The following is a 57,327-nucleotide window of genomic DNA, read 5'->3' on the forward strand; positions in this document are numbered from 1 at the left end:
CAAGGTGGGACAGTGGAGCCCTGCCCTGGATTTCACATGTGGGTGCAGAGGGAGCATGAAGATCTCTTCCTCTGAGATCCTAAGCAAGGATAACATAAGCCCAGAGCAGCCTTTGGTCCGGCCGACCCAGAGCTCATTCCTCCTATGACCCAACCCAGGGAGGAAGCTCAAATTTAGAAAGAGAGAAAAACGAGTGCAGAGAGAGATGAGAAAGGGAGAGAGACCTGACATTGCTGTCTGACTTTCTGGTTTTCCTCCTGCTCTTCCTCTTTCCCTGAGCCAGCACATGTTCCGGTGTGCAATAACACTTCTGTGCAACAGAAAGAGTCCTGAGTACCAGGTAAGCTTCTATAGACACTGTGTATGCATGCGCACCCACACATAGGTATGTAAAACCACAAACAAAATAGGAAGGACAACTTTAGAATTAAATTGAGTCCATTTAGCTTTATGAAAAACTGTTGTCCTTCTTTTTACTGGTGGATCTTCATCAAGAGGCAGGACCTGACTGTGTGTCTGTGTCTGGGAACCCTAGACATAGCCAACCCTTGCTAGAGAATAGGTTCTGAGGGGCAGAGGGCTCTGGAGAAAACGGGGATGGCTGGGATCCCAGAGGCAAACTCAGCTCTATGTTTCATTCTGGGAGGGCCATCCCTGCCCTAGTGATTACACTGCAGTGTGTGTGTGTGTGTGTGTGTGTGTGTGTGATCCAAGGTCCCCCCCGGCCCCAGGCCCGGCACCCCAGTGTGTGGCTCCTTCCAGTGGTCAGACCTCTGGATCCCTGGGGAGCCCTCTTTGTGGACAGTGGGAGTCTGGAACCAGCAGCAGGTTCCTTAGGCTTGGCCTGGTGTGAGCCATGGGGGCTTTATCTTGCCATTAATGGTTTTCTAAATTGGTGGCAGTGGAGCAAAAAACCCAATTTGCGCCTGGAGCACGCATGATTACTATTGTAATAACCTCAGCTAATAAGAATATGATGTGGGGCTAGGCCGGGAGAGAAAACACATTTCTCATTAGCTTTTGATTAATTACTCTACATAATTTCTTAGTTGTGGTGGCCAAGGGGGGGTGGGGTGTTTCCATTTCCTTACCTCACCTTCACCCCAGCAGGCTAGGGATCTTCTGGGGATCGTGGTATATCTCCAAGGGCCGTTGAGAGAGAAATGCCTGCCTCTCTCTCTCCTCCTCACATCCTTTCCCTGTTTTTTCTCCCTCTTCCCTCTCTGGCCCTCCTTCTCCTTGCCCTCTTAATCTTCTCTTTTCTCTTTTCCCTCTTCAGCCCTCCGGAGTCTTCATGGGTGTCTGACCCGCACTTGGTGACAGCCCAGGCGGCCCCTCACACTGCCAGGTAGGTAGGTCATGGCTGGTTTGCAGGTCCCGGCTGATCTGTCCTGACTCCTGAGCCCAGCTACCCTCTGGTCCCACCTCTGGACCTCTTTTGGCTCACCTGCTCCTGAGACAGGATCATGTTTGGCCTGGCTGAGGGCACTCCTCCCCTCCTGCCCCCTGGCCCCGGGCCTTCTCGGGACTCTCTGTGGTTTGGGATTGTTCCTGCCTTCTTACCACCTCACCACATACGCAGGGACCTCCTGGCTTCTCTCCTTGTCCCTGGCAGCTAGCTCCCAGCTGGACGGTCTCTCTGGTCCTCACATCTGTGATCTAGTGCTCAATAGGACAGTGCCTGGAAATATTTTCATTTTGTTTGTAATTCAACAGGTTTCTGTTGACCTCTGCTCTGTACCCAGAACTGTGCTAGGCACAGTGGGGGGTAGGAGAGACATGACAGATGTGGGTCTCACCATCAGTTGGGAAGGCTGTCGAGGAGGGACAGAATCTAACACAAGGCCGTGTGTACTGAGTGCCCGAGAGGGCAGGGGAGTGAGGCTTCTCAGGCTGGAGATTCAGGGAGGCTTCACGGAGGAGGGGAGCTCAGGTTTGGATCAGCAGAAGGAGGGGACAGGAAAGGAAATTCCATACGAGGGCACAGTGTGAGTAAAGACGCAGAGTTGGGAATACTCAGAGCAACTTTTGGAGGATGTGAAGGTGGACAGTGTATTTTAAGTGGGGGTTTCTGTGGGAGACGAGCGACAAGGGAAAGCTGGAGGCTGACGCTTGGACTCTTTTGGATATTGGGCTGAGGGTTTGGGACATCCATGCATGGCAGTGGGAGTCCTGCGAGGTGTGGGAGTGCGAGGATGATCTTACAGCAGTGGTTGCCTGAATGGACCATGGTGGGGTGTGTTAGTTTCCCATTGCTACTGTAACAGATGACCACAAAACCAGTGGCTTAAATAACACAAGTTTATGATCTCAGAGTTCTGTAGGCCGGAAGTGCGGCTTGGCCGGCTTGCTCATTTTCTCTGCTCTGGGTTTATACAACACTGAGTTCAAGATGTTGGCTGGCTGGGCTCCTGTGGGCAGGCTGTGGAAAGAATCCACTTCCAGTCTCATTCAGGTTGTTGGCAGAATCCTGTTCCTTGGGTTGTAGGACTGAGGCCCCCATTCCACTGCTGGCTGTAAAGTGGGGCTACCCTTATGTCCTCAAGGCTGCGCCCCAGTTCTTGCACGTGGGCCCCTATACCTCAGGGCCAGGAACAGTGTATGAAATCCTTTTTGTGCTTGGAAGCTCTCTGGCTTCCCCTTCTGCTATGCCTCTCCCAGTGTTTTCTCTACATCTCTCTGAGCTTAGCCAGAGAAAATTCTCCGCTTCTAAGGGCTCAGATGATTAGATTGGACTCACACAGATAATCCAAGATAGTCTCTCTATTTTAGGTCCATAATCTTAACTTTAAACATCTGTAGTCCCATATTCAACATATTCCCAGGCTCCAGGGATTAGGGCATGGATGTTTTGGGGGAGAGGCATTATTCTGCCTATGACACAGGACAAGACAGATGAGATGGTTCCTGCAACAGTCCGGGTGAGTAGAAATGAGGGCTGGGACCTGGGATATGGCGATGGAAGTGCTGGGCAGGTGCCAAGGCATTTCAAAGGCAACTAGAGGATGCTTGCTGATTGGTTACACATGAGTGGGGTTGGGGGGGGGAGCAGTGGTTAAGGGGAAAGGAGGAGTAACCTTGGATCCAGTGTAGGAAACGGGAGAAAGATGGTACCTCACTGGTCACTCTAGGAGGAGGTGCTGGTTGTGGAGGGCAGATGAGGCATTGGTTTCAGGCCAGACAATTTAGGGATGATGGCAGAATTCCTTAGGAACCTGAAACTGACTTATAAATAGTTGGGAACCCTCAACAGAACTGTCGGCCCTGGCCCTACTAACCTGTGCGCTAGTCATAGGGAAGCAGTGGCTGAAGGCTTGGGGCAGGGACCGGGAGGGGTGGGGGGTAGATCGTTTTGTCCAGGGGAGACAGGGTAGAAAGGAAATTGGGCTAGAACCTCAGGGGCTGACCAAAGAAGAGGTGGGAGGAGGAAGAAGAGCTAGAGAGAACAAAAGAGCGGGCACAGCCGGGCAAGGAAAGGAAGGAGGGGAGCTAGGAGAGGTCCCATTTGTGAGGCCAGGCAGCACTGGTGGGCGGGGCTAGGAAGGACAGAGGCTGCCAGTGGGTGATGGGATGGCTGTGGGTGCCGGGGACATGCATTTCCAAGTGCAGAGTCTCAGGAGAGGCTGGGTGGCATGGAGGGAGAGAGAGTGAGAACATGCACCAGGCTCCATAGGGCCCGTAGGCCCTGTGTGTCAGCATGTGGGGAGGGCTGCAGAGGGAGGGGGAGGGACAGGGGTGACTGCAAACAGAGCAGGGGAGGAGACTGGCATTGCTGGGAGGAGGGGGAGGAATATAGTTCAGGAGCGAGGCCCCTATAGTGGCAGGGACTGAGGAGCTTGAGAATGGAACTGGAAGCTTTCAGGAGGAGAGGCCAAAGGTGGACGCATAAACACGTGTGGGTAGGGCAGAGCTCACATAGGGCCCACTGGACCCGCTGTGTGGCGGGGGGTCTGCATACAGGGCAGAGGGGAGAGGCAGGGCCTGGTACTTGGGTAGGACTGGCTGGCCAGGGCCCCGTGGCCCTCTTAGAACAGAAGCCTTTGGGGCTGGAGGCTTGGCCTGTGGGAGGGGGCAGAGGACAGCACCAGGCAGGGAAGCAGATGTTGCCACCGTGGGGTTCCTGTCCTGCACCTCTTTGCTGTCCTCTGCTTATCTTGGGGGGCCTGGGGCTTGGCAGCACCAAAGGTCCTGCGCTGAAAGGAGCTTAATGTTTTCAAGGTTTGGGAAAAGGAGGCACAAAAGTGTCTCTGCTGCCAAAAGATCCTTTGGGAGCAGGAGGCCACTGTTTCCAGGGCCCTTGGCTCCATCCGTGCGTGGTCAGCTACGTGGCCTTCCCATGCCCAAGGCTCTTGTGAATCCCGGCCCGCCTGCTCCTTTGGACATTTCACAGGCCGTTGTGTGAGGCCTCATTGCCTGCCACAGAGTACACTGCCCCCAGGCCCCGCCAGCCATGTTGCCTGCTGATCTGCCTGGCACTGATGGGCAGGCCCAGAATAAAGCTGCCTCCACAGCCGAGCACAGCCGATCTCGGTGGGTGCTCGGTGGGGGCCCTCCATGTGTGTATGTCTCCCTGTGCGGTGGTGCAGACTTGTGCACCTGGGAGGGACTACAGAGTCGGGGGGTTCATGAAGCTAGTGGACAGAGGGGCACAGAGGGGCCAGTGTGCTGACAAGAGACTTGGGGAGGGCTAGGACAGGATGCCTGGGCGGGGAGGAAGGCCCGAGAAGCCCCGGGCTCAGCACTGGCACAGTTGTCCTCTGCCCAAGCTGCAGCCTCCCCGAGCCAGACCCGGGGCCTGCCCTGCCGGGCGTCCCCGTGCCCCCATGGCCACGGCCACTCCCTGCCCTCTGGCTCCCTCCACCAACTCCCACCCGAGAAGGAAGAGGAAATCTTGCCAGAGATCCATGTAAAAATAGATGTATTTCTGGATAAGCAGTGAGCCTGAAAAACAGCTGAGCCGGAGTCTGCTCTGCTGACAGAAGATCTATGTACCAAATTCCTCTTCAAAATCTATTTCTCCGGAGATTTAGTCTTCCAGGGCTCTGCCGAGCTGGGGGAGATTTGCGGCGCTGGGCGACTGGGGTCCACGGCTCCACCCTTTCCTGAGAGACTGTTTCCCAGCGTGAGCTGTGGTCAGATGAGGTGGCAGCCCTGCGGCCCGGGCCAGAGCAGAACTAGAGGGAGCGGAATGGCACAAAGGTCTTCTCGTGCGTTACCCTGGCTGGGTCGGAAGCCAGCGTGATGCAGCATGACACCCATCCTGGCGGCTGAGAGAATAAGTGATGGCTATATTTACGTTTCCATCTAAACGCATGGATCAAAGCAGACACTTTAATCTATTCAACAACAGCCTGAGGATTAAAAAGTTGCAGGCAAATCACACTCTTAAATTGGTAATATATTTTTGCTTGTCACTTGACAGATCATTTTAGAGAGTCACTCCCAGCCGGGTGGGGGACCTGGAGACTTGAACCTGGCTCGCTCCTGGAGAAGGCCCCAGTGCCATAGGATGTGGCATGAATCCCTTCACGGCTCTAGTTCCCCTGAGCCCAGCTGCAGTGGGTCTCCTGGAGCTAATGTGGAGTATCAGGCCTCAGGGCACATCTCTAAATCAGCCTTGCAGGTGGATCCTCCTATTACAGGCCAGGTGACCCAGAGAGACAGCTTGCCTGGGTGGCATAATAATAAGTGGGAGAGATGGGAGGCAAAGCCAGATGTTCGGGACCCCAAGTCCAGTACTCTTTTTTTTTTTTTTTAAAGATTTTATTTATTTATTTGAGAGAAAGAGAATGAGAGACAGAGAGCATGAGAGGGAGGAGGGTCAGAGGGAGAAGCAGACTCCCTGCCGAGCAGGGAGCCCGATGCGGGACTCGATCCCGGGACTCCAGGATCACGACCTGAGCCGAAGGCAGTCGCTTAACCAACTGAGCCACCCAGGCGCCCCAAGTCCAGTACTCTTGTCGCTCTGCTGGAGCTGCTGGAGATTACTGCTCTCGTTGGGGGGCCACGAGGCAGCAGGGAGGGTCAGAGACTGCCCTGCCTTTTGCTGTGTAGATCGTGCCATGTTCCTTCCCTTTTCGGTTTCCTCATCTGCAAAATGGGGATAATCATTGCATCTACCTCCTGGGTTTGTTGTCAGGAATAAAGGAGACGGCCCATGTGTCTGACCCTTGATGGCAGCACAGCTTTGTGCTGCGCTCCGCAGGACAGGACCCGGCCAGAGTGTGTCCGGAAGCTGAGAGAAGAACTCACAAGCGTGTCTTTCTGAGGGATGGTTGAAGACACTGGGGCCACTGAGTCAGGAAGAGAGAAGGAGGCCTCCTAATGTCAACTGGGTTGTGAAAAGAAGGGGAGATTTGATTTGCGCTTGTGACCCCAGCAGAGACCTTTAGATCCTTAAGGAGCCTGATGGATCTCAGCTAAAGGGAAGCAAGAACTTTCTAATCACCAGAGTTGGGCAGAGAGGGAATGATGAGCTCAGGGTCTGGCGAGGTGTGTGAGTTAAGGCTGGATGAGCACTTGGTGATGATGTTGTGCCCAGAGATATGCCTGTCCAGGGGTGGCATTTGGGCCAGATTTCTTTAAAGGTTCTTTTCAAGCAGCAGAATCTAAAATTCTGTAGTAGTAGGATCAGCTTGCAATTATTTCCAGTCACGGAGGACAAGAACAGTTGGGAACAAGTCATCTATTTTTCTTAAAAAGGCATTCTTTTGTGTGTATTTCATGACTTAATCTACTGATTTACACTTGGCTCGGATCCCCACTAACCTTAGGGTATGTGGGGTAGCATGGGGGATGGCAAAGTAGCTGGGCTGGAGGGGGCACAGCTGGCTTTGGGTGAAGGAAAAATTCCTGTACCCCGCCCAGTAGTGGCCAAAGTGGTCTGTGGAACCAGAGCACCACCAGGCCACGGAAGAATGGTGGACTTGGAGTTGAGACCTAGATTTCCTCTGGCTCCATCTCTCAATACCTGTGTGTCTGGTCAAAAGTCACCTAATCTTTCTGAGCCTCAGTTTCTCCACGTGGGAAGCAGGGAGCCGATACCTTCTCTCCTCACCTTTCAGAGAGGGTGTGAGAATCTTAGCAGTTGGCCTTGCTGCTGCCTTGGCCTTGGGAGAGTAAGGGATGGGGCGCCTCCGGGTACGTCAAGGTCTGGCTGCCATCGCACTGGGCCCACGTCCTCTTCGGTGGCTGCCCCCGCACCCTGGGGGAAACTCTCTCCACCGCATCTGTCCCTGTGGGCTGCGGTCGGCTGCGGGGCGCGAGCACGAGTGTCCCGGGGCGGGGCCTATGCCCTGGCGTGGGGCCAGATTGCACCATCTGCCTGTGCAGAAATGGAGCGCAGGTGTCGGGTTTGGGGTGCAGGTAATTGCTGACGGCTGAGCCGGCTTTCCCTGCATATGGTCCTGGCGCAAGGCAATCCCTGGGTGCAGGCAGTAAGGGCTCACGTGGTCCCCCAGTTGGGCCCGTGCTCTGTACCTTCGGTCTGTACCCTCTTGTGAGCCTCAGAACAGCTACACCAGGGAGGTCAGGGCCTTATCGGATTTGTTTTTACCAGCGTGGAAATCGAGAACTGGAGAGGTTAAATCTTCGGCCCAGGGTCCCGCAGCCAGTCAATAGCGGGCCTGAACTAGCTCTCTGGGTCACCCGACTCTTAATTCCATTTTCCTCTCGTGACCCTGCCGCGCCATGCAGTTCAGCAAACATTTATGGAGGGCCTCGTATGGGTCAGGCGCCAAGCTAGGTGCAGGGGTGCCAACTGGGGCTTCAGCTCTGTTCACTGGAGGGTGCAATTTAAACCGTGGTGTTTGGCCCGGAGGCTCCCACATCCCCATCCTGCACACCGCATCCCCATGTCCGGCACCCAGCTACCTGCAGTGTTTCTCCCCAGCACAGGGCTGACCCATTCCCATGGCTAATGATACTGTAGGGCCAAGCTCCTCGGCTTGGCCTGCAAGGCCTTTCTGAATGTGCCTTCAGTCTGCCTTTGCTGCTGCTGCTTCCCTGCTCCTGCCGGGACCCTCCCTCTAGCTCCAAGGGTTGACCATCCACACACGGTTCTGCAGTGGTGCCTGGGAATCCAGTGCCCCTTTCCAGAGCGTGGCTTGTCTGAACCTACTTGTGCATTCAGACCCAGCTTAAAGTGACTTACTCCCTGCAGCTTTCTCTGATTCTCCACCCCTTCCGATTCTTCCCCATCAGGAAATGGCTCCCTTCCCTGTGCGGAATGCCCTTTGCATTGACCTTTGTGAGAACCGGAGACTAGGTAGTGTACATTTCCAGGGCTGCTCCCCCACCCCTTCCTGGCTAGATCTTGGGCTCTTCAAGGCTTGGGTCTGGGTCTTATTAATCTGTGAGCGCCCCCACTGTCCCCAGCATGGTGCCCGGCACACAGGAGATGATCAGGAACGCAATGAGCTGGTGTATGCAGAACTGTTCTGTGAAGTACCGCACAGGGCTCATATCACCACTGCTAACACTGAGAAGGGCTTATTGAATTAAAATCCTATGGAGTGGGGCGCCTGGGTGGCTCAGTTGGTTGGGCGTCTGCCTTCAGCTCGGGTCGTGATCCCGGAGTCCTGGGATCGAACCCCGCATTGGGCTCCCTGCGCAGTGGGAAGCCTGCTTCTCCCTCTCCCTCTGCCTGCCACTCCCCCTGCTTGTGTTCTCTCTCTCTCTCTCTCTGTGTCAAAAAAATAAAATCTTAAAATCCTATGGAGTAAGGAAGTTCAACTCAACAACTCCCCATTTTTAAGGACTAGATTATTTTCATTATCAATCTAAAATCATCATAACAGTACCTTCACATTTATTGACCTTTTTGTGCCCAGTATTAACTGTTATTATTAGAATAAGAATATACACATGTACATACATCTTCCAATTTCTGCACATTGATTAAGTGATCAATAGGGCAATGTTGAAATCATGTCATGAATCTTCAAATGTGCTTCAAGAAATTCTCAACAAAATCCTCCCCCTGCCCCCGGCCGCCTGGCCCTCCAGGACTTTACTGACCTCTGACTCTCAAGGGTCTAGGTAGAAGGAGGCTGCGGTTGTCAGGTGTTCCCAGCAGGTCAGGAGCTAATGCCTCAAGTTCCTCCATGCTCTGTGAATTTGTCCCTCCATCAGGCCTCTTCTGCCTTTTGGGGGCAGCTGGGCAGCGAAGGTACCCAAGCATGCCCAGGGACGGGCAGCCTCCTTATGGAGTCGGACACGTACAAATGTCTTAAAGGAGTGTGCATCTCTGTGAGTCTATCATCAAAATTTTTATTTCAAGTCTGAACGACACAAGATTGTTAGATTTCTGTCCTTTGGGCATTTACGGAGGACACAAAGAAGAACTCCTCAGAGTAAATAAACAGAGAATATTAAAGGCCTTTCTCAGTGGTGGGCGCTGTTTATGAGGCAGCAAGCTGGGAGGGTTGTTTCTGGGATTTCATGGTGCTCACGTCCCATTTCTGAGTCGTCTCGGAAAGCTTGGACTCCACAGCGTCTGAGTTTTAGTTTTCGGATGTTCCGATCCGTGTCTGTGTGTAGGTGTGCTGGGTGTCCCTGTGAGTACACAGGTGAGTATGAGCATGCATGTCTCCCTGCAAATGTGGGTCTGCGTGGGTATCTAGGTGAGAGGGTGTGTGCAGTGCTTGCGCACACGGTGTGTGTGTCGAGGATGCGTGTTGGGGTGAATATGGATGCTTCTGGGCGTACATCTTGTATATTTGTGCATTTTTGAGTGTGAAGATGGTTCGAGATGTGAAACTGGAGTGCATTTGATGTGAACGCGTGTCTGAGTTTGTGAGCATGGGTCTCTGTGTTCACAGTGGAGCATAGATGTGCATTTCTCGGCACGCGCCTCTGCCTGGGTGGGTGGGGAGAGGAGGGGAGTGGGTGAGTGCGGGGGCATGTATGTGCACCCACAAATGTGCAAGCTGGGCGGACAGTTCCCCGTAGACTCTGTATGCCCAGCTCCCGTGGTTCGTCCTGGCTTGCTTGCTGCCTCTGGTCCCTGGTGGTTCTGCCTTGCTGGTCCGCAGAGAGATCAACACCCTTCAAACCAGCTGCCTCGTTGGCTGCTGCTCACTCGGTTGGCCTCCTGATGCCTGCAGTTGCCATGGAAACCAAAGTAGGTCTGTTTCTGTCTGCTACTGGGTCCCTGGGCTGGGGCAGCTGTGGGCCAAAGCCACCGTGGTGAGGGCTGGCCCTAGGGGAGAGAGGAGGGGGCTGGGGAACCCTCCAAATCTGCTTCTCCTCACGCCCTCCTGGGGCTTCTTCTCTGCCTGTAAACACGAGGGCAGGTCCCTGCTGTCCGACAACTGGGATCAAAACGGCCCCGTTAGACAAGGGCCTGAGCCGTTGGCTTTTTCACACACATATAAAATCCTTTCCTGGAAAAAAAAAAAATCAAGACATATGCTAATTCCACATTACTGTGCCTGTCATTTGTACACCATTAATTCAGTGCCTAAAATAAAGTGGCTTTTAGGAGAGAGCTGGTGTTATCTGATGGGAGAACTCTGTACATGCTTTTGTGGCCTGGTTTTATAATAGGCATCTGCTCAGAGTTCACTGCATTGGGAAAACTTGAACATAACAGTGTTAAGCATTGAAGAAATCCCAGATCCTATTTAGTTTTGAAAAACTGAGCACCAAGCACAAACCTAGCTGTGTAGGCAAAGGGCAGTACATCGTTACAGAGATGTATAAAAGTGGCACAACCATAAAGCAAAGCAAGAGGATGATTAATACAAGTGTTGGGAGAGTGGTTAACTCCCCTGGTTAATGGGGGAGGGTCGCGGTGGGGGGAGGGGGATTGGGGCACTAACACCGTATGTCTTAATCCAGGTGGTGGAGACTCAGAGAGGTGACTGGCCCTCTTTGCTCTGCATAGATCTCTTGTGCTCATCTGTCTGAGTGCTCTGGATGGTGATAACAGAATCACCCCTCCCGAGCTTGTGCCCCTGGCCTGATTCGGGTGGGAGGAGGCAGTATGGGTCAGGGAATGAGGACAGGGTGGGGCTCACCTTTTTTATGGGTTCTGGAGCTGCCTCCAGTACTCACCAGCTGTGTGACCTTGAGGAAGCCGCTCAACTTCTCCTGGGTGCAGTTGCTTCATCTGTAACGTGATGGGTACGTTGGACTTACTCCTTCAGTTAAGAATGAGTTTTGGGCTCTCTGTGCCAGGTGCTGTGCTAGGGAGAGAAGTCGTGGACAAATGTCACTGCAGCACATGATGAAACACTGTGAGCGCCCTGGAGGGGGCATGGACAGGGAGAGGCTCCGGGGTGGGCAGAGCCCGCGCAGAGACTCCCAGCGGAGGCAGTGGAGGGGGCGAGTTTTGAACTGGGTCTTAAAAGGTGGGACGGATTTCAGGTGGCTGAGACAGGGAAGGAGAAAGGGATGGCTCCGTGCTGGCGAGGGTGCGAGGTAGCTGGGGAAGAGCACGATCCCACGCAGCTGGAGTGCGCAAGACTTGAAGGAGGGTATGGCTTCATTATTGGAAGGTTTCTTTCAACACTGAAAGGAAAAACTCGCCCGGTGTGGGCTGGGGAGGAAGGCCACAGGCCCAGGTGGGGGCACGGGCAGGGGAGAGGGATGGGGAAGATATCCGGTACTGTTGCCAGTCCCCCCATCCTGGATGCTGGTGACTATTTGGTGACCCTGATGCTCAAGACCATGGGTCCCTTGGAGACAGTCTGGGTGCCTCCCCGCTTGCTTCTACATTGGCCAGGCTGGGAGGAAGGACTCTTCCTTCACATGAAGACCTTGAGGCCCCCGGACACATCCAGATAAGCCCCATGCCAGCCAGCTGCCAGAATGGCTGTGTGTGGAAGCACCCCCGGGGCCTAGGGGCCACGAGGCCTGGCCTCACCCCATCCTGTCTCCAGCATCTCCACTGACCTCTTCCCTGTAACTCTGGGCACATGATCAGAAGGGAAGGAGGCCTGGATTTGGGACCAGAGAAGCTGAGTCCACATCCTGGCTCCATCTCTTTGGAGGTGGGACAAGTCTCCATCCTTCTCTGACAGGGCTCGGGTGTCCTTGTTTCTAAAGTCAGGGGTGGATGGGTAATCACAGAGGGACTTTCATGTAGAATCATTTGCCCCTTCCTTCCAGGTGCAATGACTGGTGCGTCTCTGGCCTTCACCTGCTGGGCATTTTTCTTAGGAAACCATGCTGCTTTGTCTTGGTGGAGTTGGGGTCTCTCACCGATGAAGTATGTGAGGTGTCTTGGTGTGCAAACATGTAGCATCAACACACCTCCCTGGGGAACGCCCGGGTGATGACTCATCAGAGAGCCCCCCCTGGAAGCAGAGTTACCTGTGCTTGATTGTTCTTGGAGCACAGGACCTGTTGGGCAGATGAGTTCTGCGGGCAGGCCGGGAACTGCAGGCTGCCTTGGGGGGGCAGCAAGTTCAAATGCAAGCGGTTTCCCCCAACTGTCTGGTGCCCGGAATCCAGCCCTGGAAGGGCTCCATTCAGGGGCCACATACCCCAGGCAAGGCGGTGCCCATCCCATGACCACTCGAGGGGAAGGGGCGGATGCCCACCACTGAACGCATAGGAGGGTCATCAGCATTGAATGAATGCCTTTGGGGGGCAAATTCAATGTCACTGGTATCTTTGAATTTGGTAATTGGTGAAGATCTTCGGAGGTAGCCAGCCTGGTGGTGTCAGAGTTTCATCATCACTACTTTTAGAGGCAGAGGGCATGAGTTTTGGAAACATCTGCTTCAGGGTCTGAGTCCTGGCTCTTGTATTTACCACCTCTGTGACTTTGGGTCTCTCTGATCCTCAGTTTCTTCATTTCTAAAATGGATACAGTGTTAGTACCTGTGTATGGCAAGGGTGAGTCCTGTAAGCCCCGGGCCTCTGCTTCCTCCTAGCTGAGAGGAATCTTCCAGGCTGGTGTAAGGATCCCAGGCGATGTGGGTAATGCCTCCAGCACCTGGCAAAGTACTTAGCAGATGGCTGGATTCAGTGGATTTTTTTTCCTTTTTGGAAAAAGGCAGAGTATGCAGACCTTGTTTTAAATGTAGCTACTCAAAAGACCACCTCCTCCATGAAGTCTGCCAGGCCACTAGAGCCCTGCTCCTCCATCCTTTCCAGCTCCTTGCTGCTTCTTAGGCCCCAGGCCTTGGCGGTGTCTTCCTGGGGGGCCAACTCCTGTGTGTGTACCTGTGTGTAGGGGGGTGTGGCCTTTGGGGTGGGGAGTGTCTGTGCCTTTGCCTCCCGGTTGCACTTACAGAATGTGGAGAATGTTTGCTGATTGGTGCGCTGCCAGGAGGTGGGGGGAATGGGAGCATGAAGGCTGGTCTGGTGGTCTTGGCAGCCAGGGTAGTATCCAGGCCGGCTGTAAGGTAGGGAATGAGGAGGGGCCTGCAGCCATCTTTCTGACTTGGGCCCCCCATCACCATTTGGGGGCTCCCCCCCTCCTCTCTGACCTTCTTTCTCTTTGGCTCAGCCCTGTCCTGCTAACGAGCTGAGCCAGCCGCTTGGCACCCACCTCTCTGATGTGCTGACTCAGTCCTGTGGCTCCCACTCCCTCCGCCCTTATTTGAAAATGCCAAGTTAATTGCTCTCCAGCTTCAGGTTGCACTTGGCAGGGGGCACGGCCCCCCTTTTCTTCTCCCCTTGCATATGCCCCGGGAGGGGGACAGGACCGTGTTCTCAAGCCCCGGGCCTGCCCTCTGTGGACAGGGCAGTGTAGGGTAGGGGGGATTGGGGAGGAGGGCAGAGGATTGGAGAGGGGAATGGGCTATCACTGTCCATTAGGGAGAAATGGGGAGGAGGAGGGGGAGCCTGGTCTCCATATTTCTTGGCCCTCAGGATCCAGAAGATGCCAGCCACTGCCAAGATGGCCCTGGGTGGGAGCGAGGGGGGCTGTGAGCACTTGTGGGAGGCTTCTCAGACCTGTGCCCAGAGCTGAGGGCCAGGAGAGGGCAATGGTACTGGGAGGGAGCCCTTAGGCCTCAAACAAGTAGGTAGGCAGGGGGGAAGAGAGGGAGTGAGGGGAGGAATGAGAGAAGGAAGGAAGGAGGGAGGATGGGAGGGAGGAAGGGAGGAACCCAGTCTTGCTCAGAGAAGCTCTCACTGAATGTCCACAAGATGGGCCGCAGATGCACTATCGGAGGTGAGAGTCGTAATATTTAACAGCAACGTGGCACCAATTCTCACTAAGCAGGATGGACACCAGGCTGGGAGCTGGCCGGGGACCTGAGGGCCCCTGCGCTGTGCCAGAAGGTAACTCCCTGGTTGGTGGGTCTCGGGGAGGTAGGGGAGGGAAGCTTGGGGTGTTGGTAAATGTTCACCAATGGGAGTGGAGTATTTCAATATTTGAACCAAGTCAGCTCCGCAGGGCTCGTCATCTGTTTTGCTCACTGGTGTGTCCCAAGTGCCAAACAGCAGCCTGGCATACAGTTGAGGCTTTAGTCTTTGTTGAATGAATGCGCAGAGGTAGAGGGTGAACATCAGCCTGGAACCACCAGCTGAGGGAGTTGACATCCGCAAGAAGTGGTGGAAAGCAGACCCGGGTGACAGTGAGCCAGGGAAGATGCCCCATGAGGGACAGATGATGCGTGAGGGCGGCAGGGTCTGTGTGTGAGCCGTCCTGGGGGAGGGCAACACTAGGGACCCTTCCTTTAAGACTTTGGATTTTGGGGTTCCCCTTCTGGAGACTGGTCCTCGCCTGCACCCAGGCTGGCTCAGAATGCAGGTGCGGAGGGACATGCAGGCCTCCAGAGAGCCCCTGGGGAAGGCCTGGGATGATGCACGCTAATTCAATTTTTTAAATTACTCTGACAGAGAGGAGGAAGGAAGCTCTAATCCCCTGGTAATCATGCAGGCATAGACAGATGAAAGACTTCTTTCCCGGTGAGGAGGTGGGGCCCCCTGAGGTAGTGCCATGGGTTTCCAGGTGGGTTTTGTGGCCTCAGCGTCCCTGAAATGACCTGGTTAAGGGGAATGGGCCCTTTTGTTTTCTTTCCCTTTCCCTCCTTCGGCCGGCCGGGCCGTGTGGGAGAGTGTGGGACAGAGAGGGGGTGGGAGGAGAGAGGAACGCAGGGTAGAACCCAGGACCCAGGTAGGACCCACCCTCTTAGCTTCAGCTCTTCGCTTTGTTCTCCCAGGAGAGCAGATTCTGTTTATCTTCTCATCTCCAAAAGAGGAGAGATTTTCTGATCATCTTCCAACTTCTCAAATCAGAAGGTTTACACAGTCTTCTCAGCAGGAAGAAAGAAAGAAAGGGAAGAAAGAAGGAGCACACGAGAGAACAGTGGGCTTCCCAAGTAAGTGGGACATCGCCTGTGGATGACAGACCCAAAAATGCACCTGGAGATCTGTGTGAGGGGTCTGGGGGACCCCAGTGGACTGGACCAGTTTCAGGGCTTTCCAGGACCCTGGCATGGGCCCAGCCCGAGAGGCCTACGCTCTGCCCCCCACCTGAGCCGATGTGGGGCCTGCCCTGTCACGTGCCCTTTTTCTCTTCCCTTCTTGGGTCTCCAGCCAGCCTGCTGGCTTGATGAATTAGCCCCATAGATATTCCGTCGGGAAAGCAAACACATATCATATATATCTTTGACAAGTTATTATTCTCCCTTATCAGGATTCAGGTGCATCCCGCGCCCGCCATTACTCACACTGCACACCCAACCTGCCTGGGACTGGGCGCAGAGCCCGCTCCACGGCAGTATCTGGCCAGGCCTTGCCCTGCTGTGATGTGTGTCTGTGCGTGTGTGTGAGTGTATGTGTGGAGAGCTCCGACCCCATCCTGGGCAGGAGCCATCCTGGCCCCTTTCTGGCCCAATGGGCTGACTGGCCATCATTCCCCAGGCAGAGGCTGGGTGCAGCCTGAGATGAACCTGGTGGCATCCTGAGCCTTTGGTTTTCTGGCCAGTACCAGAGGCAGAAGTTTTGTCCCAAGGAGTGTTCTGGTTTGGGCCTCACCCATGTCCACTTTGTGGGGCTGGGGGTGGGGTGCTCCCTATTCCCCTTTGTTGCTGGGCCCTCTCCGGGCCTGCTGGCAGGACAGACTGTTCTGCCACCCCCAAACAATCCCAGAGCTTCTTGGAGCCCAGCGCCTCTAGAGCTGACCCCTCTGGCCCCTGGGATGGCTGAGACCCAGTGGCTGGCAAGGCCTGGAGAGACAGTGGCCCTGATGAATGAGATGTAAGTGAATATTAGTGCTCTCAGCCTGGCCATCGGGCGTGATTTGTCATCTTTCACCCAGCGCCTTCCCATTCCCCCGGAGGCAGGCTCCATATTAACAAGTCCTCTGCTTAGGAATATAAATGGGGCATTTGGAATTGCTCCTGACAGCCTGAAGGCTGCTAATGCACTCAGGCCTTGGGGTGGGTGGGAGCGGGATGTGTGTGTGTGTGTGTGTGTGTGTGTGTGTGTGACTCCGAGGTGCCCTTGGCTGGCCAGGGAGGCCCCCACCCTGGGCATCAGCCTGCTTCTGAGGCAGGCTCCTGCTGCCTTGACATGGGCTTGAGGGGGCCTGGCTGGGTCTCAGACTTCCCCCCCACCACTCAGAGCTGAAGGCGAAGGTGAAGGGACTGTCGCCCCCTCTTTAAGGCTCAGTCCTCCACCATTTCAGTGCAGAGAGAAGGTCAATGGGGACCATGGCTGCTCTCATTTGTGAGCAAGCCCTTCCCTCACAGACTGCAGTGTCTGCTCCTTCTCCAGCTTCCTGGGAGCTTTCCCTTCTCCCCCCTGGGGCCAAAGGCCTGGCCCTTCAGGGCACACTGGACTGTGAAGAAGGGTGGGAAGGGAGGGAGGGAGCCTTGCCAAGGGCGGTGTTGCTCTGACCGCCCCCTCCCCCGGATGCCCCTGGGCTGAGTGCTCAGGTGGACTTGGGGTAGCCAACTGAGCAGGCTCCCATGCCTAGGCTCTGGCCCTGGGGGGGACTCCCAGTCTACTGGGGGGATGCCTGGGGAAGGGGACAGACTGGTGGTCTTGAAAAGTATTCTGGGTCCATGGAGAGGTACCCCTGGTATTCACTGCTGCAGGTGAGGGTGGGGGAGAGCACAGCTGAGGGAGGTGCAGAGGAGGGGGGTTCAGAGAAGGCTTCCCAAAGGGAGTGCATGAGTGGGCAGGGTTGGAGGGAGGGCTGTGGACCTTCACTCAGGGCTCCATCACTGCCCCAGGGCAGCCTTCCTCCTGACTTCTAATGCCCCATCAGCCAGGGAGGGATGGGAGGCAGAAGAGGGTGAAAAGGGTGAGCGGGAGTCTGGCTTGGTTTGGCCTTTTGGGGTCACAGTGTCAGTACCTGAATAAAGTCATAGGGGCCTGGTGCAACCATAGTGCGAGTGCCCCTCTTGGGGAGGTTCCTCCTTCCCTGGTTGCTCAGGCCTGGGTGGGTGTGGATGTGTCGGTTGCAGTTAACTTTACGGCCACTAGAGGGCAGTCCCAGCCCACGTTTCCCTCGTTCCTGGAGCAGAGAGCCCAGGCAGGGATGGGAGATGGCGTGGGGGTGCCAATGTTGGTGTCAGGCTGGGGTTCCGTGTGCTGGGAATGCAGGTGCCTGTTCTGCTGCCTCTCTGGGTTAGCGCCTCCTAGTGCCTGAGCTCTTCTTCCCTACTTAGGGAAGAAGAATCTCTGGAAATTTCGAAGAAGTGGGAAAAAAAGCATTTTGTGTAAACATTTTAATATCTGTGATACTTATTTTAGTGCCTTTTACAAAAAAGTGTTATGAATGTTAAAAAGTCTTTGTAGAAGACCACACAGTTGCTGGTCAACGTCACGGGCTTTGGCGGCAGACTCCTTGGTTGGAATCCTGGCCCCACCACCTGATTGCTGGGTGACCTTGGACAGGTTGAGTAACACCCCATCTGTAAAATGGGGACTGTAATACCTCCATCACGGGGTTATTGTAAGAATAGACACTTTGAGGGTTGCCAAGCACTGCCCAGCATAGAGTAAGTGCTCCAGGGCTGCTGCTCTGTTTTCCTATGATAAACAGTTACATTTGATTTACGTGGGAGAGCATAGGCCCAAATTTAAAGCAAAGACACTATTTTTCCTTCCATTAATATTTTAAAGAACTCCTTCCCTCCCACCCCCAATGCAATAAAGTAAAAGAACTAGAAAAACATCCCCTTAACCCTGACGTTTCCTAGGCCTTCCTCCGAATGAGTGAGCGCCAATTTGCACCTTCATTTATACCTCATATTTCCAGAGGTGTGATTACCTGCTGGGCGCCCCCAGGGCCCCTCTGGGATGGTGGTGGGGGGCACTTAGGCTCCCATCCCCCTTGCCACATCACAGGTTGCTGGCACAGACCCGCCATGACCCTCTAGCTCAAGCTTCTGCACCCCAGCTGCACATCAGAAATCACAGCAGTTTGCTGAAGAGACTACTGGTATCCGAGCCCCATCCCCAGAGGTTCCCATTCACTTGGTCTGGGGCGTGGCCCAGGCATCAGGCTGATGAAAAGGTGCTCTGGAGATTCCACAGTTCATGCAGGGTGGAGGGCCACTGCCAGAAAGGTCTTCTCTGGTGAAGGGAGGTGTCCCTAGCCCCAACCCCATGGCCTCACGGAGTTCTGTACAGATTTAGGAAGAGAAGTTTGGCTTGATGGAGGAAAGTCCTCTGGTTGTTAGCAGGGAGGACTTGATTCTAGTCCTGGCTGATGATTAGCCCTGTGTGGGCTTTTTGGTAAGCCCCCTGCCTCTAGCCTCATTTTTGTCATCTGTCAGATGGGATGAATGACAAAAGGGTCATCTGACCAGAGGCCATAGTGAGAGTGAACGTGCTTGGAAAGAGTGAAACCCAGATACCCATAAGCAGGTTCCTTTCCCTCCCTCCCTCCCTCCCTTCCTTCCTTCCTTCCTTCCTTCCTTCTTTTTTAACTAAGCTCTATGCCCCGTGTGGGGCTCCACAAGCATTTTTTGTTTCTTCTCTTTCAGAGAGAGGGCCGCCATAGCGAAGTGCCATAGACTAGAGGGGCTTAAATGACAGAAATGTACTGCCTCATGATTCTGGAGGCTGGAAGTCCAAGACCCAGATGTTGGCGGGACTTCCTGCAGGGGAAGTCTCCGTCCCAGGCTTCTCTCCTTGGCCTATAGATGGCCGTCTTTCCCCTGTGCCTTCACATCATCTTCCCTCAATACATGTGTTCAAATTACCCCCTTTTACAAGGACACCAAACACATGGAATTAGGGCTCGCTCTAATGATCTCACTTTAACTCAGTTACCTTTGTAAAGACCTTATCTCCAAATAGACGTCATCTTCCAAGGTACTGGGGGCTGGGATTTTACGTAGCATTTTTAGGTGATGCCAAGTCAATCACAGGGAGTGAGAGAGTGTGATTGCTTGAGTCACAAAACAGCAGCAAGAGCAACAAACCAAAAACACTGGAAGAGGACAGAGTTGGGAGGCAGAGATCAGGCTTAGCTCCCATTCCTGAACAGCCCTCCACACATATCCCTGCCTTGTGCCCCCTTCCCCGGGGACTGGTCTGCCTTCCTGGTCCTGGGGTGTGTGGGTGTGGCTGGAGGGAAGGGGACAAAGTATGTGTGGCCCAGCTCCAGGGGGTACCAGGCACACTGCAATCTAAGTGGGTGACACTCCCTGAGCAGAGCTCTTGCACAGGGTGGGGGTCCTCACAGGAGGACAGAAGAGGGGAAAGGCATCTGTATAGTGGTGCCTTTCGGTTGCAAAGCAGGTGGGATGCTGGAGGCTTGGCAATCTCCCATCCTGCCTTCACGTGAGTTAGGCAGAGGGGGAAGAGAAGGAATACTGGGCCTCATGTAATATTCAGGCCAGGCAGGGTCCAGGGCCTTGTTCCTGTAAATGACAAGTACACCAGTTGCCTTCCTGCCTCCCTCCCCTGTCTGTGACCAGGGATTCACCAGGCAGTGGGTAGGGGTGTATGTGTGGGGTGCAGACCTGCTGCTGGCCAGGTGTGCATCCATATTTATGAGGGGTGAATCCTTGGGAAGCAGCCAGATGCTGAGCATGCCAGGCGATCTGTTTGGGTCAGCTGCTCCATTCCTGGCCAGCCACTGGAAGGAGGAGATTCTGGAATGTCTGCCCAAACAGTGGTACCCTGATTTGTAGTGTTTGCTGATTTCTGTGGTGTAAATACTCCCACCATGGCTGATTTTCAGCTACCAACATGAAGTCACTGGGTTCACAAAACTCCTGAAAATTTAACACTTTGGCCCAACCCCCTTGGTATAAAAACAAACAAACCCACAACTGAGGCCCACAGATGGAATAGCATAATATCACATAGCAAGTTGATTAGGGGCTCAGCTGGACTACGTTGCCAGATTGTGTTGGAATATGCCTGTCTTCCTGGTGTCACCATTGATAATGGGTCCTCTGCGACAGTGGGGGCAGGGAAGTAGAGGCCAGAGGTAGCTGTGGGAGCTTGGCTGCCCAACCTGTGCCAATAAGAACATCCAACATCAGAGAACACCTTATAGTTTGCTAAGTGCCTTTTTACCTATTATCTGCAAATTTAATTTCCACAGCAACCCAGTGGGGTATATATTGTTATTATGTTTTACATTAGAGGGAGCAGTTGTATGATTTCTAGGTCATGTGACCAGTAGGTGGCTGTGCATTCACCTAAACCTAGGTCTGCTGAGATAGTCTTAGTTTCTCCTACTCCCCAGGATACTGAGGCCCTGATGCCTTCCCATTAATGCAGCCTCTCCAGGGGCCCCAAATCCGCCCACCTATAGAAGGCCTAGAGCCAGGCACAAGTGGGAGCCCCTGTGCCTTCCACTCTTGTATCAGCCTAGCACAACAGGTCCTTCTATAAGTGCCAGCTATGGGGTGAGTGACCACTGGGCAATGGCCAGAGGGGCTGACTTTTGCCCTCTACTGCTCCCTGAGGGTGGTGCCCTTTGGTGCCTGGGTGCTGCCCATGCCCATCCCATCTGTTTTCTTCTCATCCAGGACTGGGACCTCCTGTGTACTTCACCCGAGGCCTTTCCAGGGTCCTTTCCACCTCCCAGCCTCAGCCTCTCTTCCCATCCCTCACAACACACACAATATCCCAGGCCTTTCTTCCAAGGCCTTGCCTGGGACATGTGAGGGAGATGTTCATATGTGTGGATCTTTGGGTTTATTGTGGTTCCTCTCCTGGAACAAGTTCTCTTCCTGGTCCAGAGCAAAATACAGATGGAAGTCTCAGCCCCAGCCCCATCTACACCTCTCAGGCCAGGTCCAGTTTGTTGAAGGGGACTGCAGCTTGTTTGGGAGTTAGACAGACCAACAGGGGAGGAAAAGAAAAGCAGTGAGGAAGAGAGACACGAAGATACCACGTATTGGAGAAATAGTAAAAGCAGATAACCAACTGATAGGTGCTAGGCACTGTGCTGAGTCCTTATAATGACCCTCTGAGGGATCCCCACCTGAGGGTTGAGGAACCTGAGGCTCAGTGAGGTTAAGTACTTTGCCCAAGATCACAGAGCCAGTGGGTTTGATTCAAACCCATTGTGTCTTTTCTTACCCATTACACTACCAGGCATCCTGGTTAAGGAGTAGGATACCAGAGTGAGTGAGACAAGGAGATTGAAAGGTGAGAGAGTGAGAGATGGAAGGTGGGTGTTTAACCCAGCACCCTTATATCACTGGGGAGGGCAGCTTGGGGTGCCACAGTGGAGAAGCAGTGCATGGTACCAGGAAAAAGAGCACCTGATGAAGAGTCAGGATAGCCTTTGGAGCAATGTCACTGTGGGAAAATCACCAAACCTCTCTGGGCCTTGGTTCATCATCTGCAAAAGAAAGTAGTAATTCTGCCCTGTTTGCCTCTCAGGGGGGGTCCTGATGGTAATAAAAAGTAATGGATGTAGAGAGGATTCTGTGAAGATGGCAGAGTAGGAAGCATCAGGAATCTGTCTCCCTACTTAGAAAATCATTGCACTGGCAGAATCTGTGTGATCTAACTACTTTGGAATTCTAGAGTCTATTGAAGGCTGGAAACTTCCAGGAGAAGACTTGGGAAGTAAATTGTGGTTAATTTTGGTCAATTTCAGCTCTTAACACAGTAGTGGCTCCCTGTTCTGTCCCCCACCCTTCAGCCCTTTGGGAGGCAGATGTGCATATGTTCCTGGAGCAGCTTGCACACAGCTTGCTGGAGCTGGGGTGGGCTAAAGGGACCCAGTTATCCAAATATTAGGGATCTCTGTTCTAATTGCTAATTGCTGCTTCTGATCACAGAGGTGCAGACAAAGAGGCAGCAATTATTGTTGTTACACCTTCAATTGTTACAAGCCACACTCGCTATGGCTAAAGTGACTTCTAGGGCATTTGAAGAGCCAGGACACTTCCCTTCCACCCTTCATTTTTTTCTTTTTTCCCTTTTGGGGAGACAGACATTGTAAACTATGACATTCAAGGACAACTTCATATACAGGGAAAATTAGAAAATGACCATACAACACCAGGCAAACTCACAAAAAAGACCCAAGAAGACATTAAGTTTACATCTGAGGCTGATCCTCAGCACAGAGACAGACTACAACAATTAAAACAAACAAACAAACAAACAATAACAAAAACCTAGCAAACTCGGGGAAGGACAAGAATCTGATTTCCAGATTTGCTACATTATTTGTTTCAAATGTCCAGTATTCAATAACAACAAGAAATCACAAGGCATACAAAGAAACAGGAAAGTATGGCCCACTTAAAGGGAAAAATAAATCAACAAAAACTGTCCCTAAAAAAGACTTAATGGCAGATATACTAAACAAATACTTTCAAGTAATTGTCTTCAAGATCTCAAAGAGCTAAAGGAAATTTGGAGCAAGTGAAGAAAATGATGTATGAACAAAATGGAAATATCAATAAAGAGCTAAAAAACCTAAAAGGAAACCAAAAGAAAATTATGGAGCTGAAAATTACAATAATTAAAATGAAAAAAATTCACCAGAGGGAATGAAAGGCAGATTTGAACAGGCAGAAGAGAGAATCAGTGAACTTGAAGATAGGACAATGGATATTATTGAGTCTGAGGAACAGAAAGAAAAAAGATTGAAGAAAAGTGAACACTTTAAGGGATCTTTGGGACATCATCAAGCAGATCACCATATGCATTGTGGGAATCCCAGGAGAGGAGAGAGAGAAAGGGGCACAGAAAATATTTCAAGAAATGATGGATGAGAACTTTCCAAATTTGATTAAAGGCATGAATATAAACATCCAAGAAGATCAATGAATTCCAAGTAAGATGAACTCAGAGAGACCCACACTGAGATACATTATAAGCAAACTTTGAAAAGACAGAGAGAATCTTAAAAGCAGCAAGAAAGAAGCAAATTGCTACATACAAGGGATCCTTCATCAGATTATAGGCAGATTTCTCATCAGAAATTTTGGAGGCCAGAAACAGTAGGCTGATATATTTAAAGTACTAAAGGAAAAACACCTGTTAACCAAGAACCCTGTATCTAATAAAACTGTCCTTCAAAATTGAGGGAGAAATTAAGAAATTACAGATGAACAAAAGTTGAGGGAGTGCATGACCACTAGACCTGCATTGCAAGAAATGCTCAAGGGAGTCTTGCAAGGTGAAATGAAAGGACACTAGACAGTGACTCAAAGCCATATAGAGAAATAAAAATCTCGATAGATGTGAATACATTGACGGTTATAAAAGCTAATATTATTTTAACAATGGCTTATAACTGCACTTTTTGTTTTCTACCTGATTTAAGAGACTAATGTATTTAAAATAATCATGAGTTTGTACTTTGGGGCATACAATATATAAAGATACAACTGAGAACACCTGCAACTGAAAGGGGTGGGGAAAGAGCTGCACAGGAGCAGAGTTTTTGTTGTTATTGAAGTTATGCTGGTATAAATTCAAATTAGAGTGTTATAACTTTAGGATGTTAAATATAATCCCTAGGATAGCCACAAAGAAAATAGCTATAGAATATACACAAAAGGAAATAAGAAAGGAACTTAAACATTTCATTACAAAAAATCAACTAAACACAAAAGAAGACAGTAGTACAGGAAGTGAAGGACCAAAAAAAAAAAAAAAAAGCTATAAAGCATATAGAAAACAAATAGCAAAATGACAGAGGAAAGTCCTTCCATATCAGTAGTTACTTTTAACTATGAGTTGATTAAACTCACCAACTTAAAGACAGAGAGTTTTGCAGAATGGATAAAAACACATGATCCAATTATATGCTGTCTGTCTATAAGAGACTCATTTTACATCCAAAGACACAAATAGCTTGAAAATGAAAGGATGGAAAATGATATTCTATGCAAATAGTAACCAAAAGAGAGCAGGAGTGGCTATACTATTTTCAGACAAAATGGACTTTAAATCAAAAGAGGATACAAGAGACAAGGACATTATATATTAATAAAAATTTTAATACAGTAAGAAAATATAACAATTATAAACATTTACTCACCTAATAACAGACCATCCAATGTATATGAAGAAAACTGACAGAATTGAAGTGATAAACAGTTACACAAGAATAATTGGAGACTTCAACACCCTACTCACAATAACAGACAGAAGATAAATAAGGAAACAGAGGGCTTAATGCAACGAACCCCTATCTTTAATAACAAATACCATGTACTTTACCCAATGACAACATACACATTCTTCTCAAGTGCACATGGGACATTTTCCAGGATAGGTGATTTGTTAGACCACAAATTAAGTCTCAAAAGATTTTAAAAGACAGATATACAAAGTATCTTCTCTGACCACAATGAGATGAAGTTAGAATCAATAACAGATGAAAAACTGGAACTTTTATGAAATTGTGGAAATTGAATAAAGTTTTAAACATCCAGTGAATCAAAGAAAAAATCAAAAGGGAAATTAGAAAATACCTAGTGATGAATGCATAAAAAGGCAATGCACCCAAACTTATGGAACACAGCAAAAAGAATTCTAAGGGGGAAATTTATAGCTATAAATGTTTACATTAAAAAAATAAGATCTCAAATCAACAACCTAACTTTACAACTTAAGAAGCTAGAAAAAGAAGAACAAACTAAATCCAAAGTGCAGAAGGAAAGAAATAATAAAAATTAGAGCAGAAGTAAACAAAATAGAGAAGAGAAAAACAATAGAAAAAATCAATGAACCCAAAAGTTGGTTCTTTGAAAAAATCAACAAAACTGACAAACTTTTAGCTAGGTGGACTAAGAAAAAAGAGAGAAGACTCAAATTCTTAAAATTATAAATGAAGGTGGGGATTACCAGAGTACTATCAAAGTTGCACACCAACATTGGATAACCTAGATGAAATGGAAAAAGTCCTAGAAGGACAAAGCCTATATCAAGACTAAATCACAAAGAAATAGAAAATATAAATACACCTATAACTAGTGAGGAGATTGAAGCAGTAATAAAAAATTTCCTGACAAAGAAAAGCCTTGTACTCAATGGCTTCCCTGTGCATTCTACCAAACATTTAAAGAAGAACTAATACCAGTCCTTCTCAAACTTTTCTAAAAAACTGAAGAGGAAGGAACACTTTCTAACTCATTCTATGAGCCCAGCATTATCCTGATACTAAAGCCAGAGAAAGCCAGAAACTACAGGATATCCTTTATGAATGTCAATGTAAAAATCCTCAATAAAATGCAAGCAAATCAAATTCAGCAGCATATTAAAATGATTATTCATCATGGCCAAGTGGGACTTATTCCTGGAATGCAAGGATGGCTCAACATACAAAAATCAATCCGTGTAATAAAGCACATTACCAGAATGAAGGAGAAAAACCCACATGATTATTTCAATTGATGCAGAAAAGGTATTTGACAAAATTTAACACCCTCTTATACTAAAACACACTAGGAATAGAAGGAAACTAGTTCAACATAATAAAAACCATACACGAAAAAACTACAGTAAGCATTATCCTCAATGGTGAAAGACTAAAAGCCTTTCCTCTATGATTGGAAACAATACAAGAATACCTGCTTTCTTTCTTTCTTTTTTTTTTTTTTTAAGATTTTTATTTATTTATTTGACAGAGAGAGAGATAGCGAGAGCAGGAACACAGCAGGGGGAGTGGGAGAGGGAGAAGCAGGCTTCCTGCCGAGCAGGGAGCCCGATCTGGGACTCGATCCCAGGACCTTGGGATCATGACCTGAGCCGAAGGCAGACGCTTAACGACTGAGCCACCCAGGCGCCCTCAAGAATACCTGCTTTCAATACTGCTGTTTGGCATAGTATTGGAAATTCTAACCAGAGCAATTAGGTAAGAAAAAGAATAAATGCCATCCAAAGTGGAAAATAAGTAAAATTACCTCTGCAGATTATATGATCTTATTTGCAGAAAACCCTAAGGATTCCACAAAAAAAACTGCTAGAAATAATAAATGAATTTAGCAAAGTAGCAGAATACAAACTCAACACGCAAAAATAAACTGGGGGTGCCTGGCTAGCTGATTCGGTGGAGCATGCAACTCTTCATCTCAGGGTCATGAGTTAAAGCCCCATGTTGGGTGTGGAGTCTACTTAGAAAAAAATTGTGTTTCTATCCACTAACAATGAACAATACTGAGAAGGAAACCACAAAAACAATTCCATTTACAATAACATCAAAAAGAATAAAATACTTAACCAAGGAAGTGAAAGACTTGTACAATGAAACTGTAAAACACTGCTGAAAAATTAAAGAAGGTATAGATAAATGGAAACACATCCCATGTTCATGGATTAATATTGTTAAAATGTCGATACTACCCAAAGTGACCTACAGATTCAATGCAACCTCTATCAAAGTCCCAATGATTTTTTTGCAGAAATAAAATTCATATGGAAACTCAAGTGACCCTTAATAGTTAAAAGAATATTCAAAAAGAAGAACAAAACTGGAGGACTCACATTTCCTGATTTCAGAAGTTACTACAAAGCTACAGTGTAAGCTACATTATCAAAACAGTGTGGCCTAAAGATAGACATATAAACCAGTGGACTAGAATAGAGCCCAGAAATAAACTCTTGAATATATGGTCAAATGATTTTTGTTAAGGGTGCCAAGACCATTCAATGGGGGAAAAGACAGTCTTTCAACAAATGGTGCCAGATATCCACAGGCAAAATAATGAAGTTGGACGTTTACATAGTGCCATATACAAAAATTAAGTCAAAATGCATCAGACCTAAGTATAAGACCTAAAACAATAGAACTGGTGGAAGGAAACATAGGACAAATGCTTCATGACTCTGGATTTGGCAGTGATGTCTTGAATATGACACCAAAGGGACAGGTGATGAAAAATAGACAATTGGAATTCATGAAAATTAAAAATTTGTGTACCAAAAGACACCATCAACAGAGTAAAAAGGCAGCCCACAGAATGGGAGAAAAATTTTGCAAATCATATATCTGATAAAGGATTACTATCTAGAATATCTAGAAAATTCCTAAAACTCAACAACAAAGAATGTGAGTCAAAATTAGGTGAAGGACTTGAATAGACATTTCTCCAGGGAAGATATATAAATGACCAATAAGCCCATGAAAAGATGCTCAGTTGCACTAATCATCAAGGGAAAATCAAATCAAAACTACAATGAGACACCACCTCACACCCATTAGGATGGCTACTATAAAAAAATAAAAAAGAGAAACAGAAAAAAAAAAAAAGAAAACAATACAACAGGATGCAGAGAAATTGGGACTCTTATGCACTGTTGGTGGGAATGTGAAACTGTATAGCCATTGCCTGTGGAAAAGAGTATAGCACTTTCTCAAAAAATAAAAAATAGGATTACCATATGATCCAGCAATTCCACCTCTGGGTATACACCCAAAAGAATTGAAAGCAGGGTCTGAAAGAGATTTTTTCCCTGCCTCCTCCTCATGGTTTTGGGTACTCTACACATTCAGAGAAACTTGTCTAGTAACAAACTGTAGAAATGACCCCTGAATTATAGTTTTTGGAAGAGATATTTTGTATACCTGTGTTCATAGCAGCATTGTTTACAGTAGCTAAAACATGGAAGCAACCCATGTGTCCATCAACAGATGAATGGATTACCAAAATGTGGTATATACACACACATGGAATATTATTCAGCTTTAAAAAGGAAGGAAATTCTGTGATGTGCTACAACATGGATGAACTTTGGAGACGCTATGCCAGACTGCCACAAGCCAGTCACCCAAAGTCAAATACCTTATAATTTCACTTATATGAAATACTTAGAGTTGTCAAAATCATAGAGACAGTAGAATGGTGGTTGCCAGGGAGCTTAACCAAGGAAGTGAAAGACTTGTACAATGAAAACTACAAAACACTGCTGAAAAATTAAAGAAGGTATAGATAAATGGAAACACATCCCATGTTCATGGATTAATATTGTTAAAATGTCGATACTACCCAAAGTGACCTACAGATCCAGTGCAACCTCTATCAAAGTCCCAATGATTTTTTTGCAGAAATAAAATTCGTAGGGAAACTGGAGAAATGGAGCGTGTGTGTTTAATGGGTATTAGAGTTTCAGTTTTACAAGATAAAAAGAGTTATGGAGATGGATGGTGATTATGGTTGAACAACATTATGAATGTATTTAGTACTACTGAACTGTATACTTAAAAATGGTTAAGATGGTTAAATTTTGTACTGTGGGTATTTTACTACAACAAAAAAAATTGAATCACTTCTTGGCCTTTGGCTAAGATCAAGTGCAACAAAAAAATTGAAAAAAAAAAAAAAGGATGTGTTCACACAATTGCTCATCCAGTAAAATATACTGGCCATCCACCATCTGCCAGGCACTGGGAATAAGAATGAGCAATTCACACATCATCCCAGTGTCTCATGGGGCTTCCAATCTAGAGGGCGTTATAGGCCGTTACAATAGAGAAGGCTAAGTGCTAAGTCCAGGTAGTGATACGAGTCAAAGGAGAAGCACTTGATCCAGTTTAGGGTGTCAGGAAAGTCTTCCTGGAGCAAGTGGCAGTGAGCTGAGACAGGACAACAATTAAGAGTTGGTTATACTAAGGATTTGGATCGGGGAAGAGGGAAGGTGTTCCAGGAGAGAGTATGGAGGGACTGAACATAGTTGGACTCAGCTGTATAAAGATCACTTCTTTTAATTTGCCTAAAACATGCCTTGGTCAAAATTTAAAGTTAGCCTTAAGCTCTACTATATAGATTTTGTGTCCTAAGAACTATTTGTCTAACCCAAGGTAGAAATGATTTTTCCTGTTTTCTTCTAGAATTTTACAAATTTAGCTCTATATTTAGGTCTATGATTCATTTCAAATTAACTTATTTTAAAAAAAGATTTTATTTATTTGAGAGAGAGAGAGAGAGCACAAGCAGGGGGAGGAGCAGAGGGAGAGGGACAAGCAGACTGCCCACTGAGCAGGGAGCCCTGATGCGGGGCTTGATCCCAGGACCCTGAGATCATGACCAGCCAAGGGCAGACGCTTAACTGACTGAGCCACCCAGGTGCTCCTCAAATTAGCTTTTTAATATGGTATAAGATAAATGTTGAGGTCCTTCCTTCCTTAGTTTGTTCCTTCTTTTTTTTCCTCCTTCCCCCCTCTTGCCCTTTCTCCCCATCCTCCCACCTCAATATCCAATTGTCCAGCATAATTCATTGAAAAAAACTTTTCCTTTTCCCACTGAATTGCCTTGGTACCTTTGTCAAAATCAGTTGACCATATGTAGGGTATATTTCTGGACTCTTCTGTTCCACTGATCTATATGTTAATCCTTACCTCAATACCACACTGACACGATTGATTACTGTAACTTTGTAGTAGGTCTTGAAATCAAGTAGTATAAGTACTCCAACTTTTCCCCCTCTCTATTCTAGATCTTTTTCATTTCTGTTAGAATTAGATAAGCAGTTTCTTTAAAAAGCCTACTGGTCTTTTGATTAGGTATGCATTGAGAATCTATAGATCATTTTGGGGACAATTAACATCTTAACAGTATTGAATATTCTGATCACTGGAGTCTTGCATCTTTCTGTTTATTTGGGCTCACATTATTTCTCTCAGCAAGGTCACAGTTTTCAGTGTATAAGTCTTACACATATTTTGTTAAATTTATCTCTGAGGATTGTTTTTTATACTATTTTTCAGTTTCACTTTCCAGTTGTTTGTTGCTAATATAGAAATACAATTGTTTTAAAAATATATTGGCCTTCTATTGTGTCTTTGTTAATCTCATTTATTAGTTCTAGTAGATTCTTTTGAATTTTTTTACAGAGACGATCTTGCTGTATGATAAAGACAGTTTTACCATTCATTTCAAATCTGAGTGCCTTTTATTCCTTTTTATTGTCTCATTGCACTGGCTAGAACTGCCTGTGTGATGTTGAATAGAAGTGTTGCAAGCTAACATCCTTGCTTTGTTCCTGATTTTAATGGGAAATCATTCAATCTTTCACTACTAAGTATGATGTTAGCTGCAGGGGTTTATGGTGCCCTTTATTGGATTAAGGAAACTTTCTTGTATTCCTAATTTATGGAGGGTTTAAAAAAATTACAAATAGGTGTTAAATTTTGGCAAATGACTTTTCTGCATCTATTGGGATGATCATATATTGCTTTTTTTTTTTTAGTTTGTTAATATGGTGAATTACATTGATCTATTAGTTTCTGTTTCATATATTTTGATGTTCTGTTATTAGCTGCACACATATTGAGGATTGTTATGTTCTCTGGGTAATTCACCTCTTTATCATTATGAAATGTCCCTCTTTATTCTGGTAATATCCCTTGTTCTGAAAACTACTTAGAAATTTTTTTTTTTTTAAGATTTTATTTATTCATTTGAGACAAAGAGACACAGAGAGAGAGAGACAGAGAGAGAACATGAGCAGGGAGAAAGGCAGAGAGAGAGGGAGAAGCAAGCTCCCCGCTGAGCCAGGAGCCCGATGTGGGGCTTGATCCCAGGACCCTGGGATCATGACCTGGGCCGAAGGCAGACGCTTAACCATCTGAGCCACCCAGGCGCCCCTGAAAACTACTTTGATATTAATAGAGTCATCTTCAGTTTTCTTTTGAATAGAGTTTACATGGTATACCTATTTCCATCATTTTTCTTTTAATCTAGCTGCATTTTTATGCTTTAAGTGTTGGGTCTTGATTTTTAATTTAGTTTGACAATCTCTGTCTTTTAATTTGGGTGTATAGACTATTAACATTTAATATAATTATCGACAGGATTGGTTTTAAATCTATCTCTTTCCTATTTGTTTTGTTTTTAATATCTGTTATTTGTTCCTACTTTTCTGTCTTTTTCTGGATTGAGTTTTTAAAATATAATTAATTTTATCTGTACTATTGAAAGCCAGTGCTTTTAATTCCTGTACTACTCTCCCTCTCACAAGGACCTTCCAACAGAGAGCCAGGGGATAGAGTGAGCTGCTGGGTATAAGATAAAGGAAATCATGCTTTAAAGATTTATTTATTTATTTAATAGAGAGAGACACAGCAAGTGAGGGAACACAAGCAGGGGGAGTGGGAGAGGGAGAAGCAGGCTTCCTGCTGAGCAAGGAGCCCGATGTGGGGCTCAATCCCAGGACCCTGGGATCATGACCTGAGCCGAAGGCAGATGCTTAATGACTGAGCCACCCAGCCACCCAGCCCCACCCTGGGAAATCATGCTTTAAAGATAGGTCTTGCATCTTGAGATAAATAGCTACTTTCTGGACCCAAAAGCTGGTATAATTTATAAGGCTTTTTTTGCCCAGCTTCCTGTCTTCTGAGGCATCTCACCACCTCAACTTCTGGGAGTCTTCGAGATGGCATAATCTGTGCCATCAATCAAAGCCAGAGGATGAGACCTAAATGTAAAATTCCTAGAGCTTCTAAACCCTGCCTTCCATTCTGAGCAGCAAATCTCTTCCAAGTGATTGCCAGGGCAGTGGGTTCCAGCACAGTGAAAAGCCTCCCTCTTCGATAGCCACTCAGTGCTGAAGGATTGAGAGACATTCATTGCCTCTCCAACTACTTACCTCCCTGGAAATGGATTGGGCAAGTACAGTCTCACGATATCTCTGTACTTTTACCATGCAATATCCATAACTGATATATCATAAGAATTTGGGCTATAAAGAAGATGATGGAGGGGCGCCTGGGTGGCTCAGTTGGTTAAGCGACTGCCTTCGGCTCAGGTCATGAGCCTGGAGTCCCTGGATCGCATCCTGCATCGGGCTCCCTGCTCAGCAAGGAGCCTGCTTCTCCCTCTAACCCTCCCCCCTCTCATGTACTCTCTCTCTCTCATTCTCGCTCTCTCAAATAAATAAATTAATCTTTAAAAAAAAAAGATGATGGACAGTTTCAGGTGGTGAGCTATCTATATCATGGAGATATTCAAGTCAGAGTTGGACAACTACTTAGCACAGATTGTTGCAGAGTTTTCAATAGTGGATGGGACAGTGTGCTGTCTTAGTGGTTCCTAAATTTGACTGAGCATCAGAATACCTGGGAAGTTTCTTTTCTTTTCTTTTTTTTTTTTTTTGCTTTAATTTTTATTTTCTTGAAGGTAATATATGCACATAGTCAAATAATACCAAAAAGCTTATAATAAAACACAGTGGTTTCCTTTCTCAGCTCTCTCCATTCTCCCCAGTCTCCTTCCCCAGAGGCATTATCTTTGTTTTAACTCTTTCTTCTAGTATATATACAAACCTCCATTACTCTAAATAACAAGTAAATTCTAAAACGAAAGATATCTTTTAATTCGTCACTTTTGAACATCCATTGATTTCTATTTATTGTAAGTAAGGATTTAGTTATCTTAACTGCCCAATATAGCTATATTATCATTTAAAAATATACCAATATTTAATAGTTATACTGTTATATGCATGCAAATATTCATAATTGAAAATTACAAATATTATGTGTTATAATTGAATATTATATTATATAGTATAGTTTATTTTCTTCCTTTTCGTTTCCCCTGAAGTTAATAATTGTCTTTATTTTTAATTTGCTTAGTTTTATGTGTATTCATTGGCAACTCTTCCTATACCTCCTAACAGCCACAGTCTCATCAGGCAATCTATTAATTTCATCTGTTTGTTTGTTTTTTTTTAATAGAGACATCCCTTCTGAAGACCTACATTTTTCTTCTTCCTGGGCTGATCACTTTCAAGGATTACTGCATCCCTTTTATCCTGGGTTTTTCCATTGCTACCATTCTTAGTTTCCCTTGCCTCTCTCCTGAGCTGGATTCCTTGTTTCTAAATCTTGTGTCTTTTTTTTTTTTTTTAAGATTTTATTTATTTATTTGAGAGAGAAAGAGAGAGAACAGTTGGTGAGAGGGGCAGAGGGAGAGGAAGAAGCAGACTCCCCACTGAGCAGGAAGCCCAACGCTGGGCTCGATCCCAGGACCCCGAGATCATGACCTGAGCTGAAGGCAGACGCTTAACTGACTGAGCTACCCAGGTACCTCTCTAGTGTCTTTTTCTATCTTGCTTTTTCTTCCTTGTTTTGATTAAGTACATCTTCAAGTAGTTTCATCAGATTCAAAGTGCAAATGCAAACCTATGGTAAGAACATTACTATCTGTTAATTCATAGTACTTCAGTCTATACTGATTATTTTCTATGTGTTGTGAACAATTGTCATTCTAGGATCTCTTCTCACATCCATCCAGGAAATGCCTTTGGCTTCTGTCTATGCGTTCCCCTTTCTTTGCTTATTCTCTTATTTTGGTGGAAGACATTCTCGGTAGCCTTATGAAAAAATATAGAACAGAGATAAACTTTTGAGACTTTGGAAAATTGAAAATTCTAATTATTCTACTTCATACCAGATAATAGTTTGTCTGGGTATAGAATTTATGGTGGTCTTTAATGTCATTCACCAATATTTCTAGTTCTCTCTTTTCTAGGCACAAGGTAGAATTGTATACTTTCATCTTCTTGATGTTAGCATTGTGATGTGATTTGCTTTAGACAACAAAATGTGATTAGATGTAGAAGATATTCCTTGGACAGAGCACTCTAAGAGAAAGTGTGTAATTCACCATGGTTTTTCTCTGCTACTCTGACTGACACATATAAGATACTGCAGGTTCTCTCAGCCTGGGTCCCTGAGTGAGAATGACTTAGGAGATATGTTTTCCCACCAGGCAGATGAGCAAGAAATAAAACTTTTATTGTTTTAAGCCATTGAAATTTAGGGGTTGTTTGTTGTCACATCATAATCTAGCTCATCCTGACTGAGATCAAGATAGATTCCCAGAAATGGAGTATAATAGGGGGCTATAATAGGGGGCCTGGCCTAGGGCTGTTTAGTGAGCTGTAAGAAAACTTTATTAGTGGTTGTGAAGATGGCAATTTACATTATGCAGTGGGAAATATTTAATAAAATAGTCTGGGAGTCAGATCATATTTTTAAAGAAATTTAAACTCAAGATGAAAATATGGGGAAACAGTATGTTAGCATATTTGGTTATTATTGATGATGTTTGGCAAAATTGTAAGAAAGAGTATGCTCACAAAAGAATTGGCCAATATGCAAGCACAAATAAAAGTGAATAGAGAGTTTCCCAAAATTCAGAGCCTTGAAATATTTGGAAGAGCCACTTAATTTTGGAGTCCAAATAGTAGGAGATAAAATTAAGAACAATTGAGTGACAAAGGCCACTTAAAAGTTATTCTTGTGGCATGGGTCAGAATAAGGGTATGACTTTCACTCCTACTGTTAAAAACCGACTAAGTTAAGATGCTTCAGATAAAGATCCTTTGTGGTTGTGGTGTACCTAGTTATTCTTTTCATAAGACAAATGTTTAAAGGAAGGAAAAGAAACCAAGACTGTTGCTCTCTCATATAATCCTGATAGGCCCAAGGTACACTGATCTTTAGAAGAAGAGAGAAGATATGGACATGAGAAATCAGAGACATAACTGTGGGAACTATGTCTCTAAAAGAAATGTGGGCTGGATTCTGTTACTGACAGAATCAAATAGGTAAGGAGATAAGATATTGAGAGTTGTATTGCCAAAAGAACCATCAGTCTGGATTGAGAAAGATTATTCAAGAATGTAAAATGACCCTATCTATCAGTAGCAAGTGATCTGATAAAGGGGCTCAGCCCTCAATGAGGAGAGCATATCCCACTACATTTACTTCAGATATGGCCAAGGAGAATAATGGAAAAGAAAGAATTTCCTAGGGAAAAGAGCCAAGATCATTGGAGTATATTGGCAAAGGAGCTACTCCCAGGGAGCATAATGAGAGCCTAATCTAACAACATCCCTTTTCGGGAATGAGACTCTCAAAATGTCTTCCCAGCAGGATTTCAGAATTGCTATGGACTATTGTCTTTTGTCTATTTTCATTCTTTTTCTTTCTGAATGGGACTGGCTCTTGTGGTTATCATATCTCTGTTCCACCACTGTAGATTGAGTGTGTGGAGCAGAAAACATATTTTTACTTTATATGTCTCCAGATTAAGAGGAGACATAATGGAGACATTATGACACATCGTCCAGGGATATTAAACTTGGAAATGGAACTTTTAGGTTGTTGCCTTTGGGGAGAGGATGTGTATATTGCGTGGTGAGGAGAGTGAGACACATATTTAGTGACTAAAGGATGGATTGGTGATTATATATATCTGGGTCTCTCTGGGTGCAAGGTAAGTTTGCACTTCTTTCACTCTTTGAATTTAGGCAAGTTCTTGTAACTAACTATGGCTAAGGCAATGTGAGCAGAAGTGATGTGTGTCACTTCCTGATAGAATTTTTTAAAGAACTGCTCACTAATTTGTCATGTTCCCTTTTCTACCATGGAAATGGGTGGAGAATCTAACAGCTGAGGTACCTGCTGAACTGAGATGCACAGGTAGCATCTAAGATTTTGGAGTTGTCTGTTACTGCAGCATAATCAAACCCATCCTGACTGATACAGAATTCTAATTTGTAAATTGTTTTTTTTCAGAATGATAAACACAATGCTCCCTTGCCTTCTTCAATTTAGTATTGCTGTTGGGAAGTCTAGGATCATTCCAATTTCTGATACATTGATTTTGACCTCTCCTTTTTTTTTTTTCTTTTTGAGTTTTCTCTCTTGTTTTAGTGTTCTGCAATTTCACAATGATGTGTCTTAGCATGCATTTACTTTCATCAATTGTGCTTTGGCACATGGTATACCCTTTCAATCTGGAAATTCATGCTCTTTGGTTTTGGGAAAGTTTCATGAACTATTTTATCAAAGATTTCTTTTTTTCTTGATCTCTTGTAATTTGATGTTGAATCTCCTAAACTGGTGTTCTAATTTTCTTTTTTCTTTCTCTCTCCTATTTTCTATTCATTTTGCTCTACTTTCTGGGATATTTCCTTAGATTTATCTTCCACCTTTTCTATTGGGTTTTTCATTTTTGTTATTAGAGATGTCAAAAATTTCATTTTTGTTCTTACAATGTTCTTTTCTTATATTATCCTATTCTTATTGTGTGGATGCAGTATCTTCTTTTATCCTGAGGATATTAATGATACTTTTTCTTTTAAAAGTTTTCTTCCTCTGGATAGTTTGTTTCCTCCTTGTTACCTTTTCTGTTTGATTTGGCTTCTCTCTTTTGTATTAGAGACTTTACCCCCTTCAAATATCTGAGAATCCTTGACTGTCAGCTAATGAGTTGAGTAGCAGATGAAAGAGGTGATTGGAAACTTTGAGCCTGAGGGTGACACATGTCAACTTCTGTGGGATGTTTATTGAACAATGCCAGTGTCTTAGGTCTCTCCTCTTGGGCTGGTCATATTCCTCATACAGTCCCTATCAAACTCCTGCCTGAAGGCTAAAGGTCTGATTGCCAGCCTTTTAGAACCAAGTGGATGATCTTAGGATCCCGTATTTAGTATTATACAATTGTGATTTCCATTGTTTATGGTCTGGTACGTACCCTCTCAATTGTGCTGGTTGACACCTAGTTCAGAGACCTCTGTTCTACTCTTTCTAGAGAGTAAACCTTCAGTCTTTTGCCCCTGCCAGGTGGAGGAAGGGCAGTTTCCCAGCAGCATGGATTAAGGAGGGAAAAATCAGAAAAGGAGACTGAGAAGGAGTGACCTAGGAAGGTGAAGGACAACCAGGAGAGAGTGGCATCCCTGAAGCAAGCAAAGAAGAGGTTTCAGAGAAGAGTGAGTGGTCACTTCTAACAAAGAGTCTGAAGAATAAGATGAGGACAGAGAACTAGCCATTGGACCCAGCAATGAAAAAGCACTGGTGACCTGGATGAGAGATGTCTCTTGGTGCTGTGGGGACAAAAGCTTGGTTGGAGGGCGCCTGTGTGGCTCAGTCGGTTAAGCGACTGCCTTCGGCTCAGGTCGTGATCCCAGGGTCCTGGGTTCGAGCCCCACATCAGGCTCCCTGCTCCGCGGGGAGCCTGCTTCTCCCTCTCCCACTCCCCCTGCTTGTGTTCCCTCTCTCGCTGTGTCTCTCTCTGTCAAATAATAAATACAATCTTTAAAAAAAAAAAAAAGCTTGGTTGGAGTGAGTTCTAGAGAGAATGGTAGAAGAATAAGTGGTGTCAATGAGTGTGGACAATTCTTTCCATTTGATTTAATTCCTTTTCAAAACAACAGTGTGAGACAGACAACCATCCCCATTTTATAGATTTGTGGATGAGGAAACTTATCTCAGTGAGGTTTAAGGGAATGTGCTCATGGCCTCATGGCTAGGCACTTCTCAAAACAGCTTTTGTCTAATTTTTCTTATTTTAGATCCTTCCCACCCTGCTCTAGTTCCAGAGGTATCGGTGCTGTTAGTACCTGAGGCTTTTGTGGATTTTTGCAGTGTAAATTGGGTTGATTCTCAGCTTTTCCTATTGCTAGCTAGGGATTCGACATTCCTGGGTCCACTAACTCAGTCATCACTTGTCTTGTCTCTCTCAGCTGTTCAGCTTCTAAAATGTTGTGATCATTGTCCAAGCTGCCAAGAGGGGTTTAAGGCTCTAGTGAACCACTTCTGGAACTCTGGATGCTATAACAAATTACTACTAATTTAGCAGCTCACATAACACAAATTTATTTTCTTACAGTTGTGTAGGTCAGAATTCTGACACAAGTCTCACTGTGCTAAATAAAATCAATATTTTATTTATTGATAAATAAATATCAATATTTATTTATAAATAAATAAAGTGAGGGTTGTGTTCCTTTCTGTAAGATCTGGATAGGGCCTATTGCCTTGCACTGTCAAGCTTCTAGAGGCCACCCATGTTCCTTGGCTTGTGGCCCCTTCTTCCACTTTCAAAGGCAGCAAAGGAAAGTTGAATCCTTCTCATATTGCATCATTCCGACCTCTTCTGCTTGCCTATTCTACTTTTAAAGATTCTTGTGGTTGCATTGGGTCCACCCAAATAATCCAGAATGACCTCCCCATCTCAAGGTCCTTAACTTAAACAAATGTGTAAAGTAGCTTTTGCCATGTAAGGTAACATATGGTCAGATTCTGAGATTAACATGATGATGTATCGGGTATGGGGGATATTATATTGCCTACTACAATGTCCTAGGCTCTTTTTAATCATTCTGATCCTCAGTTTCTTTACCTAAAAAATGGAGAGAATCATATATCCCTTGAATTCAATGCATAATAAATACTTAACAAATGAAAATTCTCAAACTGTTTCTTAGTCCCCCCCCGCCCAACTCTGATTCTTGAGCTGGGGCTGGGGTGTCCCTCTTGAGGACTCAAAGTATCTTAAGAGAGCAGGAACCCAACTTAGGCACCTTACCACACCTAAGGGATCCCTAGTGTAGCAAGCTTTCACACCCCCCACCTCTGCCAGACCCTCTGTGTAGATTCCTCTAGTATCCTTGGGAGTCATTGTGGTTGTTTCATCTGGTCTGAGGTGCACAGATGAGAAAGCGGGCCATAATGGTGGATGGGAGAGAGTGTGAACAGAGCCCTGGGGTCTTCACACCTAACACCTCTGGACTGAAGTTTCTCTGTATTTATTTTGGTTCTTACTCATGCCAGACACTGGCGAAGTGTTTACAAAATATAATTGCATTTAATTTTCAAAACAACCCTGTAAAGAGGATTCTATTTTACCTCCCTGTTATGGAAGAGAAAACTGTGACTCAAGGGATTAAGTCCCTTGCCTGGGGTAACACAGGCAATGAGTGGCAGAGCCAGGCAATGGGTCCAAGTCTGTGGGCCCTCAAAGTTTCTCCTCACTGTGCTGCTGTACTGTGTGAGGCTGGCAAGGTCCTTCCCCTGTGCTGCTGGCCTTGGACATGTTTGCAAGGGTCAGGCTACAAAATAGGCCATCTGGCCTCCCTCCCATTTTCTGAGACCTCCCCACTGCTTCGGCCGCCCAGTCTCTCCCCCTTCCCTGTCCTCAGGGCCAGGAAGGATGAGAATCTGCACTGAAGGACTGTTGTCCACTTATCCCCAGGGGTCTGCTCTGCTCCCCTCCCTGGGAAGGCCTTTGCACTCAAGTCTTGAGCCTGTGTGTGCATGTTCTTGAGTGCTTAATGCACCTGCCTTGCAGGTTTCCGGGGGCTGCACTTGACCCTCACATCTGGGGGCTGGGACCACACAGAATGTCCCTGGGTGCCCCCATCCTTCTCCTTCGAGCTCCTTGGATTCTTACCCTCCTATCTATCTGATGGCAGGCACAGATCCTCTCCCCAGAAAAGTGTTTATAGGTATATGAACTTGTTTCATATTGAATTTCCGGGAGTTCAAGGACTTCTGAAAACCCTTTCATGGACCATCCTAGTGATCCACAGGTCTCTGATTAAGAACCCCTGAGCCAAGTGTCCAGGCATGTAGGTCCTCGGTCAGGAAATGTGCATCCTGTGTCTGCCACGTGGCGGGTGTTACTCTTGCACTGTGGATGGAGCCGCGGAGCAGCGGGGTCCTGGCCTGCAGTGAGCTTGCTTTCACGTGGGGACACACAAGTGAATATGAATCTCTATTATAGTGTCAGGAGGGCTAAGAGGTGGGCAGTGGCCAGGTCGCGTAGGAACTTGTAGATCATGCTAAGGGCTTCCGACTTTGTCCAGACCATGCTAGGAAGCTATTGTACAGAGAGCAGTAAGATCAGATTCCAGAAGACCATTCTGCCCGCCATGTGCAGAAATGACAGTGGGGAGGCCACAGCGGAAGTAGTAAATATACAGAGCTTAGGCCACTTGCTTGGGCTCAAAGGCTGGGCACCCCAGGCCAGAGGGCATCTCACCCAGCCCTGCCTTTGAGAAGCAGGATGCTCTGGGTGAGGGAGTGTCCCCACTCTGTTGTAGTTCCCACAGCAGCCACCCCCCACCTCCTCTCCCCTTAATAACCTCCTCACTCTTCTCAGAAAATGGCACCAGGGTACCCAAACTGGCTTTCTGCCCCTCTCCCCCAGTTTCTTCCCCTGTGGTCCTTGCTGCCCTGCCCTGGGGCTGCACTCTGTTTCCCGGGGACCTAGCTCTGTGCGAGGAGGGTGGCGAGCGCCCAGGCTGTGCTTCTTGATTGGATGGTGAGGGTGAGGAGGAAAGTGAGCTGAAGATGATGGTGTTTGCTCCATGACGGGTGCATATCTGCCTCTGTACTTGTTGCCTATACATGTGAGAGGTGTGTGCCCATACCTGGGACCCAGGTGGAGGGTGATGCTCTGTACCTGTGCGGCTCTTGTGGGTTCACCCTGGTGGACCCCTTAGCCCCAGGTTAGGAAAGGGGCATGCCCTGTAGCCCCCTGGCCGGGTGCAGGCCCTGGACACCCTGGGCTGGGAAGGCAACCTGGCGACACGGCGGTGGGCAGTGAGTCTGGCTTCCAAGTTCAGGCTGCCGCCACACACGGGAGTGATATTCCTGCAAGCTGGTGGTGCGGCGATCATTGCAAGATGCTGATAAGCGGTTCTGAGAGAGGGCACGGATCAGGAGATGAAGGGGAAGGATTTCTTTTGTTTGTTGCCATCCCCTTCTTGCTGTCTCCTCCCAGGAGGAGGAAGGGAGTGTAGGCCTCCTGCCCCTGCTGCCCCTCAGCTGCCTCATCAGCATGCAGGGCCTGCTGCTGCAGAGAGGGTCCTTGCTGGCTTTGTGCCTTCAAGGCTATGGCCAAGGCGGCTTCGGCAGAGGAGTGGAGAAAGGTGTTGGCCAGGTTCCTCCAGCCCCCACTGCAGAAGTGGGCCTGGGAGGACACCTAGCCTTCCAGTGCCTTCCAGTACATGTGTGTCTCCTGGCTGCACCCCGGCCTGAGGAGGAGAGGGAGAGGGACTTAATTCCTTCCAGAAACCTCACGTGCCCTTCCAAGTGCCAGCCCCTGTGCTTGGCCCTCAGGAGCTCCCCGCCCAGTGGGGGAGCTAGACCAGAAACAAAGGAGTATTCAACAGTGTAGTGAGAGTGTCTGCAAGGTAGAAAAATGACTGGGGGACCCCTGGGTGGGAGCACTTGCCCTTGTTTTATTAGGGTGTGTGTGGGGGGAATCCTGCTCAGGGAAGACGTGTGGAATTTTCCAGGTGGAAAGGAGACACACACAGACATCAAGGGTGTGTGAATGCAGGCATGGGGCTTGGGCCTGAGAAGGTGTTGGGTGTGGCAGGCAGAGAGGCTGTGGTAGAGGCTGCCCGAGGAGGATGGAGAGGAGTAGATGGAGGTGAGTGGGAGTAGAGAGGGCAGAGGGTGTCCAGATGGTGGCGGGCATTTCCCGCAGGACTAAGGAATTTGGTCTTACCCCCAGGGCCCCACACCTTGCATGTTCGGAAGGCGGGGCATGATAAAACTTGTTTTTAGAGAGACCCCTTTGGCTTCTTTGAGGAGGATGGATTGGAGGGGGAAGACTGGCAGGAGGGAGACCAGGCAGGAGTCTCTTGGGTGATCTAGAGGTGGAGTTCGAGGTCCTGAAGAAAACAGTGCCCAGAAGCACCAGGAGCTAGACATGGTAGGGCTGTTGCCACCTGGCTGTGGGGCCAGACAGCTGGACACTGGAGGGACTTGCAGGATTTTCCCTGGGTGCCAGGGTGGACGGTGGGCTTATCAACCAGGAGAGGGAGGATGGAACACTTCAGGAAGATTGACAGTGAGCCCAGCTTTGGACATGACAAGTCAGAACATGTAGGCACATGTGGCCAGCAGGCAGTGAGAAAAGCAAGTCCAGATTTTAGGAGAGAGGTCTGGCCAGAAACATGGGTTTGTGAAAGGAGTGCCTGAGGGGGTGTTGGGAAGGAGCTGGGAAGGAGCCTGGAAGGAGCCGGGGAAGAGGAGAAGGAAGGAAGAGGGCGCGGAAGTTGCCGCCTGGGAACACTATCCTTTGAGAAGTAAGGAAATGAGTCCTGGCAGCAGGCAGAGGTGAAGTCAGAGAGGCAGAGAGACAACCTGGGGAGCACAGGTGATGCAGCCAAGAGAGAATTTTAGAAGGTGCCAGTGGAGCCCAATACTACAGAAAGGCTAAGTGAGAAAGATGGCAACAAAGTCATTGTTTCTGGCACATTTGTGGTCTTTGAGACCTCTAGGATTTGTAAGTATTTGGATTGTGACAGACTAAGGGGTACATTCTGTTTGGTCCTCAACAAGGTTTTGAGAGCCCCCTGTGTTCTTGGCTACTCACTGCCACCAGGATGTGTATCTGGGTCCCGGAGGGAAATAGAGGATGGTGAGAAAGAGCCGCTTCTCGAGAAACTCCGTACAGCACTGGGGTGTGAGGCTGTGCTGCTGAGATGCCCCCAGGAGGGTTACTCAGGAAGTGGGGACAGGGGCGGGGCAGAGTCTGCTGTCGCTCACCAGTCCTCAGCGGCTCCTCCCGGGGCCACACATGCTGGCCCACCCGGCCTCCCCTGCGGTTAGATGTGGCTCCTTTCATTCCGGGGCAAATGACTTGTGAGCACAAGTGACGAGCACTTCCAGCCATGGCCCTTTAGAACCTCCCTTGTGCAGTCCTTGTCCTCTTCCTCCCTTTACCATAGAAAGGAGAGGACTCTGGGGTCCTAGAGGAGGGTGGAGCCACAAGGTGAAAGGAGACTCTGTTTATGAATGACTGCCTGGAGCTGACTCCCCACTGGGCTGTACTGTGAGCAAGAGATAAACTTTTATTGTGTTCAGTCAATGAGATTTAGGGGCTTATCTGTACGCAGCTAGAGTCACCTTAACAAAGGCGGAGATTTTGTCTTCCCCCTTTGTGGCCTGCTGTCATGCAGGTGTGGCATGTCACAGCTTGAGCGAGGTGCTGGCCCTAGAGGAGGTGGAGGGGAGTGGTGCAGGCCCCGGGTGATGGCCCGGGGGAATGGCCAGCCTGGCAGAGGGGGTGGTGCCGGGCGGGACCTGGCGGTCGCTGACCAACCCAGGACTTTGTACTTGAGCTCACGTTACATCCTTCCTGGGGAGGGCCAGAAATACCACTGTTTTCTCTGGACGGCCCTGCAGGTCCAGTGGGGCAGAAATGCAGGCTATTACTCTAGCGCTATGCCTTTGGGGTCAGTGGATGATAGACTGGTGCCCAGCATCTAGAGACTGTCTCTTCAGCGTGGGGAGTTCTGGCTCTGTGGCTGGTGTGACCAGGAAGAGCAGGTAACATGTCCTACAGTTCTGCTGAGTCTGCGTCTTCCCTTCCCAAGTGCAGGGCAGGGCTCCCTGTAGACCTGTAGGGCGGAATCGGGGTGCCCGGTTTCTCTTCCATGTTGTATGCAGATCAGGAAATCTACACAGCGTGATGTTAATGACTCCAGAGCCGGCTTGAAGTTAGGCCAGGAGACGGCTAATAGTAAGTTCATGTTAGTGTCACCACACTGGTCACAGCCCGATTTTCAGAGAGTCCAGCCAGGGTTCTCAAAATTAGAAAATTAACAAAATACTGATTATAAAAAATGAAACAAAAGAGAGCTAGCACTTACATTACTGATACTTAGACAACTATTGTTTTTAGTTTATAGCCTTCCAGCCTTTTTTCTTCTGTGCGCACACCCACATACATTACACACCTTGAATAATGTATATACAATATATTTATACTACTTATGGGGTATATTATACACATATATAAAAAACTAAAAGGAGGGGCGCCTGGGTGGCTCAGTCGTTAAGCGTCTGCCTTCGGCTCAGGTCATGATCTCAGGATCCTGGGATGGAGTCCCGCCTCGGGCTCCCTGCTTGCTGGGGGCCTCCTTCTCCCCTCCCTCTGTTGCTCCCCCTGCTTGTGCTCTCTCACTCTCTCTCTCTGTCAAATAAATAAATAAAATCTTTAAAAAAAAAACAAAACCCAAAGCTAAAAGGAATGAATTCATGCTGGGGATATAGCCTTATAACTTGCTTTTTCCACTTAAATCACAAGATTATTTTCTATATATTAAATATTACTTTGCAATATTTTGTATGGCTTATTTAACCCATCCCTTACCGTTGAGCAATGAATCATTCTCAGTGTTTGCTGTTATAAATGGGCTCTGAGATAAATGTTTACTACAATACAGTAATGACTATTTTTTTCGGATAGAGTCCTACATGTAGAATTTTTGGATCCAAAAGCAGGAGAAATTCTAAAGCTTGGTTAGGTGTAGACAAACTGGTCTCCAGACAGACTGTGCTAAGGAGCACTCCCGTCAGTGGTGGAGGAGATTCCTGTTTATTCACACCCTTGCTGGGACTGGGTGGTATCATTTTCCCAGGGCTCCTTTCATTCCTGGGCTGTACTGTGGAGAGGAAAGCAAGGCTTGTCTTTTGCCCCCAGGTCTGTCCTTCCCTGGGAATGGGTGAGCTTTGGTGAGATGGACCAAGCTCAGGTGGGAGCACTGGCAGAGGGAGAGAGCGGATGGCTGGTTGGCGGTGGTGCTCTGAAGAGAAAGGGCTGGGGGCTCTCCCCGGAGCATTTGACCACCCTGTTGGAATGGAGCTCAGGTGGTGTGGGCACATGAGCCTTGTTCTGGGCATATGGTTTGGGCCAAAAGAGCACCCGAGATGGGCCTGGGAGACAAAGCAAATGAGGGTAGAACAAAGGTGGACACTACCAGTCATTGGCTCCAGGAGCTGTAACAAAAGCAAATATTTGGAGGCTGGGATTGCTTAGCTTTCTCCTTGGAATCCGCAGACTCTCCGAGGCTGGGATTAATTTGAAGAAATTTACGAGCAGAGTTTGTGGCAGATAAAACAGTTTGCTTATTTCACACTTGTATGGCCACCTGCTAGGAACTGTTTGTTCAGTTTCGGATTCTTTAATTAAAATCAACATAAAACAGATTGAAAACATCCCAAGAAGGGGATGCTTGATTTGCTGGAGGATATTGCAGAAAGATGGAGCAAAGTGGTTCAAAAAGTGTTTCGTCACCAAGCAAGCAGGCGGGTGGGACCGTGCAGCCCGGGTATGTGTGGGGTTTGAGTAGTCACACGTGTGTGCAAGCGGCCATAAGGTGGTATAGAGAACTCACGTAAGTCTTCCTCCCACTCTGGGCATTTTCCACGGTGGCTGTGGGCTCGGGTGGCAAAGTGAGAGGTCTTCCTTGCTTCCACCCCTCGGAAAAGGTCAGCTTTACATTTTTTCTTCTAATAAATAGTCATTGAATCCCTCTTTGTCACAAGTTGTGAATAACACACAATCTCTGACCAGAAGAAACTCAGAGTCCTGTGAGGGAGACAGGAGAATGAAACAGAAGTTAGAACCCAGGGTGTTCACGTGCTGCCAGAATGCAGGGTGCTTGGGGAGCCTAGCGAGGGAGCACCTCACCCAGAACTGTGGACGTGGTGACGGGACCCAGGTCAGACTCCTGAGAAGAAATGACCTGACCTCAGCTGAGGCCTGATAAATGGCTAGAAATGATTCAGGCTAAAATGATATATCCATTAGCTATTACCATAATATACTGTACTATCTCAGCGGCATATAACAATTACTACTTAACTTAGTCCATGTTTCTGTGAGTTGGCTGAGGGCTGGATGATCTCAGCGGGGCTTGCCTGGGTGGCTCTCCTGATCTGGGCTTTTTCCTCTTGTTGCCTGGGGGTCTACTGATGGAGGCTGGGCCTGATTAGGCAGCTCTGCCCCATGAATCTTCTCTCTTGCTCCCAGGGCCAACAGGTATGGTCTCTCACAGTGACAGGAAAAGCATGAGACGGTAAGCTTGAGCACAGAAGCACTTTTCCAATCTTTAGTTATGACCTTCCCACTGAAGTTCCATGGGCCAAAGCAACTCGTATGTCCTAATCCAAGGTCAAGAGGCAGGTAAAGGTATTCTACCTCTTTAGTGGAATAATGTCCTCCACCTCGTCAGAGTGGTGGCCATGAGTGCAACCTACCACACATGGGATGGATGCGTGGTGGAGGCGGGATGATAGGATACGGGACGGCAGGCACAGGATGGGGCTCGGCACACGCAAACTGTCTGGGAGGAGCGTAGAACATGCAAGACTGGAGGTTCCTGGAAAGGCCTGCAGGAGGAAATGAGGAAGGGTCTTATCTGTCAGCAAAGCCTGCAGATTTTATCCCCAGGACAGTAAGGAAGCATTGATGGATTTCGAGCAGGGGAGGGACATGGTTAGATTGTACCTTAGGATCACTCTGGCTTCAGAGCATAGAACAGAATGGAGGGAATAGAGTGGGAAAGACAGGGACCAGTTAGGAGACATTGAGTCACCCAGCCTTCCCTGAGAGTTGATCTCATAATCAGAAGACTCAGGTTAGGAGTCTTCTCCTGTTTTTATAAGGGTTTTTCTAAATGCTCACCATTATTTCACTCTCGGCATGTAAGAAGCCCCACTGCTGTCAAGGCAGATGGAGCTGGCTGAGCTGGTTAAGCAAGTGAGGAGGCTTGTGGGTCCCGATGCATCCCACCCACCTCGGCCTTGACTTCATGCAGGTGGTCCCTTGAATCTCACCATCATCTTTCAGCAGACCCCACCAGCTCCCAGGAAGGCAGAAGCTAGAGGTTACTACCCTTATAGGAATCACTCAGCTCACCTTGACATGGTCTGCCTGCACCTTCTTCCTTTCCTTTTGGGGCCAGTGTCCCTGACACCCTGTAGAAGCAGCGGGGCACAGGTACTGCCTGCTGGAAATTTGGGGCCCCAGGGCACTGTGGGAAGGCCAGCCATGTAGGATCAGCCTGGTGCCCATTTCCAGGCACCTGGTGTTAACTCCGGATTTTATTTAGCTAGCCACTTTGTGTTTTGCATCCCCGACCTAAGTGCCTTGGTGTAGTGGGAAAAGCACTGTACTCAGGATACAGAGACCTGGGTTTGGGTCTCATTTCAGCCCCCAGCAAGTCCTGTGATCTTGAGCAAGTCACTGGAGCTCTCTGGACTCTGGTTTCCTCCTTGTTGATTTATCCCAGCAGGTAAAGTTATGAACTGAGGTCAAGTGCAGGTGCAGTAGCTCCCAGGAAACCACTCATCTCTCAATTCCCTGCCCAGCACACTACTGACCCTAAACATCCCTGAAGTGGCATCTGAAAAGCTACCTCCTCTTCTCGAGGGCTCAGGCAGACCTCTGTTGAAGCTCTCACTGCCTTACTTAAATACGGCTCCCCTGGTGTGGATTCCTCTTGTCAGTGCGCCTTCATCTCTGAGCCCCGGCGCCTAGCAAGACCTGGCGGCAAATAGTGTTGAAGAAATGAACGTGAATTCTTGCTAGCTTGATCTGGCCTGGCAAATTCAACCGCTCTCCTTGTTCTTTCTTTTCTGAAGATACTCCCAGCATGTAGCCCCCCAGACCACCTCTCCCACCCTCTCTCTTCCCTGTGACCACGGTCTCTGTAGGTCTATAGCTGTCCAATGGCTGTAGGTCTCCAGTCTCCGCTCCAAGGCCCCTGAGGGTGAAGACTGTCATCACTCTGTCCCATCCCTACCCCTCACTGGTGCCGAGGACCCGGTGTCCTGTCCAGAGTGCATGAGTTGTCTGTTGATGGCCCCACATCTCAGTCTGCTCGGGTGGGCATAACAAAATACCAGATTCGGGGGATGGTTTAAACAGCAGATATTTCTTCCTCACAGTTCTGGAGGCTGGAAGCCCGAGATCAGTGTGCCCATGGATTCAGTGTCTCTTCTTATATGGCACTAATCCCATCACGAAGGTCCCATCCTTATGACCTCATCTGAACCTAGTCACCTCCTGAAGGTCCCACCTCTCCACTGGGGAGGGGTTGGTGGTGGGTAGTGCTTCCCACATATGAACTTGGGGAGGAGGGGACACAGTTCAGTCTGTAGCATCCAGGCAGCACCATGTTTGGGTTTCTCCTCTCTCCCTCCCATGTCAGCCCTGATCAGCTGTGGCCTTTACAAAGCCCTGGGCGCCCCGAGCACAGTGGACTGGTCATGGGTTTGGGGCTGAAGCCCATAATAAAGACATCCCGACACCACCCATCACTGGATGTATGGCCTGGGGACTCACTGACACTGAGTTCAGTTACTACACCTGGAAAGTGGGGATGGTTTCACTACGGCTGCTAACCATGCCTTTTCAAGCAGCTCTTGTGTGGAAGGCACCGTGCGTGCGAGGTATAAAATCATCATCATCAAATCATTATGGCGCTGGAGCTGCCAGTCCTTGAGAGCCTGTCATGGTCCAGGCAGAGCTGACTCTTTATGGGTATTACCTCATTAACGTGCACACATTCCTGCAAGGCCCGTCTTCTTGTTCCGAGGTACCTCCTGCCTGCTTTGGAGGCTGCCGTGAGGAGCAAGGGAAATGATGCACGCGTGTATCTGGATGTTAATCATTACTAGGGTTAGGGGAGGGCAGGCAGGAAGATAGGGAGGATGGGCCCTCCCACCTCATTTCAGGAGAAGCAGCTCACTTAAGAGAAAGCTGTTTGGATTCTGGATTTGAAGGCAGGAAGTTTGAATCCCAACGATGCCACTTTCTACTGTGAGGTTTTGGGCAAGATACTTAGCTGCTCTGAGCCCCCGTTTCCTTGCCTGAGAAATGGGGTAAGATTCCCCGCCTTGAAGATTAAAGGAGATAAGGAATAAATACAAAGCAGTCAGCAGTAAGCGTGGAGTTCACTATATTCCATATAGATGGTAAAGTGGCAGGTACCCTGGCTTACAGGATGTCCTCAGAACACGAAACTTGCTTTCTTGGATTTTGTTTTTATTTAGTCATCATCAAATGGGTTTTTGGGGTAGGTCAAGACGGTTCTCGTCGTCCAGAGGAGAAACTGAGGCTCAGAAATGTCAAGTGACTTGCCCAAGGTCATGCACTGAGCAAATCACAAGGCGGCTCCTGACCCAGGCTTGTCTGACACTGGGCTCTGCTCACCTCCAGTATCAGTGACCTACCTGGCCTAACTGCCTGCCTCCCTGACGTCTTTGTGTCCGGATCCAGGCCTGGGGCAGTGGCTGGGCCCCTATGGCGTCTGGTGGCTGGCCTGAGCCCTCTGTCCTCTCCCCTGCCTCCCATCACTGGCTCCCCAGAGTCCGGTCCTTGGCTGAGGGGCCCACTGCAGTGTATCAGCCTCCTTTGTGGTGTTGATTAGAGGCCTCCTCCTACAAACATCAAAGCTTCAATTAACATGGGCTGCTTGCAACCCTCTTGCAAAACTCTGATAAGAATAGAATTTTCTCTTGGAAAATGGATTTTTATTTAGTTGTGTATACTGTTGGTTAAATGACCTACTCTATACACTGGCGCTGAGATTCCGGGGACAATTAGGGGGCTCGTCAGGAACTGGTTATCTGAAGGAAACAGGCACAGGGCTGTTTAGCTGTCTAATATCCTGACGGGGTGGGGGGCAGAGGAAAATTAAAAAAGCCTTCTTTCCTTCTCCAGACAGGGGGTGCAAGGGTGGTTTGCTGAATTGGGGCTTGGTTGGGGAAGGCAGAGAAGCCCTAGCTTATGCTCTCCTGGGGGTGTGGTTGGGTTGCGGGCCCCCAGCCTTGTACCTAGCCTGCCATGTGTCTGTGTGCATACGTGTGCACAGGAATTTCTGGGATGCTGCTGAGAGTAGAGCCTGGCCTCTTTCAGGGAGGCCTGGGGAGGATGGGTGGCTGGTAGGGAGGGGTCAGGGCCTCAGGAACACAGCAGGGCTGAGGGCACCCAATCTGGGGAGAATAGGAGGAAGGCCAATGGGCCCCTCACTTTTTCAATGACCACTCATCCTATTAAACTTGGCCTTCTCCAAGAGAAGAGGGATAACTTTTGAGAGATGCTGTCTCTTTAACCTCATTCCTTCTAGAAGAGGACAAGAAACACTCTTCCCCCAGCCCAGGAGATATATATGCCTTTCCTCTGAGTGGCAAAGACAAGGCTCACTGAAAGGTTATTGGGTCCATACCTCTGACTTAAGCCTTCGTGCTTGGATCTTTTTGGTTCTGAAAATCCTTTAGAAGCAGATGTCCTCTGTTCTCTTCAAACCTTCTTGAGCTGCCATCTACCACCAGAAAAGTTCTTCCTGTTGTCTAACCACATCCCTCCAGCTGTGCTCCAAGCCTCTCTTGAATCAGGTAGATAAATTTGATGGAGTGGGGGACTTAGAGTTAGGGGAGTGGCCTAGTTAGGAGAGGGAATGTTTGGATGAGGGTGAGGGGATGGCTGGGGATAGCAGAGGACGGGAATATGAAGAACAGCAGCTCACCAACCAGCATCTCTTCTTTGAGTCAGGGAGGCCTGGCGTAGCATGACTGTATTGATTCAATTATTCCCTACAATGTAATACTCTGCATTTGTGTGATAGCAGCAAACAGAGTTGAAAGACATACAAAAATAAATGATCTGAAAGTTAATATGGCTGAATGGGCATCTCTGAATTCGGGGAGAGAGGTTTTGTTTTACATTGTAAAATCAATAGTGTGCAGAACAATGTCCTAACTTCCCTGGGGGACCCTAGCAAACCCGCCTGTATCGATCGCCATGCAAATTAATTGAATTCATGAAATCCACATTGCTGGGTAATTGATGCTTCTTATAATTACCTCCGAGTTATGAGCTTTTAGGGGATTGCATTGATTCCTGGGCAGTGGGGAGGGTAGGACAGGGCAGCGGAGAAGCTGGGTTCCCGGAACTGCCAGCAGAGGCTGCCCAGGTGGGTATGGGCAGGTGGGGGATGGACAAGGCTAAGTGAGGGGCATTTGCCTGGTGGTGGTGGGATCCTTATCCCCCAGGGTTTACTGATCCAGCCCATGAGAGGCTGGGAGTTGGGGGATACCTCTGCAGCTCTACTTGGACATTTTGAAGGACCCCCAGTAGGGTGGCTGCCCTAGCATCTGGAGCTCCTGGGAAGCTGAGACTACCTTCAGGAAGTAATAATAGCAAACTCTCATTTAGCATTTATTATGTGCCAGGCATTATTTCACGTATTTTCACACGTAGAGAACTCATTAAATCCTCAAAACAATCTATGAGGTATGTACTATTATTGTCCTCTTTGATTATTGAAGAAGGCACAGAGAGGTTCAGTAAGTTGCCCAAGGTCACACAGTACCAGAGTTGGAATCCTTGACCACCAGCTAATCCATGCATGGAGTTTAGGAGTGAACTGCCTTAGGTCACATGAGAAGCCTGCATGTCTGTGCTTAGGAGTATTTTTCAGAAGGAGGGTCTATAACTTGTATCAGATTCCCACTGAGATATTCTAGAAGTATCTGTTATGGAAACAGTATTTCTACTACTTGTACAATGAGTGTTTGGATCCACAGCCTAACGCTACATACTCTGCGATCTTGGAGAAGTCCCCTAACTTATCTGAGCCTCTTCCACAACTGCAAAACCAGAATGTCTCTGAGTGACACAGAGCATTTACTCTTGTGGATTTCCCAGGAAGCCCTGAGCTGAGGGGGATGCCAGGCAGAAATTACGCCCATTTTATAAACAAGGAAACAGATCCAGACGGACTAGGTCTCTTGTGGAAGATCATGTGGCAGGTTAGTGGCAGGGACATGATGAAGAGAGGGGAACCAGTCTCCAAACCAGGCATGCCTCAGGCCACCCTCTGTTGTCTGCCTAGAGACCCTTCTGTGTGGATCAGCAAAATCCATAGTGAGTTGAATTCTGGGTCCTGCAGCCTGCATCCTGGTCCCTCTCCCTTAGAGCCACATGCCAGCTTGGCCTTCTCCTTCTCCCCTTCTCCCCACTGCTGATGCTTGGCCCAAAGTCATCGCTCCTTCCTGGGCTTAGCCCTTTCTCGGGACTTCGGGAATCTGGGCTGGAGCTGGCCAAGGGGTGGTCTTGGCCACAGGGCGGGAAGGCTGTTTTGGAGCCCAGAGGAGTGTCCTGACAAATCCTGTCTCCATGCTTCCCAGAAGGTGTGTGGGTGATAGCAGCCCCTCTCTTCCTTTTCTGGGCTTGGTGGAAGGTGAGGGTTCCCCATTCAGGTCACCCCTGCTGCCTGTCTGCCTTTGTTTTGGAGCAGTCGAGGCTGAGGTTCAGAGAGACTCCTCTCCTGATTGGTGGGCTCTGGCCTGGTGGAACTGAGTCACCAGGAGGCACTGTCCATGCTGGAGACCTGGCCTGGCTCCACATCCTTTCCAGGGCTGTCTGGGCTGGCCAGGTGGCACTTACAGAAGGGTGAACAGGGCTCAGAGTTCAAGGTGGTGACTGGGGCCACTTGGCAGCGTGACCTTCCCTGTGGCTGGAGCTTCTGCCTGGCTCTTGAGGACTAGGTCGGGGAGGATGTGACCACGAGCTCCTTGCTGGACCCCAGGCTGCAGTTCAGCTCTCCATCTCCCAGAGGTTTAGGGCTAGGAGGGTACCGGCTTCCCACAGGGCAGCTGCCTCTGCTGAGAAGGCAGTGTGGGTAGCATGTTTAGGGGCTCCTGAACATTTAAAGAGGGACCGCCAGGCCTGCTCCCCTGGGATCTCATGTAATTCTCATTACAACGCTGTGGATCTGATGCTGTTTTGTCCCCATTTCCCAGATGAGGAGACTGGGGCTTGTAGAGGTTAGCAGAGCAGAGGAACCTCAGCGAATAACCCAGGGCTGTGACGAGAATGACATGAGGTCCAGGGCACGATGTGCTCTGTAAACAAGTCCTCAACGAATTAAGGAGAGTTACGGGACAGGAATGACCAATGTCCTTCTTTTTCCCCCCCCTAGCCTTTCCTTTTAAGCTGTCCTGGCACATTAATTCAGACCCTAAAGAAAATGGGCAATGTGTCAGGAAGTGATGGAAGATGGGAAATCCCCTGCCAGACCTGCTCTCCTGGCTGCAGAGGCTGGTGTTCCAATGTTTATGGAGCTTCAGCTTTGTGCTTGATGTTGTATATTTATTTTTTATCTGACTCCCATGTACCATGGCTGTATGCCACACCATGAGGATAATACCCCACAAAACAGACTTACTATCCCCATTTTGCAGATAGGGAACTGAGGCAGCGAGTCAAGGTCATACCCACATAGTGAGGCTAGGTGAAGTCAACACTACCTTGTTCTCACTTCTACCCTGACCTGCCTGTCAGCTGCGTCAATGTGGGCAGAGCCAGGGACGATGTGGACCTACTCCATCCTGCTGCCCTTCCAGGGAATACAGGGCAATCCAGGCCTGCCCACACCCTCCACAGCTAGCCCGGCCTGGGTGTCATTCAGAACTCCATCTTCAGTCGGACCTGCCGATGTCTTGCCTTGGTGTCTCTGCATCACCCCCTCAGCCTCCCTGTGGTGGGCACTGACTGAGCTCAGTTGTTTATAACCAAGGCCCATAGGGCTCTAGACCCAACCACAAGCCCCTGTATCAGCTATCCACTGCTGCATAACAAATTACCACATAATTTAGTAGCTTACAACAATACTTTATTTATTTATTTTTTAAAGGTTTTATTTATTTATTTGAGAGAGAGAGAGAATGAGAGAGAGAGAGGGAGAGCACAGAGGAAGAGGGAGAGGGAGAAGCAGACTCCCCGCTGAGCAGAGAGCCTGATGCGGGGCTCGATCCCAGGACCCTGAAAGCATGACCAGAGCCGAAGGCAGATATTTAACTGATCACCCAGATGCTCCTTATTTATTATTTATTATCTGACACAATCTCTGTGGGTCAGGAACTCAAGAGTGGCTTAGCTGGATGGGTTTGGCTTGAGGCCTGTTCTGAGGTTGCAGTCAAGATGTCCGCTGGGGCTGCATCATCTGGAGGCTTGACTGTGGCTGGAGGAGCCACTTCCAAAATGGCGCATTCACGTGGCTCACAAGCTAGTACTTCATAGACTGCTTGAGTGTCTTCACAACATGACTACTCTCAGAGTGCGTGATTCAAGAGAGAGCAAAGGGGAAGCCGCAACGTATCTTATGGCCTTGTATTGGAAGTCATGCAGTCGCTCCCACAACATTTTATTTTGTTGATAGAAGCAAGTCACTACGTTTGGCCAACTCAAGTTTGGAGGGGAGTTAGCTTCATTTTTTGAAGGTAGGAGTGTCAGAAGGAATGGTGGACATATTTTAAAGTCACCACACTCTCAACTGCTCTTTTTTACTAGTAAAGATAAGCTACCCAGCTCTTTACCAGATCACAACCAGGACTTCACCCACTGCTCTTTGCGGGAACACTCCCCCACCTGTTCCTCGCAGTTTCTTCTGAGGGCTGGGTGGGGTCTGCAGTCCCATCCTCTCTATCGACCTGGTCTCCTCATTCCTGACATTCATGACCCCATCCTGCCTTTCCAGCCCATCTCTACCCACTTCCTTGGATTCTAGCTTCATGTTTTCGCTTCCTTCCTTACAACAATAATAGACGCTATACAGATGTTGTCTATAATTCTTAAACAGTTCTGCCAGATGGGGAAAGAGAGGCTCAGGAAGGTTAGGTAACTTGCCCAAGAACATACAGCTGGTCAGTAGCAGACCCAGCATTCAAACCAGGCTGGCCTTTCCTGCCTCCTGCTGGGGGGTCCTGCCACTGTCTACCTGACAAGCCTTTCCTCCCCCTTCTTTTCAGCCCTTCCCAGCCTTCTGGGCCTGGCTCCAGCATAACCTCAAGGTAAGGCTTTCTCGGATGCCTCCGCCTGGCCGTGAATAATGCAGGAGTCCCTCCGTGTTATTGTCATCTTGTTACTTGTGCACATACCTATTTTCTCTATTAGCCTATGCATGTTTGAAGACATAGCTTATCTAATGGTTCCTTTGTCCCCCAAGGTACCTGGGACATAGTGGGAGCTCGGCAAGAATTTGCAACACAAGTGGATGCAATGGTCCCACCAGCCCACCAGCTGGGATTCAGAAGTCTGGGTCCCTAACTGGGGCTGGATGCTGCAGGGCTACCCCACCCGGGAAAGGGTCAGAAACCAGAGCCCCTGTGCCCCTCTGCCCAGTGCCGACATCCCACCCCTCCTCACTTCAGTGGGCCATCTGGGCTGGCTCCTTCCTCCTAGCCTCAGCTCCAACGGGACCTGCTATCACAGCTCCAAACTCCCTGCTCTTTCTTCCCTAAACTGATTCTCAGTCAGACCTCTCTCTTTATTCGACTTCTCAGTCCTCTTCAGGTTTGTTCCTGGAATCTTTTGTGCCCCTCCCCTAGCTCTTCTGAGTCACATGCCTGGGGCCCTGTCCCCCAACCTACCCCTCTCCCTGGGGACACTGGACCTGTTGCTGGTCTCCAGCCCACCTGCCCTCCCTCCTCCCCTCCCTCTTTCCCTCCTGTGGGGCCCCTCCCTGCGCCCATCTCCCTGCTCTTGTCTCCAAGGTTACCTGGTGACTTTGCCCATCTGGGCTTCCTCTTCCCGCCTCCCATCTCCCATTTCTTAGCTGTTCCTGCAGGGAGGGTGGAAGCACCTTGAGAAATGGAGCCTTCTCGCTCCTCCCTGGTCCTTCCACTGGGGATCTGTCCCTTTGTCTCCTTCTTTCCTTCCTTTCCTCTGCCTTGTAAGCTTTCCTTTCCCTCCTGCTTTGTCAAATTCTCTCCTGTTCCTCGTCTCTTTGTCTCTCCTTTTTTCTACCTCTTTGTTTCTCCATCTTTCTTTTTTCTCCCTGTCTCTCACTTTCTATTGAATTCAGAAAGACTAAAGAATTAAACCTGGCCCCAGTTCCCCAAAAGGGGCCCTCACTGGCACCCCATCTCTAGGTTTTGGTGCTAAAGGGCTTTGTGAGAGGAAATTTAAGTCAGCCCAAGGCAGGGCAGAGCTCTGTACAGGGCAGGTCAAGAGGTGCTTAGGGGAGGGGAGTGGGCAAGACCCCATGGTAGCAGGTGCACCCTGCTTTCCAAATATATGCTAGGTGTAAGGACAGATCAGTGCCCCCCTCTCCCCCCGTGGCTGGGACATGGCTGGCAGAAGCAGAGGCTAAGGCTGAGGGAGGGACCCTTGTTCCCACGTGTTTGGGCAAATGCTCTCAGGTGGTGGAGGTTTGCTGCAGGCTGCCAGTGATCTATAGGTTGCTCCACTTTCATCACTCTAGGCCGTGCACACGATGAACCTAGCACAGAGCCTGGCACACAGCAGGTGCTCAATTAGTGTGTGTTTCCTTTCTGAGGAGGGGCTTGCACACAGCCTCTGACCTTCTGGTCCCAATGGCATGATGTAACATTCTAGGAGTAATAAAACTTTTCCCAAGAACCTTTCAGGGGACTTTTCCAGAATAATTAAAAGAACAATTTTTTTCCATTGTCCATTTCCCTCTGTTGAAAATTTCCCATTTTTCTCTCAGACTTTGATATCTGCACCGAAACACAGTAAATGACTTCTATATTTCAACATGATGATTACATCTTAATGCATTTTATGTTCCTAAACTAATAGTGATATTGTAAGGGGCCCTAAAAACAAGACCTTGCCTAAATTTGGACCCCCTCATGTTTTCCCCCTTGGCCTCAGCATTCCTGGATTCCTCCCCCCCCGCCCCGCGCCCCACTCCCCACAGGTGTCTCCAGACTAGAGCCCTGGGAGATCGGGCTGAGATGACAGGTGCTAGGCACTGCTAAATACAGAAGCAAGGGGAAGGCTGCTAGCTCAGCCAGGCTCAGCCAGGGCCACCCATGCAGACCTGGCCAGACCCTGTCCAGCATGGTCAGCCCTAACCAGGCCCAGTCAGATCCCATCAGACCCAGCTAGGCTGCCCTGAGGCTTCAGTTCTAAGTGGGTCCTTCCTGGTCTCCGAGAGGGGCCGTTTCTGGCTTCTGTTCCAGATTCCCAGGATGAACAAAGGAATCCTAGTTCAGGCACATATATGTATGCGGGGACAATCCATGCCATTCTTTCTTCTCCCACAAGTATTTGAGAACACCTAGTGCCAGGTGCCAGTTCTAGGCCATCCTCCAACTCCTGGAATGTGTCCTGTCTTCTTTGTTGACCTATTACCACTGTCTTTTCAAAAATGGGTGTATAACTCACTTCCTTCTGGAAGCCTTCCCTGATTAACTCCATTCATTCACTGAACACGTATTTATGGAATGTCTGCCACATGCCAGGCACTATAATAGATCCTGGGAATATATTAGTGAACAACACAGGTGAGGTTCCTGCCGCCATGAAGCTGACATGGGAGAGACAGTAAACAGAAGGACAGGTGACTAATGGGGTTACTACCCTGGCTGGAGGGCCAGGGAAAGCCCAGTCTGCTCTC

At 48.3% G+C, this 57,327-nt stretch overlaps 1 pseudogene; it reads right to left on the reverse strand.

The window, feature by feature from the left end:
- Window positions 1-27,733: 27,733 nt before the first annotated feature.
- LOC115938407 (small nucleolar RNA U3) lies at window positions 27,734-27,901 on the reverse strand (annotated as a pseudogene).
- Window positions 27,902-57,327: the final 29,426 nt, after the last annotated feature.

The sequence above is a fragment of the Leptonychotes weddellii genome, chromosome 11, assembly GCF_054177405.1.
Source record: "Leptonychotes weddellii isolate Sample4059 chromosome 11, ASM5417740v2, whole genome shotgun sequence".
Lineage (NCBI taxonomy): Eukaryota > Metazoa > Chordata > Mammalia > Carnivora > Phocidae > Leptonychotes > Leptonychotes weddellii.